The sequence below is a fragment of the Panthera leo genome, chromosome E3, assembly GCF_018350215.1.
Source record: "Panthera leo isolate Ple1 chromosome E3, P.leo_Ple1_pat1.1, whole genome shotgun sequence".
Classification (NCBI taxonomy): domain Eukaryota; kingdom Metazoa; phylum Chordata; class Mammalia; order Carnivora; family Felidae; genus Panthera; species Panthera leo.
Window position 1 is genome coordinate 1914190 of NC_056694.1, and position 60948 is coordinate 1975137.

At 66.2% G+C, this 60948-nt stretch overlaps 2 protein-coding genes across 4 annotated transcripts; one reads left to right on the top strand and one right to left on the bottom strand.

The window, feature by feature from the left end:
• The first annotated feature begins 14229 nt into the window (after positions 1-14229).
• On the top strand, positions 14230-22366 carry LFNG (LFNG O-fucosylpeptide 3-beta-N-acetylglucosaminyltransferase). 2 transcript variants are annotated; one of them, XM_042922082.1, is made up of 8 exons: positions 14230-14748; positions 19341-19389; positions 19877-19976; positions 20074-20227; positions 20346-20431; positions 20899-21061; positions 21502-21587; positions 21801-22366. In XM_042922082.1, the coding sequence occupies exons 1-8, from the start codon at positions 14311-14313 to the stop codon at positions 21865-21867; spliced, it is 1143 nt and encodes a 380-aa protein (XP_042778016.1). In that variant the 5' UTR covers positions 14230-14310; the 3' UTR covers positions 21868-22366. The 2 variants fall into 2 exon arrangements, with proteins under 2 accessions (XP_042778016.1, XP_042778014.1); XM_042922080.1 differs by having other exon boundaries at positions 14233-14748; positions 20896-21061.
• Positions 22367-32379: 10013 nt separating this feature from the next.
• Positions 32380-60382, bottom strand: TTYH3 (tweety family member 3). 2 transcript variants are annotated; one of them, XM_042921912.1, is made up of 14 exons: positions 60127-60382; positions 46045-46214; positions 45787-45898; positions 45427-45647; positions 45062-45157; positions 43843-43915; positions 43482-43557; positions 41323-41378; positions 40581-40673; positions 38421-38513; positions 37281-37417; positions 35382-35555; positions 34789-34864; positions 32380-32610 (listed from the first exon to the last, which is right to left on the bottom strand). In XM_042921912.1, the coding sequence occupies exons 1-14, from the start codon at positions 60247-60249 to the stop codon at positions 32536-32538; spliced, it is 1575 nt and encodes a 524-aa protein (XP_042777846.1). In that variant the 5' UTR covers positions 60250-60382; the 3' UTR covers positions 32380-32535. The 2 variants fall into 2 exon arrangements, with proteins under 2 accessions (XP_042777846.1, XP_042777845.1); XM_042921911.1 differs by lacking the exon at positions 32380-32610 and adding an exon at positions 32775-34118.
• Positions 60383-60948: the final 566 nt, after the last annotated feature.

The window sequence follows — 60948 nt, forward strand, 5'->3', positions numbered from 1 at the left end:
TGCTGAACCGACTGAGCCACCCGGGAACCCCAGAGCGGGCCTTCTAATTATTCCGTTTCACAGTTGAACAAACTGAGGCACAGACAGGTCATGTGACTCACGTGAGGTCAGCCAGCTAATAATCAGCAGAGCCGAGCGTTAAACCCCTTGTGGCTGGCTCCAATAGACAGATAAAGAAGCTAAGTCACCTTGAGCAGAGCACGTAGCCCCTCCCAGCCTCAGTTTCCCCAACTACCTGGCCTGAGGCAAACCGAGGGCAGGTCTGACACAGCTGGCAGTGGGATGCGGCGGGCAGAGCATCCGAGCGTGCGCTGTGGGGCCGCCACTGCGGCCAGCCTCGCTTTTCGTTCCTGCAAAGCGGGGTCTCGATCCCGACCCCCCGCGAAAAACCCGGCAGCTGAGGGGGGCAGGCCCTTCACTGGGGGAGTGTTTCCAGCACTCATCTGGTCAGCTGCAGTCTACCCGCTCGCCTGAGCCAGCGGACTCCAGGCGGGCCCCGCACCCTTTAACCAGAGCAGGATATGAGCTGCGGAGCTGGCCTGGGGGGCGGGCCCGGGGGTCCTGGGAAGGGGCTGAGGGGAGGTCACCGCGGACACACCCAGGCGGCCCAGCCCCCTGAGCGATGCACGCGATGGCGTCAGAGTCGGCCGGGCCCGGCCACAGCCAGACAGCCGACCCCACCTGCCCGCCGTCCTCGCCGGTGGCCCCTGGGGAGCGACCCTCCCTCCGGCTCCACAGCGGCGAGGACGGGAGGAGGCAGAGGAACCGGCTGTGCGGGACACCTGAGCCCGATGACCAGGCCTCCCAGGGGGCAGCCGCCCGGGGGGCTGGGAGGCAGAGACGTGGCCCGTTCCCACCGCCTACCCCCCTGAGGGCCCGGGAGGAAGCAGGTCAGCAGGTGGTTGGCCAGCTGGGGCCTGGGTCTGCCCCCGCCCGCTTTTGCTGGGCAGGGGAGACCAGGCCAGGCACCTTCTGGCCTCAGTTTCTGAATCTGTGACCAGGGATGCTGCCCCTCCCCCCGGGGGCCCCTGGGAGTAGGGCGGATGTGCGGGACCGTCACTTCACTTCACACACAGGCAGCTGAGACCCGGGGCAGGGCTCACCGGAGGCAGCCGTGCTCCCAGCTCCGCTGCTGTGGGGCCGGTGCTCTGGGTCTGCCAGCCCCCCTCCCCGGCTGAGGTCACAGCCACGCTTCCATATAGCATAAAAGATGCGTTGGGGGGCGCCTGGGCGGCTCAGTCGATCGAGCGTCCGACTTCGGCTCAGGTCATGATCTCGCGGTTTGTGGGTTCGAGCCCCGCGTCGGGCTCTGTGCTGACAGCTTGCAGCCTGGAGCCCGCTTGGGATTCTGTGTCTCCCCCTCTATCTGCCCCTTCCCTGCTCACATTCTGTGTCTGTCTCTTAATAATAAATAAACGTTTTAAAAAAAAAAGATGCGTTGGAAGGTGAGTTGAGCCTGTGTCTTGGCACAGGTGATTGCCAGGTGGAAAGCGCCTTCCGGTCCTTGGGGCAATCGCAGGGGGGCAAGTACTGGGCCTTGCTGGCCCAGGGCCTGGTGGCCACCTGCCCGATGCTCATGCCCAGACCTGAGGGCTGAGACAGAAATGCGCTACTCGTGAGAAGGCCCAGCAGAGCCCTGGGTGTTGAGGGGTTCCTCGACCCCCATCCTTGTGCCGGGCACGTGGCCAGGGGCACGGAGACAGGCCGCCTGGCTGTCTGTGCGTCCCGTGTGGAGGTGGGGACCGCAGGCTGCACTCTGGTGGGCAGGCCCCGTGGCGCCCACTCTCAAAGCGGCCCCCCCGCCCCCACCATCAACAGGCTCTCTGCCCCTGCTCACTCACACGTGTCAGGCGTGCCCCCCACGGCCCGAGGCTGCTCCCATCGAGGCAGAGGTGCCGGCCTGGCAGTGAGGGAAGGTGCAGCCTCCCGGACCCCTGGCATCACTGGGGTGAATGGTGCCCCCCCAAAAAGGTTCAAGTCCTACCCCCCAGAAGGTGCTAAGGGGCCTTAATTGGAGAAAGGGTCTTTGCAGGTGTAATTAAGTGAAGGGTCCTGACGTGGGTCGTCCTGGGTTTAGGGTGGGCCCTAAATCCAATGGCGGGTGCCCTTCTCAGGAGAGAGGAGGACACAGAGGCACCGAGGGAAGGCAGCCTCAGGAAGGTGAAGGTGGAGGTCAGCGCGGTGCAGCCGCGAGCCGGGGACGGCCTGTGGCAGCCGGCAACCGCCAGAAGCTGGGAGAGGGGCCTGGGGCAGGCTCGGGGGCTCCGGCGGGGACACCCTGCCCGCACCTGCATTCGGACTTTGGGCCCCCAGAAGTGGAAGACGGTAAGCGTCTGTTTTCAGGCAAGTGTGTGGTAATTTGTGACAGCACCCCAGGACACCAATGTGAGCGCGGGGAGGGGGGTCTGAAAAGGCTCGTCTCCCAAACCTGGGTGGGTGGGAGAGGAGCAGGGGGCCTGGGACAGGGGCCCAGTCGGGGGACCGCGTGTGCAAGTCCCCCCCGCCCCCCCCCAGCAACCTGCACGGATGTGAGTCCCACAGACCCCTGCCGGACTCGGGTCCACAGCCCATTGGTCCAGGCGGAGACCAGCTTCCTGGCCCCACAGGACTGGCCGGGAGCACCTCCTACAGCCCAGTCACAGACGCCTCCCGTGGCCACCTTCCCAGCCCCCGATCCCTCCCACGCCACTTTCCTGCAGACCGGTCCCCTTGATAGGGAACCTTCTTCCTTCTCCTCTCTCTGCAAGTTTCAGCTCCTCCAGGAAGGATAGCCCACAGTGGCCGGCCCAGCCCTCAGCCATCCACCCCAGGCAGGCCCTGCCTAATGTGACTTCCCTCTGAGATCTGATCCAACCCCATGCAGCTCTGGCCCATGGGACGAGCCGCAGACGAATGTCCCATGAGGGACGAGCTAGTGGGCAGGGAGCCTCCGTCGACCCCAGTGCCTTTGCACCTGCTGTTTCCTTTGGCTGTCAGCCCACACGTTGCCTCCTCCATCCCCTCCTTGACTGTCGGGCCCAGGCATGTTCTGTTGTCAGCTCAATTTCCACCCCCTTCCTTTATTTTACCGTGCTGATCCTGACGGGAGCTACGTGTGTTTGCTTTCCCTCTCTGCTGGTCCCCAGAATACCAGGAGCTCAGAGGGTAAGCCTGGGCCTGTCTTGCTCCCGTTCTGTCTCTAACGTAGGGCCGGGAGTGTCCATACGCTGCCAACTACGTGAACGGGAGGGTTTGGTGGCCGCCCAGAGCGACTCTGAAGCCAGGGTGACCTGGGGACTCCCCAGCGTGAGCCCTCCAGCTGTCTACCCAATACCCGCCTCTTACAACCTCAGTGTGGGCTGCTCCCGGGCCGCTAACCTCTCTCTTTGTATCTGAAGGGGTCGCCAGGCCTGGCCCAACCTGGGGGATGCACCGGCCTCAATTCCCCTCCACGCCCAGAGTCGCTGCCCAGACAGAAGGATGTTCCGGAGTCAGTGGTCCGGGAAGGGTTTGTGGCTGCCGCGGTCACAAGGGCCCTGAATGAGGAGGGGGCTTCCCCAGCGTCCCGCCACACGTCTCCAGGGCCAGCTGTGTGCCCCGAAGCACACCCGGCCCTCTCGGGGGCCCCGGCCACTCCGTAGGGCAGTGGGGAGAACGCGGGGAGTACGTCTCTCGGGGAATCGGCGGGTCAGCCCGGGGGTGTCGGATCACACCACCAAGGGAGCCTCGTCTCAGCACCCCTGGGTGCCTCGCTCAGGCCCAGCTAGGGCAGCGGCAGAGGTCAGGGAAGGCCCTGGGGGAACAGCCGGGGGAGGGTCGGGAGGGACGCTGGGGGAAGCTGACTCAGCCTCCACAGACCCCGCTTCTCCGGCAGCGCCTTCCTGGTGGGGCCAACCTTCCGTCCGAAGTTGCCGCCGCCGGCCAGCCGGACAGGAAGCTCGTGGCGGGGCCGCACCCTGGCCCCCCGGCCCCCGCCCGGCGCTCCGGCCTGGCCTCGGCCTCCCACCTTGGCCCGGCTGCCTCCCTGGGGAACGAGGCTGAGGCCAGCCCCGCTGCCCCCCCCCCCTCCCCCCCGAGTCTGCAGCTGTGCCGGACGGAAGGAGCCTGCTCGGGCCGCGGGCGCCTGCTCTGGGCGTGTGTGCACGCGGTCACACGCGTCCTCTGCTCGCACGTGCAGCACCTCACCCCCACACGCGGGCTCACCTGCACGTGTGGAGATGTGCACACGTCCGCACGCGCGAGGACTTGTGTCTGGGGCACCGAGAGAGAGCGCAGAGCCGGGCACGACGGCCCCGCCAAGCAGCTGCTCGGGGCCGCAGCCGGGGAAGGTGAGGGTGATGGAGAGGGGGCGCGCTCAGGCCCCGGGGTGCGGGCCTCCCAGCCTCCCACAGTCCTCCTCACTCCTGCACTGGCGTCTCCAGGGAGGGAACGCGAGAGCTTACAGCCAGCACCTGGACTTGGTGGCCCCCCACTTCCAATCACATCAGCAGGGACCGGCCTGTGGCTTTGTCAGCGGAGGACAGCCTTGCAATCCGAGCCGGGGGGGCGCCGGGGAAGGACTTTGCCAAAGGGAGCAGAAGAGGCTGAAGAGAGCCTCAAGAGGGGTGGGGAGGGGCCCGGGGCAGAGTGGGGAGGGGCCCGGGGCATGTGCACGTGTGCAGATGGTGCACTGACCAAGGATAGACGCCTGAAATTCGGCCCACGCTCTGCTCACCGGACTCCGAAAAAGGAGCACCTTCCCTCAGGCGGCACACGGGGGTCCGGCAGGGTTCAGAGGACCCAGCGTGGACACGTCGCAGGCTGCCCGGCCGGAGTCCAGGCTTCCCCGAGACCCCAGGTGGACAGCTAGCTGCGCGTGCTCCTTCCCGCGGGATGCCCGGTCGGCCCCCAGGCCCGAGGTGCGTCCCTGTCTGGCCCAGAACGCCTCGGTTCCCACGCCGTCACAATGGCCACACAACGGGGCCCCCAGGGACGGAACTTAATCTCGGGCTATTGAAGACCTGCAAGCCATGGCCCCTGTCCCCAGCCCGCAGACGCCGCGCCCGGGACATCTGATCCACCGCCACCCTCTCCTCAAAGGGGGACACTGTCTCCCCAGGGCCCCCCGCCCCCCCCCCCGGCATGGACAGGAGGGAAACTGGGTCACCGGGATAGAGTGACAGCAGTGGCCGGCCGGGATGGGACTGGAGGATGCTCCTGGCCCGCAGACCTGCCCCAGGGCACCCAGCCCTGGGGGGCGGGGGGGGTGGCGCGGGACCGGCCTGAGAACCGCACCCGCGAGGGCCTGGAGTTTGGGCCGAGAGCTGAGGCGACAAACTGCCTGCCTAAGACCTGCTCGTTGTGTAGGGACAGAGCTGAGACTGGGGACCCTCCCTTCCCCCACCCAGAGAGGGGCCCATAGGCCACCCTGCACCCCCCTCCACCCCCGGAGCAGGCCAGCCGGCCACCTGCTCCTCCACCCGAGAACGCCCGGCTGCCGCTTGGTTTCCTGGCCCTCGAAGAGCTTTCTGGAGCAGCCAGGAAGAGTCAGGCCTGGCCAGGAGCTACTTCTGGGAGCAGAGACCCAGGTCTTCTGTGTGTGAGGTGCGCTCACCGTCTGCAGCCGGCCTCTGAGCGGAGCACCGCACCCGCCCTAGACTCCGAGTGGGGGCCATGGGGGCCGTGAGCTCAGCCCCGCAGGACTGCGGGAGCCCCACAGGAGGCTGGAGCCCACAGATTCTTGCTCTCAGGGGAAGCTGGAGACACGGGCTCACCGCTGCGTGGCCTTGGGCAGGACCCTGTCTTCCCATCTGTCCAATGGCCCTAGCTCCTTCTTGCCCCTTTGTACGTCTAGCAAATTCTTAGCTCTTTGTGGTTGCCACCGTCCCAGAGCACTCTCTGGGTGCCAGAATGTGTGCCAGGGGCTGGAAGGGACCCAGGAATGGAAAAGAGGGGAGGGACCCAGGAAAACTTCTCCAAGGAGGTGGCCCCTGACTGGGGAGGCGGGCATGGAGGGACTGAGCCCAGCAGGTAAGCCGGGAGCAGCAGAGGAAGTCGGAGGCCTGCAGGGGCAGGGCCGGCCCTCCAGAGTGGGGAGCAGGGAGACAGGGATCCCGTTTCTAGGATTTGGGGGCCAGCCCTCAGGTCCACGCAAGACCACAGTGCCCGCTTCTCACTCGGAGCCGGCAGCTCTGGGCAAGGAACTGCCCGGGAATAATGCCCACCTCCCACCTCGGGCGGCCAGGGAGTCTGTGGCCAGGAGAGGGGTGTGGGCTTCAAGAGGGTCCAGAGGGCAGGCTGGCATCAGCCTGTGAACCTTGGTGCCACGCAGAGTCAGCTGCCTGGAAAGAGAAAGGGGCCGCCGGGCCCGGACCAGGCCTGCCGTCAGGAAGCGGCCGTCCCGAAGGACCCGGCTTGCCGGGGGTACACCTGCCCTGCCCGCTCCCGCGGCTTCCGCTGGCAGTGGGGGCATCTGTGGCCTCGGCCGCATTTGCCGCCGTGGCGAGCCCGGAGCCAGGTCTTCCCGGAAGGGCACTTGGGGGTCCGCTGGGCCCCGCCTCTTGGCACATCAGCACCCGCCCGCGCGTGTTTCGGAACCGGGGTGCGGGCACCGGGGCAGACAACCACCACCCCACCCCTGTGTGACCCAGGCCAGCTCACTTCCCTCCCTGAGCCTCGGCTTCCTCAATTGCAAAATGAGAGCTGAGACACGCCCTGCTAAGCCTGTCGCCCCGGGGCCCCCCTTCCCTCCACTTTCCTGCCCCCCCCCCCAGCCCTCCCCACAGTGGGCAGAGCAGGCCGAGGTACCCTCTCGCCGGGGCCCGGATGGCACCGAGGGGCACAGCTTCGGGGCTGTGGGAGGGGGCTGGCAGCGTTTGTACCGCAGGGCAGGATCTGTGGAGGGGTGGGGGGGCCAGCCCGGGGCCGGGAGGAGGGGGGCCGGGGAGCCTAACCTGGCAGGCCCTCCGGCAATTCCGTCTGCTGCTTCTGTCAATACGAGCCTTCCTGTTTTGGAGATTAAACCTCGGCTGAGCAAACAGCCTTCAGGGGGGCCCCTCCCCGCCACCTTCCCAAACCCAGCCCGGCCGGAGGCTGCAAGCACCTGGAGGCCGTTGGGGGCCACGGGGTCCGGGGCCCCGCTCTGCCGCCCCTGCCCTCGCCGAGCCTTGGCCCGCGGCCCAGGCGGCCCGGCCCGGCCCCAGCCCCCCACTGACCTCCGTGGAGGCCACCCGCAGGAGCCCCCTGTGTCATCCTTCCGCTGCCGGGCTGGCGCACTGTCCCGGCAGCCCTGCCCGCCGCATCCTCTGCCCTCACATGACCTTGGCAGGAAGTGGGGAGCAAACTGCTTGCCGGGCCCTCCCCGCCAGGCTCACGCATACCTGTCAGGGACCCCAGGGGTGGCCGGGAGCCACGCTGAGTGCCCCACGGAGGCTCCTGCCTGGGGAGAGGCTGGTCATGCGGATGGCGATTCCTCCAGGTGGACCATTCTTTGCCGGGGGCCCGGCTTGCACATCGTAGGGCATTCAGCAGCACCTCCGGCTTTTACCGACTGGATGCACCGGCTGTGCATTACCCCCGGGCGTGGCATCCAAAAATGTCTCCGGGCATTGCCAAACGCCCCAAATGTCCCCTGGGCTGGTCCCTGCGGACCGTGTGTATACAAAGCAGCCAGGGCTGCAGAGAGAGGCCTGGCCTTCCCTCTGATGCGGGCCTCAGCCCTGTCCCATCCTCCTTGCCTCTCCCACCCCCTTCCACCAGGGCCCACCTACCTCTGAGGAGCTGGCCCTGCTCTCCTGAAAAAATCCTCCTGTTGCCAGAGCCTCTCAGGACAGGGAGCAGGGAGGGCAAAGGCCTGGCCGCAAGGGCATGAGGCCTGGAGGGACAGACGGCCTGGGGCTGACTCCTCTTGCCCGGGCTCCCCCTCCTCCTGCAATGCAACTCGAACCACATCCCTTTTGCTGGCAGACCTTCTGTGGTTCCCCATTGCCTCCCAGGCCTGACCCTGACCCTGACCCCTGACCCAGGACCGGCCGGCTCCTGCTCAGCTCTCCAGCTTCACGTCCCTCTGCTCATCGACTCAGACCCCCGCCGAGCTGCGTGACCCCCCCCCCACCTCTGGGCAGCACCCCTTCCCGCCTCCCCCCCACCTCTGGGCAGCACCCCTTCCCGCCTCCCCCCCCCCCCCCACCTCTGGGCAGCACCCCTTCCTGCCTTCCCACCCTCCCCCCCCACCCAAACCTTCGCCAGTCACCAGCTTCTCCTAGAAGCCTTGCCTGATGCTCACTACCCCCGGCCCTGGCACACAGTGGATTATCCCTCGCCTGGGCTCCGGGCACACTTGGGCTTGACCCGTCTCCCGGCCCTGACCGCCATCTCTCTGCTGGGAGGACGTCTGAGAGCCTGGCAGATCCGCCCACGAGAGTGTGAGCTCTCTGAGGCCAGGAGCTTCGTCTGACTCACCTCCTAAACCACCCGGAGCCACGCAGAGCCAGGGGTGGAGAGAGTGCCGGGGATCCCGTCGAATGGTTGGGTGAGTGGACAGATGGACGGTCAGACGGGTGGACGAATGGGTGCCGTGGTGGTGGCTTATCTTTTTGTGGGTGTGGTTGCCACTCCTGGGCACATAACCTCCCCCTCCCGTCACTTCCAGGGCCGCCTAAAATAGAGATCAATGCCATATCCTTCTCCACCCCTGGGAGTGAGGGGCTCACTCAACTCGACTCCTGTCGCAGAGGAGGAACCTGAGGTCAGGGAGTTACAGAGATAAGGTCGGGGTCATGAAGTGGGGGCGGGGGCGCCCTTTGAGGCAAGACTCCGATCCCTACCGCCTCCATCCGGCCAGGAGCCCCTCCTTCCACTGCCCCCAGGGTCTGGTCCCATTGACGTGGGCACCAGGTCATGACTGGGGCGAGGGGTCATGCCTGGGGCCTGGCAGGCACGGGGACAACCATTCCCCACCCCGTGGCCACAGCACAAGCTAGCCATTCTTGGCAAGACAAAGGCTGGCTGGGGCGAAGTGGTTCTGGTGTCTCCCTGGTGGGTGTCTGGCCGCTGTAGGACGTCAGTAATGTGTCCTCACGGCCGGGGCTCTGCTCCTGGGGGCTGCAAATCAGATTAGCCCAGTCTGGCCCCAGCGCAGAGCCACCAGGGAGAGGTGCAGCTGCCAGGCCTGGGCCCGTCTCCCTTCTGGTGTTCGAAGCCCTGCCCCACGGCGGAGAGACTCGTCCCCGACTGGCTGTGGGGTCGGAGGCGTGCCTCTTCTCCTCTCTGCACCGCCCATGTCCAATCTGCAAGACCAACCGCTTGAGTGAGACCCTCCCAGCGTAGGTGGGCACACGGTGTATGGTCACCGAGAACTACGGGCATCAGCCCCTGCCAGCCCCCTGCCACCCTCCACAGCTCTGCCCTCAGGCCCCGGTGCCAGCTCACAGTTCAGTGGGCAGCCACGCCGGGCCTCCCTCCTTCCCCTGAAACCCACATTCCCCGGGGCTGGGTGCTTGGGGGACAGAAGCAGGGGCCCTCCCTTGAGCCTCTGCATGTCCGTATATCTACATGTATCCATCCCTCCACCCAGTCCGTCCACCCATGCGTGCGTCCGTCTATCCGTCTGCCCATCCATCCACGTATCATCCAACGGATGTTTCTAAGGTACCTAAGACGCACCACATACCCTTCTAAGCACTGAGGACGACAGCTACGAATGACACAGTGTTTGTGCCCTCTGGTAGCCCACATCCGGCACCTTTCCAGTCATCCCCACGACCTCTCTCTGCCTTTTTGCCTTTCCGTCCATCTGTCTCTCCTTTCCCTTCCTCATCTGTCCAGCCAGTGTTTGTTTACTGAGCACCTGCTTTGTGGCAGGCACTGCTGAGGAACTCAGCATGGCCCCTGACCTCCCAGGCTAGCTGGGGAGGCAGGCAGGGAAACGGGCAGTTATTATCTCGTGGAGTCAGGACCAGGACGGGGGCAGGTGCCACAGGGGCCGAGGGAGGACTACCTGGGAGAGGTGGCACCCGGCTGGCCTTGAAGGGTGTCCCCTGAAGCCTTACTCAGCCACCTAGGCCAAGTCACCGGGCCACTGTGACCACTCCAGGCCCCAGAGTTCAGGCCAATGGGCCATGTCGCCAGGGCTCATTGTTTCTCTACGCCTGCAGAGTACCAGCCAAGGGTGGGCGGGGAAGGGAAGGCACCGGCCATATCCCTATTACAAAGTCAAGTGAAATCCCGAGATCTGCAGAGGGAGGGAAGTGGCCCAAGACCACACAAAGCGAGGCCTGGGGGTGAGGGGTTCCGGGCAGGGCGGGCGTGCGGGCGGGCCGGGCCAGGCTGGTCTGGGGGCTCTATTCACAGCTGTAGACTGTTCATTCTTCCCGTGGGGGCAGCGCCCACCCCAGCTGCAGTAATGGGAATCAGCTGCTGCTGCCCGCTGTGCCCCCTCCCTCCTGCCGTGGAGCCGGCTGCACCGGGCTCCGGAGCCAACCCTCCCCTCCTGCCAGCGGGACTCCCTGTCCAGAAGCTTCTGGGCTGGGGCTTCTGTGACCGTGCCACTCATTGCCTGCTAGGGGCACCTTGGCATCCAGAAGGTTCCCTTCTTGCCAGTTATCCTCTGATGCCCTCACGGCAGCGCGGGAGCAGCGTCCTCACGTCTGCCCGTCCAGGGGCCCCAACTCCATCTTCCTGCCACCAGCTCACGGTGGGGTTGGGACAGGGCCTTCCCTGTTGCAGTGACACGCAGCCTGCCTGCCTCGGATGACTTCCTGCGAGCTAACGGGGCCACCCGCTATGTCTCCTGGATCTTCCCAGGAAAGAAACAATCCAGGGGAAGCCGGCCCCAAGGACCCCGGGAGCCTGTGGAGAAGGGGTTTCCAGTAGCTGGTGGGACAGACCCCCATCCACGGGAGGCCCCGGGCTGAGCCCCAGCAGAGAAAGGAGGCTGAGTTCAGGTGGGGACACAATACTGCCTCTGAGCCTGATGTGGGGGCAGAGTAGAGCCCCGCGGGGCTCTGTGGTCAGGTGGGCCCGCTTTCCGAGGCCACCGCTCTAAATTTCAGGGGCGGCTCTGAGGTCATTCAGCCACGTGGCTGCCCGGGGCCCCAGGCTGGCGGAGACACCACGCTGAGTGGCGGTCTGCTGCCCAGGAGGCACACAGACCCAACGTCCCCAGGCAAGAGAGCCAGGCTGCTTGCTTGTCTGACCTTCCGCCCGGAAGCACCTTATAAAACGGAGGGTAGCGTTATCCTCATGTTATGGGTGGGGAAACTGAGGTTCAGAGAAGGAACATCCCGGGTCCAGGTCTAAAGGTGAGAAGGGGCCCCTGTGGGTTTGCAAGGCCAGCAGTCTGGCTCCAGAGGGCAACCCCCACCCCCGGGGTGAGTTTGTGCCTGTGCCCAGAGCAGAGCCCTGGTCCAGCCTCCACTCCCAGCCCCCTCCCCCCGGGACCTTAACGCCCCAAGGGGCTTCCCGGCAACCTGGTCAGCACCCCCATCCCTTCTCGAGCTCCCCATTTCCTGTCCTCAGCCCAGCACCCCCACTTCCCCTGCGGCTGTTTGGCTCAGTGGGTCCCTGGTAGGAGCCCGTGGGCCTAGGTCAGGGGCAGGGAGGGGCGCACCTCAGGCTGGGGAAGGGGCGGGGGCAGCTGAGCAGGCCACCCCCCTACAGTTTTTAGACCTCAAGGAGTCACCACGAAATTCCATTCTCCTGACAGCAAAGAAACTGAATCACTCTTGCCAAAGCCCACGGCCCCCACAAGAATGCTATAAGGCTTTGTCCTGCTGTTCCCAGACGGCAGCCGCACCCGGGGGCCCCCCACGCCCCAGCCTGGCTGCGGAGAGGCGCAGGAAACTCCCTCTAGCCCCTGCCAGGCTGGACCAGCTCCTCTCAGTAACCGCGTCTCCTGCCCACCCCCCCGCGTCCTTGCCTTCTGTAAAATGGGTACACTGCTCCTGCTGTCTGGTGTGTCCCAGGGCACCAGTCGGAGAAAGCAGGGGTGCTCTGGGGTGCGGGCAGGCAGTGCTATCTCCTCGGCGGGGGGCCACAGGACCTTGTCTGGTGGGAGTATGGGCTGACGTGGCCGTGTGCTGTTCTCTCTCTTCTCTTGCAGAACACTCAGCATCTAGTGGGTATCGCTAAGTATAGAAGCCACTGACCTGAATCCCGGGCACGGCTCACGCAAAGATGTGAGGGCTCAGTGGTGCTTGGGCTGTTGGGGAATGGGGAGGATTGCAGGGTGCGGCAAGAAACGGGGCTGGGAATGAGTTCCCAGGGGAGTAGACAGCAGACCAGGATTTGAACTCAGAGGCAATGGGGAGCCGTGGAAGATTCTGATCCATTTCGGGGGGTGGGGGGAGGGCTAGATCTGTCTGGTCACTGAGTAGAGAATACATAGAGCAGGTAGGGAAGGGAGACCAGGGTGGAGACTGCCCAAGACTTCCTGAGGAGAGATGAGGGGAGTGGAGGGGGCTCCTTCTGAAAAATAGCCCAGATATGGGGTCCGTGGGAGTTGGTGGTGAGGCAAGGGCACAGGCACTTCAGACCTGAGGCTGGGCTGGGCTGCGGCTCAGCTGACTGTTTTGGGGGCAGCCCATGCAGCCATAGGGCCCTTTCCTCCCCTGCCCACCCTGCCTCTCTGCTGCCTAGAGGCTCCAAGGCTGGGCTCCGGCTGATGGGGGCGGGGTTTATGGCAGGAGGTGACACCACGGGAGACTTGTCACTTGGGCACAGCCAGCACCATCTGCTCAGGCAACTGTCTGCCTGAGGTGGCGCCTGCTAATTACCTGGGGGGGGCGGGGGCAGGAAGAGGCCTGGGAACCACTATCTCACTATCTCCCATCACACGCCATGACACGGGGGCTGGGGCTAGGGCCCCAGAGCTCTGGGAGCAAATGGGCCACAGCCCCCCGGGGGCATTTACCCAGCAAATCCTTAGCGAGCACCCACTGCGCTCCAGGCCTGTTGGCGACACTCAGGCGGAGGAAGAGGCACGGGCACCCACAGCGCCACCGCAGGCAGGGGGCTAAGCTCTGCGGAAGTAACTGGCCAGCGGGCAGAGTGAGCTGTGACCCGAGCGGGCAGGGGCTGTGGCCCCGGTGGTCGCAGAGGGCCTCCTGAGGAGGGGGTGCCAGAGCCGAGGAGGGACGGGACGGGAAGGAGGCGCAGCCAAGCGGAGAGCCGCCCCCAGCTGAGCTTCCGGAAGATGCTGAGGGCAGAGAACTCGGACCCAGCTCCCGCGCCAGGGGGCCCCTCGGCCACTTCCGGGCCCCTCGCCCCTCGCCGTCAGCCCGGGCTGCTGGCGCGCATTCCTGCCGCCCCTGCTCGTGCGGTGGGCCGGCCCGACCCGTGGGAAGGCCTGGGGGCGGGGGCCGCCGTGTGCCGGGGGAGGCGGGGCGGGGGCACAGCTGGGCCACATCTGGCCGGATCGGAGAGGGACCAAATGGGACAAAAAACAGCCTTTCATCCCGCGAGGGGAGGGGCGACCTCAGTTCCTTCTCGCCACAGGGCGCCTGGAGGATTTGGGGAACAACCCCACCACCCCCGCCGTCGGGCTGGGACTTGAGGAAATTACCTCGGGTTGGGGGGGGCGGGGTGGAGCTGAAGGTGGAATTTGATACAGGTGCTTTCTCGCTGCAACCTCGTGGCCCTACCTGCGGCTCGGGCGGCTAAGCGCCTCCTCGGTACTAATAACCGCTGCCCGGGGCAGAGAGGACTTAGACCTTAGTCCGCCCGCACGCCGCCCCACGTTCTCGGCACGCAGCACCCCAAGCGCAGGACGCCGGGCTCGGGGAGGGGCAGCGCCCAGCGAGGAAGTCCGGACGGCTCCGGCGGGACTACCGAGCCCGAAGCCCCCGTGCCAGAACCCCGGTCACCGCGCTGAGGGCGCGCCCTTCCGCGTGCCAGACGCCCCGTGCAGCCCCCGCCGGCGCTGGCCAGCCTGCCTTCCCCTTCGGGGCCACCGGGGCGGGCCCGGCCCCAAGCCCCACGCCCCTCGGCTGCCCGCGGGGGACGACCCGGGCGGGGCGGGGCGTGCACGTGCTCACAAGGGGCGGGGGCGGCGGCGCCCGGCGGGCCTTTCCCAGACCCCCGCCGCGGCCCCACGTGGGCGCTGAGCGTCTCGGGGGGCGACCGGCGCGAGGTCCCGCCCCGGGGCCCGGGAGCCAGTGAGCGCGCGGCGGGGGGCGGGGCCTCGAGGGGCCACGCCCCCCGGAGGGCGGAGTCCGGCGGGGAGGTTTAAGAGCGTGGGGCGCGGGCAGTGGACAGCCCAACGCGCCGCGGGACCCGGGATCCTGCGCGTCGGTCCGCGGGGCGGGGCAGGGCAGGGCGCGCCGGGCAGGGCGCGCCGGGGGCCGCCACCCCACCATGCTCAAGCGCTGCGGCCGACGCCTGCTGCTGGCGCTGGCGGGCGCGCTGCTCGCCTGCCTGCTGGTGCTCACGGCGGACCCGCCCCCGCCCCCGGTGCCCGCCGAGCGCGGCCGGCGAGCGCTGCGCAGCCTGGCGGGCCCCGCGGGGGCGGCCCCGGCTCGCGGGCTGGAGGCGGCGGCGGCGGCGGCGGCTCCCGCTGCGCTCGCCCGCGAGGTGCACAGTCTGTCCGAGTACTTCAGCCTGCTGACCCGCGCGCGCAGAGACGCGGGCCCGCCGCCCGGGGGCGCCCCCCGCCCCGCCGACGGCCACCCGCCGCCCCCAGCGGAGCCGCTGGCGCCCCACGACGTCTTCATCGCGGTCAAGACCACCAGAAAGTTTCACCGCGCGCGCCTCGACCTGCTGCTGGAGACCTGGATCTCGCGCCACAAGCAGATGGTGAGCCCCCCACGCCTGGGAGGGGTAGGGGTGCCGTCTTGCGCAGCTGGTGGCAGTATCCGAAGGGCGCCAGGCTGCACTCTGTCCAGCCACCTGGAGTATCTGGGGTGGTGACACCAACCCGTCCCTTTCCAGACCAGTCTCCTTGATGGGGTCACTCTCCCCATAGAGTTGTGGAAGCGTCAGATGGGGACGCTACTCCATCCAACTTCCAGAGTCTTGGATGGTATGCGTTGACCCTACACCAGCTGCCAGTGCTTGGGGTTTGGTGCCCTGCGATGCTTCTTACGCCCTTCTCCTCCCCAAACTTTGGAGCGCATTAGTAAGGTGCTGCTGTCTCCACACCACCCCAAGGCAGATTCTGAGTGGGGCATCCGCCCTGGGCTCAGACCCTTCCCTGGAGAGGACGACGCTTTCGTTAGTGATGGGGTCAGGGTTAGAACCACCCCTGGCGCCCCGCATAGGGCTGGGAGAGTCTTTGCTGTGGAATGAAGACAAGTCTTTGCTAAAGATGATCTGCGTTTGGGGTGGGTGTGAGTGAGTCCTGGAGAATGTATCTGGAAAGAGAGCACCGGGTTTTGGGGGCCTGTGCGGAGACCCTCTCCCCACAGCGTAGGAATCTTTGGAGCCCGGAACCTTGTGCTTTACTGCACCCTAGTTGAGCACCAGCTTCCTCCACACATAATAAAGACACACCCCACTTTGAAAATCTCCCTCGGGGCTGCAGCAGGACGGTTGGGTTGGGGCGGGACGGGGCAGTGCGGGCCCTGCCGGAGGGCGGGAGGGGCAGCGGGGGAACGCCCCTGGGCTGGGAGATTCAAGGGACTAAGTGGGCATTTGGGGTAAAGTTGAGGGACCCTTGCCTGGGACGAGGGCTCAGAGAAGACCCCACACCTGTTCCTCCCTGTTGGAACCTCAAGGCCTGGGATCTTCTGGGGTGGCTGAGCCCTGTTCGGGGACAGGGTTCTGGTGAGGTCGTGATGGGGGCCGGGGTGGGGGGAAGGGTCCTCTCTGGTCCCAGCGTGGCGAGGGGGGCCCTGGGAGTCCCGTGGCAGCCTCCTGGGAAAGCAGCATCCCCTTTCCCAGGGGCTCAGCGGGCCGGCGGGAGGGGGCGGCGGGGGCCGCGGGTTTTGTTTGGCCGCCGGGCCGTTAGGATTCCCAGCGCCCGGCGGCTCTCACGCCGGCCGCTTGGGCAAGGTAACAAAGCCCCTTTCTCCAGCGGAGAAAGGCACCCGGCCTCTTGTGTGCAGCTATGCGCTCCATGGGAACCGCCACTGGCGCGCTGGCCACTCAGGTTGCCTGGCGATGAGGGGGCCTGCGGGCCCCCCCATCCCTGACTGACAGCCCTTGTGGGGCACCATCCCTGAGCCAGGCACCCTACCCCCAGGACTCGGCCTTCCTGCCGTGTGACCTTTGGCAGCATTCGGCCCCCTCTGGCCCACCCCCGGGTTCTGAGCTCTGCTCGTCTTGGACTTTGGGGGCTTTCTCCAGCAGAGGGAATGTGGTCAGGGGGTCTCAGGTACCAGTCCCAGCGGGGGTGATCTTGGGCAAGGCCCAGGGCCTTTGTGACCCTCAGTCTCCTCATCTCTGAAATGGGGCAACCATCGTCCTTCCAGTATGGTGTTGTGAAAGAGGGCGGCCAAACCTGGAGGCGGAGGGAATGAGCCCAGCAGGTCCTCAGGAATCGGGGCGGGGGGCGGCGTCACTGCCCTGGGCCCTGACGTCCCTGTTTAAGGGCCGCTCAGTTTCCTCTTTGACGGCTGACCCCAACCAGGAGAGGCTGAATCTGCCCCCCCACCCCCGCCCCGGCATCAGTTCTTGTGGCACAGCGAGCGAGAGTTCCTCACCTCCCCCTGTGGGGGAGGGGGGTCCTCGAAACCGTCACAGCTGAGGGTCCTCCTCTCCCAGTCCTGTGCATGGTGATTCAGACCCACTTTGATGTGGAACACCCGAAGAAGTCAGGGCTTTGGTGGCGGAAACCCCGAAAGGCTGTGCAAGCTGAGAGTGGGCATCTGACTCACATGGAGGGTTGGGAGACTTCCTGGAGGAGGTGCCATTTGAGCTAGACTGAGAGCACAAGCATGGGGTATGTGTAAAACACTTCCCGCAATTGGAGTGATAGTGGGGGGTTGGGAGGGGATGGCGGTCAGCAGGGACCACACTACCACAGTCCCTGAAGTCCACGACGAGGGGCTGGACCTTTGGCCCCCACGTTCCTCCCCCACCCCTCCGAGGAGTGGGCCAGGCTGCCGCGGCTGCCACCACAGCGGCCACAATTGCTGGGGGAGAGCTTGGCATCCTGTGTTTCTTTGAATCGCAGCTCCAGGAACAATGCCGCTTCCTGTGGGTGTCCCCCCCGCCCGCGCTGGGCCAGCCCTGCCGCCCCTGCTGCCCCCCTCTTCCTCCTTCAGCCCCATCGTAGGGAAGTGGGGAGGTGGCCCGGAGGGGGGTGGTCTCAGTCCCTGGGAGGCACTTTGGGCTAGATTAGCACCACCTCTGCCCCCTGGGTGTGACCACAGACTGGAGGCTGCCCCTCTCTGGTCCTCAGTTTCCCCACTGTCCACCCAGGTAGTACAGTGTCTACCTCTCAGGGCCGTTATGGAGACCAAAGAAAGGAGTCAGTCTCCGTGCTTTGCTCTGGGTACATACGTGTGAGCTCTCGTTGTGCCCATTTGACAGAGGGGGAAACTGAGGCTCTGAGCCACCAGGCAGCCTGTCCGTGGCTTTCTCTGCTGGTTGCTCTGATGCTGGGAGACCGGAGGCCTGGCACCCTCACACCCCCCACAGCCCCACCCTTCCCCGAACTCCTCTTCAGGCCGCCAGCCTTGCTCTCCCCGAAGCTGAACAAAGGTGACTTTAATCTCCGTAGCCTTGGGCTGGGTTTTTAGGGCACCACCAAAGCGCGGGAGAACAGGCCTCGCTTGATCTCATTAAGAAAGCATTTTCCTTTTAATCCAGCGACGGCAGTGCGCGTCTGCACTGGCCGGCCTGGGCCTCCCACAGCATTCCTGGGCTGAGATGCTGGGGAGTGGGTGGGGGGCTGGGTGCGAGTCTGTGCGTGCGGGCCGCCTTGGGGTGCCTGCAGGGCCCTGGAAGGAGGGGGTGCGTGCGTGGAGAGGACATACCTGGGGCCTGCCCCTTCTCCAGCTCTAAGCCGGTGCTCAGCAGCTCATGGCCTCACCTGAGTGTGTGCCCGGGTCTGGGGTCAGGCTGGGCAAGGGGCTGGAGCCATCCAAAAGAGGGTGGGGACCCCAGGTGGGACCCCCGGTTCCTGGGTGTCTGCTGTGCTCCGAGCCTCTGCATGCCAGAGCCTCCCTAGGACCCATAAAAGGAAACTGAGGTCTGGTGGGCACGGAGGTGGGGGGTCTCCCGCCGCCTGTGCTCAGAGCCCACCCCCCCCCCCCCACTTCGGCCACGGGCCCCAGGCTTTGCACTCAGCCATGCCCGGGTGCGCTGGGCGGCACGCGCTGGGCGGGCCAGGCAGAGGAAGGAACATTCCTCCCCGTGTGCTGACGGGCCCAGGCGGGTGCCGGCAGCTCCTGGCCCCGCCCCGCTGCCCGCCCCCTTCCTCGGAGCGCTCCTGGCAGGGGTGGCCCAGTGCTGGCACAGGTGGAGCCTTGATGTGGCCTTGGGCAAGGCCCGTCTGCCAGCCTGGATTTCCTTGCCGGGGCTGCGGGGGGGGGGGGGGGGGGCACATAGTGGGGAGGAGGGGAGCTGCTGGGGGTACTGCTCTGTGGGCTGGGGCACAGGCGGTTTCCTGCCTCAACCCTGCTGACCGTCGGAGTCTCCAGAGAACAGCGGTGGCTTCTTTGGCTCAGAGAAGGTGACCTGCCCGGCCAGTCACACCGCTCGGGGCGAGAGGGGCCAGGCTTCAAGGCCCGGCCCAGAGGACCGCAGTGCTGTGGCCGCACCCCTGCCCGTCGGACCTCTCGCCCAGCCCGGCCCAGTTAAACAGGCCAGCTGTATGGTAATGGGCAGCACGGCCACTCCCGCTTAACGCGGCCGAGTTAAGGCCAGCCCGGCGCCCCTCGCCGCGCGGCCCAGGACAAAGCTGGCGGACAATGCCTGGTGATTCATCCTCCCTCCGGGCCCTTTGTCCGCCAGGGCTTGGCGGCCGTCCAGCAGAGGCCTTTGTCCCTGACTGATTGAGACTTGGCTTCCCGAAGCCGACCTCCTCCGCCTGTCCCCCCACCACGGCCCTCTACCCCCTCCCACAGGCTAGGCACTGTGTCAATAAGGGTGTGTGCCCCGCCAGGTGTGTGGGGTGGGCGGGGAGCCGGTTACCTGGTGGGTGGGCGGGGCGCCCCACCTGGCTCGTGCCGGCACAGCCGCTGGGTGACCTTGGGCCCAGCTGTCGACGGGGATGGGGGGGGTGTCTGCACGAGTCCCAGCCCTCCTTCTACTTAGGATGGGCACTTGAGACCCACTCCGTGCACCTGGGGAAACTGAGGCCCACAGAAGGGCGGAGAGTGGGTGTGGCTGAGCTCTAGCTGCTGAAGCCCCACGGTGCCCAGCCCTGGACGCCCCCACAGTGGCCCCGGGGGCGGAGGAGACACAGAACTGCCTATTCAAGACCACGTTTCTCCTTCCAGACGTTTATTTTCACCGACGGGGAGGATGAAGCCCTGGCCAGGCGCACCGGTGAGCCCCGGGCTTGGGGGGGAGGCGTGGGGGGCTCCACGCCTGGGAGGAACGCTTCCCTCCCCTCCGGAGAGGTCACCGAGGCCACGGGCCAGGGAGGGCAGTTTACTCAACTGGTTTGCTCAAGGCTCCGCCCTGCCACTCGGGGGGGGGCCCCCCCCCACCCAATTCTCATGCAAATGAGGCCCTTTCAGCTCCCGGGGCCCTTTGAGCTGATGTGGCGGCAACAGGTGGCCGGTGCTGGGAAAAAGCCGCCTGAATGGGCAGGGGCGGGATCGGGTTGTCCCGGAGGGGGTGGGGCTGGGGGGGGGCGGGCATGATCTCCAGGCCTTGAGCCTTGTGCAGGGCGGAGGGAGGGAGCCGCTGCAAGGTACAGCTTGAACCCGGGGCGCCCTGGGAGAGTCACCCACTCTGTCCCTCTCTGCTGTGGCCGTCATCCTCCCCGAGCCAGCTCGGACCCGCTTACAGCCCCCTGCCTTGTTCACAGGCAACGTGGTGAACACCAACTGCTCGGCTGCCCACAGCCGCCAGGCCCTGTCCTGCAAGATGGCCGTGGAGTTTGACCACTTCATGGAATCCGGGAGGAAGTGAGTGTTGGCCCCGGTCCCTCAGGTGCCTGCTCCGGAGGTCCTCCCCCCAGCGATGCTCTCTCTTCCTCTCTCTACCGGCCCTGCTTCTCTCCAGGTGGTTTTGTCACGTGGATGATGACAACTACGTCAACGTCAGGGCTTTGCTGCGGCTGCTGGCCAGCTACCCGCACACCCAGGACGTTTACATTGGCAAGCCCAGTCTGGACAGGCCCATCCAGGCCACCGAGAGGGTCAGCGAGAACACGATGGTGAGCGTTCCCCACCCCCCTGCCCCCCACGCACGCCTGAGCGGAGTGGGGAGGAGGCCAGAGGTGTCCCTGTGGCCTGGGGTGAGGGTCTCACGGTCCCCTGCGTTCCCTCCTGCAGCGTCCCGTCCACTTCTGGTTTGCCACCGGTGGGGCTGGCTTCTGCATCAGCCGGGGGCTGGCCCTGAAGATGAGCCCGTGGGCCAGGTGGGTGCCCTGGGACACAGGTGAGGCCGCCCTCGGTCCCAAAGACCCCCCCTGGCTTGGTTTGGTTCACCTTCCCAGCTGCGGGTGCCCCAACCTGACGGGCGCAGGCAGGCCGCGTCACGTGCCCCACCACCAGTCCCCTCCCGCCTGCCAGGCACAAGGGCCGGTGTGAGCACCGGCCCCAGGCACCGTCGGGCGGGACTCCTTTCCGCACCCAGTCGCCCCCCGGACTCAGAATTGTCAGGCTGGCGCAGAGGAGGGTGCCGGGCTGGCACGCGAGCCTGTGAGCAACGCAGACGGGGTCTGTACCCTGCTCCACAGGGGCGTGTCCCCCTCCCCTTGGAGCTGGCTCCTTCCTTCTGTGCCGGGTGCTGCCCGGCAGGATCCTGCCGGGCTCCCGGTGGGCGGCTGGCTCCCGCCTCGCCTCAGCTCGTCCCCTCTCGTCCTCTCCTCCCTTTCTGCAGCAGGGGCCACTTCATGAACACGGCCGAGCGCATCCGCTTGCCGGACGACTGCACCATCGGCTACATCGTGGAGGCCCTCCTGGGGGTGCCCCTCATCCGCAGCGGGCTCTTCCACTCCCACCTGGAGAACCTGCAGCAGGTGCCGGCCTCAGAGCTCCACGAGCAGGTGCGCCGCCCGCCGCCCGGCCACGAGCAAAGGGGCAAGCGGGCAGGGGACGGAAGCGGGGGGAGGAGGGAGCGCCGGGTGGAGGAGCCGTGGTACATAGGGAAGCCGGGAAGGGCCGCCGCTGGGATACCCAGACCCCCCACCGGCGGGACCCCGCTCACATCCCGTGCGACACCCCCACTCTGTGCCGTCTGGGGCTTTTCCTGCACCAGCAGACGACTCTGCTGGCTCTCGCCGAAGCCCCCGCCCTGGACCTCGCTCCCGGCTTGTGCAGAGCAGGTGGGGTGGTTGCAGCTTGACTCACAGACCTTCCTTCTTGGTCCGGGGGAGGCCGGAAGGCGAGGCTGTCCTGGCGCTCCGAACCGAAACGGCCTCGGCTGTGGACAAAGCCGGGGGCGCGGGGGCCGCTCCCGGCTTCACTCTGCCCCTTCCCCCCACAGGTGACCCTCAGCTACGGCATGTTTGAAAATAAGCGGAACGCCATCCACGTGAAGGGGCCCTTCTCCGTGGAGGCCGACCCGTCCAGGTGAGGAAACTGAGGCCCAGAGAGAGAGCTGGTGACCGACGTAGGGTCCCCTAGGGGGTCTGCCAGCGCGGGTGTGGTTGAGCGGCTTGACTCCCAAGAGGGTGCCCCGACGCCCTGCTCATGCCGCGGGGCCCCTCCTGGTGCCGCGGCTCGGAAGATGGGCGCTCGGCACGCCCTCCCCGCACGGACCGGCCCCCTGCTCTGTCCCCACAGGTTCCGCTCCATCCACTGCCACCTGTACCCAGACACGCCCTGGTGTCCTCGCACCAGCATCTTCTAGCCACCACGGCTGAGACCCCGTCCTCGGGCGCCCCTGGTATCCAAAGGGCCCGGGGACCCGTGTTGTGCCGCCCTGGCCTTGGCGTTCGAGGCTCCCCGGGGCTGTGCCTACGTCTGTGTGTGTGCCGTGCGCCGGTCCGTGGAGCAGACTGCTGGGCGGTCCTGTTCTGCCAGGGAGCGGGCAAAAGGGCCACTTGTCTGCGTTCCCACGCGCCTCGGGTCAGCGGGCTCCAGAGCCCCATCCCGGAAGCACGTGCCTGCATCGGAGGTGGCTCCGAGGGCAGTTTTCTTACCATCTCGGAGTCTTAGGGCAACACGGGGATTGGGGGCTGCTCTGCGTGGACGTGCAGGCTCTGTGCTGGGGCACCTGCGCCCTGAGATCCTGGCCCCTCCTCGGAGCCCCCGGGACAACTGAGTGTTGCTCAGTGCAGGGAAGCCGGGTGCTGTAGGGGGCGTCCCGAGCCCCCTTCTCCCACTGAGCTCTGGCCCAGGCACCGAGAAACGGCACCTGCCTCCAGCCACTCCCATTAAGCCCCTAGTGGCCGTGTGGCTAGGGGAACAGTGGCTCCCCTCCCGGCCGTCCTGGGTGGGGAGTCTCTCCAGCCCTCTCTGGTGTCTTCTCTTTGTCTCTTCCCACGATGGGGAGACAGAGCTGAGCATTTTATCTCCTCTTTGAAGCAGAGAGAAAGTCGCCCATAGTGGGTGTGTCTGTAAATATTGTGACAGTATTTTTTTACTGTGCTTGTTCCTCATAAGGGGGTGGGTAAAAAGTAGGGTGTTTTGTCGTTTTTTTTTTGGGGGGGGGGGGCAGGTGTTATTTTATCTTTTCTGTGGATCAGAAAAACCAGAAGCCAAACGTGAGATATCTTTGTCGTTAAAGCTGATGGAAATGTCTAACACTGCACGTATTTATATGTCCCGGGCTCTGGACTCTCCTCCCCCACCTCGTGCATAGTACCTGTCTCCCGCAGGCCCAGCTTGGTGCACCTGGCCCGTGGGATGGGTTTTGTCTTCTGTTTTTCCTTCTGCAAAGACATAGGTAGGAAAGCGACAGATAATGGGAAAGTTCTCAGGGAATTGAAGGGTGGTTGCTATGGTGACGTCCTTTGCTGTGAATAAAAGTGCTCTTTGGGGCAACCCCAGGGGCTCCTGGTTTTCCTGGAAGTTGGGCCTGAGGTGCAGGTCTGTCTGAGGTGGCTCCAGGGGACTGGGGGCTCAGGTACTCATGTGGGGGAGGTGGAAAGAAGGGAATCTGAACAGCTCCTTGCAGGTGCCTGAGAGGCGTGGCCAGCCCTGGGCCCCGTGGATGTGGTGGTGGGGGCGGTGGGGGGGTGGTGGCTGGGTCCACAGGTCTCATCCAGAGGAGCAGCCCTAAGGCTTTGCAGCTGCAGCCTGTGTTGGCCGGGCTCTAGGGGCTGCAGGGAGCCCAGCCCTCCCTGCACGAGGGCTGGGGGCTTGTTGTGGCCCAGCTCGGACCTCCTTATCTGGCTTCATCCCCATCACAAACCCAGAGGCCACGTCCTTGTCCCATTTTGCAGATGGGCGAACTAAGGCTCAGAGCCAGTGACAGCCAAGGTTAGGTAACTGAACTGGGCCGGCAGGGTGGTAGAGACCTCAAACTCAGAGGCCTGGTGGGCCTTGGATCCCGGCCTCCCCTTGTGCCGGGCACCCCACACTCGATAATCTGGGAGCTGGGCCCCCGTGCCCCCCGGACAGGCCGCAGGAGGCTGGGCCAGGATGTCCCCGGGCCTTGTTTCCTACAACGACCAGCTCCCCGATGACCACTGCCCTTTCTTCCTCAAATCCAGTGGAGGGGGGCAGGAGTGGGCAGGGGCTGGTCCAGCCTCAGCTGCAGCTTCCCTCCCCAGTCCCCAGCAGCCTGGGGACGCCCTTGCGCCCTCTTCCTCTTGCTGAGCCCCAGCTGCCTCCGCCCCTCGACTCCAGTTCCCAGACTTCCACGCTCCCCACTCTGCTCCAAGCTTCGCCTCCTCAACATATCAGAATAAAAAGCGTTTGCAAAGTGCTTCCTTTCCCCACCCCTGACCTCCCGGGGGCGGATGCCGGTCCTGTCCCCACTGGACACATGCCCACATACACAGCACCCCCAAATGGAGGGGGTGGCCAGGGATGTCCCCGTTTCTCACAACCCCCTTGCTGGTGGCTACTCTGGCCTGGAGGCGACTGGCCGGGGCCTGACCCCACCTTGCCCTGGCATTGGGGATCAGCCTCCCCTGAGCTGGTGGGGCCCTCGGGCATGGGTGTGTCCGTGCAGCCGCTGCGGGGGCAGGCGGAGCCTGCCACAGAGCTGGTCCAGGCCCTCCCTGAGCCTTGGCCTTCATCTGAGACCGGGGAGCCCCCGTGCTCTGGGTCTGGGAGGTGGCGCAGAGGGCACGGCCCGGGCCTTCCCTCTTCTCGGGGAGAAGCTGAGGGAGGAGGAAGTTCTTGCTCCCCAGAAGGGGAAGCGGGTCTGGGAGGGGGCCTTACAGGAACCGGCAGCCTGATTTCTTCCACGTGCTGCCCTCCTGGGTGTGGGGAAGGGGCCTTCCCCCAAGGAAGGAGTCAGGGAGCGGAGGATAACCTGAGCAGGGTGGCCTGCCTGGCCGGGCTAGTTACCCCCCCTCCCCCGCACCTCCTGAAGTGCCCGTCATTTGTGGGCTTTCAGAATCCGAGGTAAAACTGCCACCCCCGTGCTCCCCACCCCCACCCCCTCCGGCTTCCGCGCTTCTGCGCTGCCAGGCGGCAAGCCCTGAGCCGGGTCTGGGAGGAGCCGAGAGGGGTGTGGGTGCGGGTGCGGGTGCGGGTGCGGGTGCGGGTGGGGCCCCTCCCTGCTCAGTTTAAACAAACTTCCCTTCACCTGGGGCCATCACGGCCAACTTCCCAAAGAGACGCGTGAGAGCTGTGGTCAGGTGCTGGAGACGGAAGGCCTTGCAGAGGTGTGGTGGGGAGAGCAGGCAGGCAGGCGGTCTGGGTCTCGCACGGCCTGGGCAGAGGTGCGGAGGCAGGACTGATCAGGATGCCTGGAACCTGGGAGGGAGGATGGCAGGGGGCTGGGTCTCCACGGCCCTTCCCCAGGCCCCTGCAGGCCACCGGGGCTCGCCCTGAGGCTCCCTTCCTTGCTGGCAGCTTCAGCCAGTCCCGCCCTCTCTGGGCCTGGGGTGGGTGGGGGGCAGGTGGGGGGCAGAGGGGAATGAGCAGAGCCAGCCCCGTTCTTTGTCAGACCTGCCAGTCTTGCCGCTGCCTCAGGCCCATCCGCCCAGCCCCAGCCCCGGCCTTGCCAAGCCCTTTCTGAGCCCAGGGCAGGACACAGACACTTGGTACATCACTAGGAGGGACCCAGGGACCTGGGGCAGCTCCTGTCTCACCCCTGGAGGTGGTCCAGTTTACGTGAGGGTACTGAGTGGGGAGTGCAGAGCTGTGGCTGCCCCCCACCCCCGGGCACATGCCCCTTAGCAGCCCGGCCCAGGCTTCTGGGACACCCCCCCCCCCCAATCTGTGTGCAACCCACCTCAGTCCCTGGGTGCCAGCTGGTGGTGAGCGCTGGGGGTTTCTCTCCCTGCCCAAATTGACCTTTCCCAGGACCCACCAGCATCCCGGTGCACAGCCCCGTTCTGGCCCTTAGAGGCTCACAGCACGAACCTGACCGTTGTTACTGATATCTGGTTCACGTAATTGTGCAAGGTCAAGAAGCAAGCTTAAGCAGCTGCTGCAGGCCACTCCTGCGGCCGTCCTGTCCCCTGGGTCCGACACGGGGCTGGCCACCGCATGTCCTCGTGGCTCGTCCCGGTGGGACCTGTGGGCCCTCCACTCAGCAGGGCCCCAGGGAACCCCAGACAAGCAGCGGGCCGTGAGGGGAAATTGCTGGGAACGCAGAATGTCCCGGGCTCCCGCCCTACGGCTCGGGTCCCCCGAGGGCCCGGCGCCCCCTGCTGGGCGTCTGCCTCACTCCTGGAGATGCTCTCCCCACTTAGACCCTTCTGCATCACGGGATCAGGACTCCTGCTGTCCCCGCCCTCTGTGGGTGTCCCCTCGTTCCTGGAAATGTGGGCTCCTGGCTCACAGGCTAGCTCTCCTGTCCTGGCTCCTGTGTCCACTCCTGGTTACTTCCGTGTCCGTGATCCTTCCCACGCCCTTGGCCTCCCCTCCCCTCCCCTCCCCCTGCGTCCCCACTGCATGCTCACTCACTCCCCAGACCGTGCCTGCCCCACGACCGCACTCTGCCTCCACCTGCTGCCTGTCCCTCTGCTCAGTCCCTCCGGCCCTCCTGAACCCCCCAGCCCCCTCACACCTCACAGGCTTGTCCTCTCCTGGCTGGACCCTTTGAACTCACCTTCACCTCCCTTGGCTTCTTGTTTTCACACCCTCTCCCAGCCAGGCCTCCAGCGGCCACCCTCCTGCAGCCTGTCCCCCCGCACCTGGGCAGCTCCCCGAACTCTGGGGAGTCTCACCCTGAGTTCCAGATGGAGCCTTGGCTCCCTGGGAAGCCCCCTGCCCCGACTTCGCCCCTGCCTGCTCTCCGGCTCTCCTACTTCTCCCCCTCCCCGGCCCCCAACCACTTCCTTCAGCCTCCCTCCTTCATGAGACCCACCCCACCCGGCCCCCAACACCGCCCACACCGCCACTCTGACCTCGGGGCCAGCAGGGGGCTCCACTGTGACCTAGGCCCCACCCTTCTTGGGGACTCAGGAACACCACTCCACCGATGCACACCGGCCCCTCTTCCCCCGCTGCAGCCAAGCCCCGTGCCAGGCTTCCAACGCGCTCTTACCTTAAAACATCCTAATCTTCAAACACGCACACTCCTCCGGGCCACGCCCCCCACGCGTGCGCCTCTGGGCCACGCCCCCTCCAGCCGGGGCACCGTTTCCTGCTTTGCAGCTAAACTCCAGGAGTCGCTTCTTGCTGTCCCGAGTCCTCTCCCATGCTCTCCCGAGCCAGCTGTCAGGCTTCATCGCACTGGTTCTTGTCCAAGACTCCAGTGGTGTCCAGCTTCCTGAGTCCACCGGACTCAGTCACCTTCCAGTGCCCACGGACCCCGTCATCGGCAGCGTGTGACGTGGTCCCTCATCTCTCCTTGACACTGTCTTCGTGTGGCTCCCACGACACTCTCTGTCCCGGGCTCCTCCTGCCCGGCTGGTTGTTCCTCCCCGCTCCCAGACCCCAAACAGGGGTCCTGCTGTCTCCTCTTCCGCACCCACTCCCTGGGGGATGTCATCCAGACTCCTGGCTTTAAACACAGTACCCAAGCCAAAGACTCCAACTGGTCATCGCCGCCCAGCGCTCTCTCCCGATTCCCAGACTCACTGTTCCACCACCTCCCCCCACCTCCCCGGGTGCCTGCTCCCTCCCCGGCCCCCCCACCTCAGTGTATGATAACACATCCCCGGGGACCCACCGCAGCTCAACCCAAGCCCCACACCCACACACAGGGTGCCAGGAAGTGCTGCTTGTGCTCCTTCCAGAACCGAGTCCTGTCTCACCCCTCCTCAGCTGGACATCCTCCCACCCCCACCCCCACCCCGGCCTGCCCTCGGCTCTGGCCTGCAATGTTGCCACAGCCTCCGAGCTGCTCTCCTGCTTCTGCCCTAGCCCCCATCCTGACTCAGCAGCCAGGGCCATCCTGTTAAGACAAATGTTCCGTGGCGTCAGTCTGCTCAGGTTCTCCGTGGCTTCCCCCCCCCCTCAGAGTCCACCTCCAAGTCCTTATGAGACCCACAGGCCCTCTGCCATCTTCCCAGCTTTGCTTCGTATCAGACCACTCTTCTTTGCCGCTCCACTGCAGTCACCCTCACCTCCTTGCGTGAACACACCAGGCATGTATCTGCCTCAGGACCTTTGCACTGGCTATTCACCCGCCCAGAGCCCTCTTTCCCCAGATATCCTCAACACTGGCTTCCCCTGGTCGGCGGAATGGTAGACCCCAAAGATGTCACATCTCAATCTCCGTAACCTATGAATATGCTACCTTCACGGCAAAGGGGACTTCGTAGATGTGAGTAAATTAAGAACCTCGAGACAGAGAGATGATTATCCTGGATTATCCAGGTGGCTCCAGTGCAATCACAGGTCCTTCTTTTTAAGAGGGAGGCAAGGAGGGTCAGGGTCAGACCGGGATCAGAAGCATCCTACACTGCTGGCTTTGAAGATGGAGGGGCCATGACCCAAGGAAGGTGGCCGCTTCTAGAACTAGGCTACCACTGTGCCCTCCCTGACATGCAGACAGGGAAAGTGAGGTCCAAGTAGGGCAGGAAGTGCCTGGACGCTTTCCCTCATGGGACTCTCTTGCCTTTTGGGTTCCTTGCCCCCACGTCCCCAGTTCTCCCTCCTTACCACACGGCACCCTGGAGGCCTCGGCTGTCTCCTCCACTGCCCTGGGTGCTCTGCGTCCCCTCTTCAGAGCTGACCAGTTCCGGGTGCCCTTCCCTAGGAGCCAGTCAAATTGGAGGCTGCTGGACCAGCCCCTCCCAGCCCCGCCCCCCAGGAGCTCCCAGCAATGCCAGGAGAGCCTGGTGTGTTCCACTGGGCCTTTGCAGGTCCCTCGCCCACCTGTGCCCCAAGCATGGGAGACATGCTTTCCTGGCCAGAAGGTGCGTCCCCCAGTTCCACGGGACACTGAGGCCCCCTGTGAGGTGGGTGGTATTACCTTTAGGGGAGGAAAGTGAGCTCACCAGCAGCCCTCCCACGTTCCCTGCCGGATTATGTGGCACCTTCCAGTGTCCATTTCTCAGCCGAGAACAAGAATGATGGTAACTTTAAATACAAAGCAGCCAGTCCTCTTCCCAGCAAAACGAGCTTGTTTGGGAGGCGGAGGAACCAAGCTCAACACCACACACCTGAACCACAGACCCGGCTGAGAACAAGCTGCGTCGCTGCCTTATATATAGGGAAGGGGGGACCGTGCGCGTTGTGGGGGGAGGCTGTTCGGGACAGGAGCCAATTGGAGGAGAGCGGAATGGCGGCCTCTCATTGGCTGAGAAGTATGGCTTCTCATTGGCTGGGCTGTTGCTGGGCGAGGAGAAACCACCTCTGCGTGTCGTTCGTTTGGTTGGGTTGGTCGGCGGTAGTGGCCAGGGGGGCAGGGGCAGGGGCAGGGGCAGGGGCACACACCAGGGCTCCTTTCCTCCTTTTCCCACCACCATCCCACCCACCCGAGAGGAAGGACTCGGGCGAGGCCCGTGGCTGGAGATGCCCCCAGGGGAAGTGCCCTGAGCCCCATCTCCGTGGGGCTCAGGAAATGCTCCTCCAAGGGGACCCACCGTTGCTCCCACCTGGCCCCCCTCCAACACCCCTGCCCTGGGCCAGGCCTGTCACCTCTCCAGGTGGCCGGAGGGGCCTCCACACAGGCGTCCCGTCCCCCTGGGCTGCTCCAGTGCACGTCCAGACTGCAGGGTGAGGCTTTTAAGGTGTCAAGACCACCGTTTGTGCCCATCTCATGAAGCCCCACCTGGGTGGGCTCCCCGGCCACGACTGGGCCTCCCCCACCCCCTGGGGGTCTTTTGGCTCCCAGCATGTGACCACACTGCCCACAAACTCCGGCAGGAGCCCAATCAACTCAGGAAGAGAGGCTTGTTTTTTAAAATGTGTTTATTTTAAAACATGAAACCCAAGCTGAATAGAAACCACAGAAATTACATTGACGAGATTTTTAGTTATTTGCCAAGAAAAATAAAGCCCCCAAAGAAATAAAAATCAAACCCCAAACCCAGTTAAAAAAACCAAAACCAAAAATAAAAATAAAAAACACAGCGACAGCACATACAGCCTTGGCCCTATGGAGGTCGGAGGAAGATTCTGGAGGAAGATGCCGAATGGTTCAGGCCTCAGTTCCCCCTTCCCGCTCAGGGCACTAATCACACTGGGGAGAGGGTGCAGGGCCAGGAGAGGGGCCGGGAGGGTCGGAGTCTTAACAAAATCGTATCGAATGACAGGTTATATGTAACAAAGTGGCACAGACGCAACCATCACAGCTAAATAGAACGTCCCTGCCCACCCCCTGCCTGCCCCCCCAGCTGCGCCCCAGGGAGGCCCCCCACCCGTCTGGGGCTGGGCAGGGGTCCCGGGTAGGGAGGGGATGGTACCTGGGCTGGAATTGCATAGTGAGATGGGGTGGGTGACGTGGCAGGGGACCCAGGGGCAGTGGATGCTGGCACGGGGAGTCCCATCAGCCAGGTGTCCCGGTCGGACCCTGCCTCCCACTTGCCCAGCCTGTCCGGGGCCTGGGAGCCAGCTGGACCCTGCCGGGGGGGGGGGGGGGGGGGGGAAGGGGCGCTTCAAGGCCCCGGGGGAACCCTCCCTCCCACCTGCTACCCACTTTGTCAAGGGCCTGTGGGAAGCGAGGCCCAGTGGTGCAGGGTTGGGAAGGGATGTGGAGAAGTCACTGGGATGGGGGTGAGGAAGGGGACCCTGAACACTTGGAACGAAAGGAACCCGATGGTAGGACTTGCTCCCCTCCAGAGACTGAGGCTTGGGTGTGAGCCCCTCGGGATCACTCCTTTTCCTTTCTCCAACCTCGGCGAGTAGAAGAACGTGAGGACGTCACAGACGGGGCAGGCACTCACGCACACGACGCACGGAGGGTACTCCCAGGACAGCCGCGGTCCACAGCCTGTCCGGGCAGCGCCCGCCTCTCATGCTATGTACATTCACATTGCGGGCGGCCTCCCGGGGCCGCGGTCAGCCGACTGTGCTTCTGAGCAGCGGTGGAGAGCGGCGGCACCCGGGTGGGGCCGCCGGGGACTCCTCCCGACCCCGGGCCCGGAACGCTCTCGGCACCGGTGGAGCCCGGAGGAAAAGCTGGGCGGGTGTGCGGCGGGCGCCCAGAACAACGGCTGGGCCGGGCCCGGGGCACACCGTGCCCTGCGGTGAGGTTTGCCCATGCCCACGGGCTCAGACGCCAGGACCACCTGGGGCACCCCAGTGTTTGCCTGCTCACTTCCCTCCCTCCCCGGGTCAGGGGTTTGCCCCAGGGGCGGGGCAGATGTGGCCTGGCCTCCAGCCCACCTGCCCTTTTGGTCCCGGACACCAGCACAGAGAGAGGATGGTGGAGGAAGGGCAGGCAGCCCGTCCCCGGGCCTGTCCGGGGCAGGGCATCGTCCCCGCTCTGGAAGGAAGAGCCCACATGTCTGTAAGCTGCTTGGCCAGCTGCCCACCTCCCACCGCAGGCCCCTGGCCCGGGCCCTCACACGTGCCTGTCGGTGGTACTCTGCTGCCCCTGGCTTGACACGCAGGCCAGAGCCTCTCCGTTTCAGGCTGGCTAGGCCAAGACTGGGACTGGCGGGGGACTTCCCATCCTGATTTGGGGGTGGCCTACCCTCCACGGCAGGAAACACAGCAAACATTGTACACTAAAGCCAAAGCACCTTAGGGAAGCCTTGTTCCCACTTCACAGGTAGGGAGACCGAGGCCGCAGGGACCTCGGTCCTACAGCCTAAGGGACAGTCGTTCCCTAGGACACAGTCATCCTGGGGCAGCACCTGCCCAGGGACGGCTCTCGAGGCTCCCGGGCTGCCCGTCAGTCTACAGCCCTTTCCCCAGCAGCACCCCGAGAAGAAACGGCTACTCCAGCTTGGCTCCCAGCCGGCCGGCTTAGGCCTCATCTCTGGCCCGGATGCAGGGTGACACTTGCTGGCTCTGGATCGGCCAGGGGTGCCCGCGGAGGCTGGGTGAGGTTAGTGGTTAGTCCCGAGAGGGGCAGCAGGGGCCGAGGGCACGTTCACAGCCAGCTCGGGTCCAGCCCCACGGCCCGGCACGGGACACCGCGCCTGTCCTAGACAGAGAGGGAACCGAGAGGGGAGGGCTGCCCGGCCCGCGGTCCGCCTGCCCTAGGGTGACAAAGGTGGTTAGTGCAAAAACGAACCAGACAAGCTGCCAAGTCTTGGGGTGGGGGAGGGGGTTTGGCACCAAGAAGGTGGCCGGCACTGAGTGCGCGGCCGGGGCTCAGCGCGGCACCTGCCGTCCTCCCGCCGCTGTGGGGGGCTGGGCCCCGCGGGCAGGGTGGGCGCTGTGGGAGAGAGCAGTGCTGGGCCGGAGGCAGAGGAGGCTTCTGGCAGCGACAAGAGGGGCCTGTGTTCAGGTGGAGAGAAAAGGAAGAGCCCCGGGGGCGCCCCGGGGGCTCTCCGCACAGGAGCCCGGCGGGCAGGTGCGAGCCTAGGCCCCTCCAGGTGCCAGGCACGGTGGGGGCGCCGCGCAGCCTGTGGACAGAAGCCTCGGGAGCACAGAGCTGCGGGAGGGGAGGGGCAGGCTGGGGTGTGAGCCAGAGAACGCGGCGTCCACAGGGTCGGCGAGCTGCAGGGCAGGCGGCAGGGACACAGCACCGGGGCCGGCCCAGGGAAGGGCTCTGCAAACGCAGGTCCTCAGAGGCGGACAGGCGTGGGGGGCGAGGGCCCCGCGTTGGTGGCATCGCTCACAGGCATCCAGGCGCGTGGCCCGAGGAGAGGGCGCGGGCCCGGAGTTCCTCATCTCCATGCCCCTGCGAGGAGGGGAGGGGAGGGGAGGGGAGAGGGGGGGGAGGGGAGGGGAGGGGAGGGAAGGGGGGCCGCAAAGGGGCCGGCAGCGGGCCTGGCGTGCGTGCGGAGGGTCCGGCGAGTGGTCGCGGGTGGAAGCGGCAGTGCTGGCACGGGGAGGGCGGGGCGATTGGCACGCGGGTGGGCGGGCAGGCGGCCGGCCGGGCGGTCTAGAGGCCACTGCCGCTGGAGTCGGGGCGAGGCTGGCTGGTGGCGAGGTATTTGGCTCTCATGCTGGAGGTGTACTGGAGGGAGACAAGGGGAAGAGGGGGTCAGCAGGGCAGCGGACGCAGCCACGCGAGGGCCTTGGCGAGGTGAGCCAGTAGCAACCCGAGGGCGGGACGGGAGGGCGGTGGCCCGGCTGACGGAGCCCCGGTGGAGGGGCTCGGGAGTGGCCGGCGGGCTCCACGAGCGGAGGCCAGCCCCCACGCCCCAGGCTCCCCTCCCGGGGAACGGGAGCGCACTCAGTCGAGGTTGCCTTCCAGGGCTGGGCTGAGGGGACACGTGGAGACTCCTGCCCCAGCGGGAGACCATCATGCAAGGGTGGAGTCAGGCTTTGAGAGCGGGTCAGGCCCTGGGAAGGAGGAGGCCCCACGGCCACTCTGCCCCATCGCCCCAGGAAAGGAGGCCCCGAATGTCACATGGGCTGTGGGGCTGCGGGCTCCTCCCAGCTCCTAGACGCAGGGACAGAGGCGCCTGGAGGGAGGGCACGGATGGCGTGTCTTGGCCGCCGCTCGTCCAACCTGAAGCGTGTGTGTGTGTGTGTGTGTGTATGTGTGTGTGCGTGCGCGTGCGCGGGGGTCGCTCACGATGAGCACACACACAGGAGGCGTGTACTGCGGCCAGGCAAGGTGCAAAGGGCCACAAGCCCAAGGGGACGCGGACGAAGGCCAGGCCAAGTGCCAAGGGTTGCCGGGGTCAGGGAGCCTGCGCAGGCTGACCCCACGGCCCTGCGCTGACCCCTCCCGAGTCCCCAGATGGGGAGGGACGATGCTCCCTGGTCCCTAGAGCCCTCCTGGCACTCCAGGTGGGGAAGAAGGCGAGAGTGCCGGGTGGCTGGCCAGGACACAGCATCAGGGGGAGGAGCAGTGGGCACCAGGGAGCCGTGTCATCCCCCGGGAAGCGGCAGGGGAGGGGGACGGCACCCCAGAGCCCTGAAGGTGCCCAAGCAGGCCCGCGCAGACGTGTGGGCACGGCCGGGGACAGCTTGCGCGCTTGCCTGCATGCGCCTGTGTGCACTTCTGAACATGCACAGTGGCACCCCAAGGGCACCCCGGGGTGCCACCTCATCCGTGTTCTGCCTCCCTGAACCCAGGCGCCAGGCGCAGGCACACCCAGGTGCCTGGTAGATGGTCTCCTTGCTGGGAGGTGACAAGAGGGGCCGGGGCCATCTGCAGCTGGGCCGGGGGCAGGGAGGGGGCTCACTGCCCCTGAGGTGAGGGTCACGGGCCGGAGGCCGGCACGAGGTCTCTGGTTGGGCTGGGGGCTCACGAGCTCACAGGCTTGTAAGGACCCGGAGCTGGCCCGGCAGCTGCTGAGCTGCGACGGCCCTGGGGCACGTCACGTGGGCCCAGGGTCCGCGCTGGTGAGGGGGTAGCAGTGAGCCGACAGCATGAGGCGGAGAGAGGCGCGGTGGGCAGGCGGTGCAGGGCAGGGCACCTGGGGCGGGTCAGTACCTGTCACTCTGAGGGCACGGCCACCACAGCGTTCGGGCACTATCCATGGGCTTAAACTGCCAGCCTGCCAGATAGCGCTAGGAGGGCCCGGGGCGGGAGGGGTGCAGGAGAGAGAGAGAGAGAGGGCGGCCTCAACGCCGGGGTGTAGGCCCCGCCCGCAGCAGGCTGTGGGGGGCCAGAGCACGGTGCCGATGACGAGGGCTACCTGGCCCGCGAGCCCACACGGCCCCGGTCCGGGTCGAGGGCGCCCTGGCGGCTGCAGGGCAGGACGGGGCCACCGCACACGTGCCCATCTCTGAAGGCGGGTGGCCTTCGGCCTCTCTGGCCCTGTCCTCCGCAGCCCACCTTGTCCAGCAAGGCCACCGGGGCCCGTCAGTCTGCAACTTCCTTCTCTTAGGTGCCAAACCACCCTGTCCCCTCTTTTCTGTCTCAGCGAGGCCAGAGGGGACAGCGGCTGGAAGCGCCAGAGGCTGAGTCTCGGGCCGAGCTCAGGGAGTCAACGGAGGAAATGAAAGTAAGCGGGCCCGCGTGAGAAAGGAGAAGCCAGGGCCCCTCAGGGTCGAGCTGGCCCGCCAGGCGGCTGGGGCTCAGGGTACCTTCAAGGCCAGCTTGTGGGCCCACCCGGCCCGCCTCCTCCAGCCCCGGCACTGGAGGCTCCTCGCCACCCCGCCGGGCCCGCACTGCCCGCGAGAGCGACATGACCGCCAAGGCAGCCGCGCAGCACCCCCGCCCCGGCCTGAGACTTACTGAGGGCGGCGGGGACTCGCGTCCGATGAGGGGCGTGTTCTCACAGCGGGGGTTCTGGAAGTTGGCATTCTGGCTCCTGCGGTGGTGAGGGGAGAGGGGCTGTGAGCGGCCGCCGGCCGAGCAGAGACCCTTCTAGAGCCAGGCAGACTCTGTGCCCACCTACCTGTGCCCGGCCCTCTCCAGCCCTGTGCGTTCTCGCCACCCTGCACGCGGCCCCCGGCAAGGGCCTGAGGCGCCCGTGACCCTGGCACAGTAACCCAGGGCTCGACCCAAGGCTGCCTCGGCCCGGCCAGAGCCCACCCGGATGCCCGCCCACCACGCGGCCGGCCCCGGGCTGTCGGCCACGGCATCCCCGGCACCCTTCGCACACAGCCTCCACCTAACCGAGTAGCCTCATCGTGGCCGCGAGCCTGGTGTGCCTGGGCGACCCCGCCCAGAGCCCGGGCAGCGCCCAGGGAGGCCCCTTCTGACTGCCCGGCCGGCCCCTGCTCCGGCCCTCCCAGCTTCTCCCGCAGCGGGGCACACGGAGCTCCGCACGGCCTGCGCCCCCGTCCCCGCCTACCCACCCCCCTCCAGCTCCCGGCGCAACTCACATGTACTCGGTGACCGGGGCGTTGCTGACGGTGTGGGCCGCAGCTGGGATGCTGGTCTCGCTGCCGTAGCTGCTCCCGCAGCTATACAGGCTGGGCATGTGCACGCGGTAGAGGCTGTCGTGTGCCTGCCTGGGCCCCGGGGCCGCCTCCTCCTCCCCATCTTCGTCGGGGCCTCTGCAGGGAAGGACACCCGGCGCGGGTTCAGACCTGGACCCGAGGTGGCCAGCCGCCAGGCCCGTGTGGGGTCGGCTCGGATGCAGACACACCTCGTTCCGACCCCGGCTTGGTCAGGTATGAACTACGGGACTGTGGGCAGGTCACCCTGGCTTCATCCTCTGAGACGGGGGCGCCGAGGGCCCCGTGCCTCAGCCCGTACACCCGGATGCGGTCTGCCTATGAGCACGAGGGGCCACGGTCCCTCCCGCGGGGCAGAGAGTGGGGTGCCCGGAAGTGGGGGTGGCCTCTCTTGGCCCTGCAGGTCTCTGCCCGCATCTCTGGGTGGCCTGAGCCCACGGGGACTGTGCGTCCCCGGGAGGCCTGAGCCCAGCCCTCTTGCTCTGCTGCATGTTTCCTACCCACTGTGCCCAGGGAGCTGTAGGGCGAGGTGGGGCGGGGCGGGGCGAGGTGAGGCAAGGCGGGCGGCCGGGGCCAGGCCTCTGACGCACCCACAGGCCCAGCGCGTCCTGTACGCTCCCAGACTGGACTCGAGGCGGGGCTGCCTGGTGGTGTTGGCCTAGGTCAGCCAGGCCTGCGCTCCTGTCCCGCCTCCTGCCCACCAGCCGGGTGACCGCGAGCGTACGGCGTCCTCTCTGACCCCTTGCAGCCAGAGGAGCAGGACAGTGGTAGCAGCTGGCGAATGTGTCCATTCCCAGCCGTGCCCGGGGCTAAGCCCTTACACGTAGCGGTTCCTCTAGTGCCTACCCGACCCCGAGAGGCGGGCTCTTTACAACCCGCGTTTACAGTCAGGGCGCTGGGGGCCCAGAGTGCTCAAGTGACTTGCCCGGGGTCATCCTATAAGCAAAGGCAGAACCGGGATCTGGATCCACGGAATGTGATTCCAGGTCTGTCTCTCAGCCACTTCCCTACAGCTGCCACCTCTGTCACCACTGCCACCACCACCACCACCACCATCATCACCACCCCCGTTGTCCCCACCACCACCATCGTCACCAACACCACTACCGGCAGGATCACCACAGAAAACAACAGAGTAGAAATCCAGACAGAGGGAAGAGATCTGAGCTAAGCTGCCTGTCCTCTGAGCCAGGCCACCAAGAAGCAGCCACGGCCCAAGTAAGTGGGAAGGGAGGCGGGGAGTCTGGGCGATGACGTGTGGGGCCCAGGCAAGGCGATGGGCCCGGTCCCTCCGGAGACCACTCAAGCTAGTACTGATCAGGGAGACTAAGGCAGGGGCTCCCGGGAACCCCACTTCAAAGACAAGAGCGTCACGGCCCCGTGGGGAGCAGCGGCCATCCCGGTCGCCCGGCTAAACGGGCCACGGAGGCCGTGGCCACCTGGGGCCTTCCCTCGTAGAAGCTCCGAGTCCCCACGGCCAACCAGCTGCTCTTTCCACACGCGAGCCCCGCACATCTACGCCCCGGGGCGGGGAGACGGACAAGACGCCCCGAGGCCAGCCGGTCAGAGGCGGGGAAGGGTGCGGGGCACGGAGCCAGCAGCGGCAGCAAGGACGCCCCGGCTCTCCCCGCCTGCTCTGGACTCGCACGTCACCTGGGCCGGGAGCTCCTCTCTACTCTCAGAGCACCGCGGAGGCTTGCAGAGTGTCCGCAGCAGAGGGGGCGTTTGCTCCTGTCTCCGGGCGCCAGAACACGGGTGTCCAGAGGCGCGTCCCTAAAACACCCTGCACGCGGGATGGCCTGAGGCCAGCTCTGAGCCCCTCACCTTTTCTGCTGCCAGGTGTGTGGCACACTGCAGACAACGGAGCTGAACATGAGGGCTGTGACGAAGGAGAAGAGGGCCAGGTAGATGAGGCCCTCGACGCCGTCATAGCAGAAGCCCGTCAGGGCCTGCACGTAGTCCTGAGGCCAGACGGCCCGGCAACAGCAAGGCCACACGGACCGGGAGGGAGACAGGGAGGGCGGGCTGAGCCGGGACGCGCCAGAGCCTCGGCCCGGCACGCGGCAGCCCGGACCGCCCTGGACTTCACCACCCTCCGGTGAGCTCCCGTTCTCCTGAGGCCCCACACCCCCGGCTGCTCCCGTCTGTTCCCCTGACCCGCAAGCTACTACCCACTGTTCCCGCTGCCCTTCCAGGTGCTCCCTCCTGCCCCCGGATGCTCCCTCCTGCTTCATACCCCCAGCTGCTCCCTCCTGCCCCCCAGCTGCTCCTTCCTGCCCCCAGCTGCTTCTTCCTGCTTCATAACCCCAGCTGCTCCCTCCTGCCCCCAGCTGCTCCCTCCTGCACCAACCTGCTCCCTCCTGCTCCCTAACCCCAGCTGCTCCCTCCTGCCCCCCAGCTGCTCCCTCCTGCCCCCAGCTGCTTCTTCCTGCTTCATAACCCCAGCTGCTCCCTCCTGCCCCCCAGCTGCTCCTTCCTGCCCCCAGCTGCTTCTTCCTGCTTCATAACCCCAGCTGCTCCCTCCTGCCCCCAGCTGCTCCCTCCTGCACCAACCTGCTCCCTCCTGCTCCCTAACCCCAGCTGCTCCCTCCTGCCCCCAGCTGCTCCTTCCTGCTCCATAACCCCAGCTGCTCCCTCCTGCCCCCCAGCTGTTCCCTCCTGCCCCCAGCTGCTTCTTCCTGCTTCATAACCCCAGCTGCTCCCTCCTGCCCCCAGCTGCTCCCTCCTGCCCCCAGCTGCTCCCTAACCCCAGCTGCTCCCTCCTGCCCCCAGCTGCTCCCTCCTGCACCAACCTGCTCCCTCCTGCTCCATAACCCCAGCTGCTCCCTTCTGCCCCCCAGCTGCTCCCTCCTGCCCCCAGCTGCTCCTTCCTGCTCCATATCCCCAGCTGCTCCCTCCTATCCCCCCATCCCCCCCACCCCCGTTGTGGCCCCCGGGGGGCCTCCCCCCCAGGCCGGTCCTCACCAGGTGCAGGCTGCGACAGTCCACCAGGGCGGTGAGGTGCTGCAGATTCACCTCTGTGCCGTTCAGCACCTCCTGGACACGGAGCAGGGGGTCCTGGGGGGACACGTGCCACACAAGGTCAGCACCAGTCAGGGGGACAGGCCCTTGGGAGCCCCCATGTATCTGTCCACCCACACCCGTGGTCTTGGAACAGGCGCTGAGGACCCCGGGCTTCTAGAAACGATGACCCGAGTCTGTGCCCTGGCCTCAGGGGGACTGTTGAGGATTCGAGTGGAGTGGGGAAAGTAGGACCCACCGATGCCTGTCAAAACAGGAGAGGCGGCAAACACCCACGTGTCTTCTGACGGGGGTCTGGTTCTTTTACAAATCTCAGTTTACAGAACGGCGAAAGGGAAAGTGTTCATGGCATTTTAAATGACAAAACGTCATCCGAACCCTCTGTACAGAACGAGCCGGATCCTGTAGCATGTGTGTGCATGTCTGTGCGTGCACGCGTGTGTCTGTGTGTTACGCGGGCACCTCCAGCCACATCTCCGTGGAGAGATGACCTCACAGACACATTTCAGGGTCGACAGCAATTCCTCTAGATCAACCACTGGACCTGGCACTGCCTTTTTCTTTTTTAATGTTTATTTATTTTTGAGCCAGAGACAGAGCGCGAGCAGGGGAGGGGCAGAGAGAGGGACATAGAATCTGAAACAGGCTCCGGGCTCCCAGCTGTCAGCACAGAGCCCGACGCGGGGCTTGAACTCACAATCTGCGAGATCACGACCTGAGCCAAAGTCAGACGCTCAACCGACTGAGCCACCCCGGCGCCCCCCAGCACTGCCTTTTATAACACATGCGAGGAACGCTCTGTGAGTCGGAAACGGATTTCAGGAGGACAAAACTCACTATTTATTAGGGGCTGAATTGTGTCCCCGCTCCCCAAATTCACGTTGCATGTGCGTTACTAACCCTCAATACCTCAAAACGCGTATTTGGAGACGGAGCCTTTAAGGAGGTAGTTAGGGTAAGCAGAGGTCACGAGGGTGGGCCCCAATCCACTAAGACTGACGTCTTTGTAAGAGGTCGGGGCACAGACACGCGCAGAGGGACGCGGGCGTGAGGACGCGAGAACGTGGTGTCGATACGCCATGGAGAGAGGCCTCGGGAGGTCGCAGCCCTGCCCGTGCCCTGGCCCGTGCCCCTGACCTCCAGCCTCCAGAAGTGTCGGGAAATCCGTCTCTGCTGCCTAAGCCCCCGGCGTGCGGTCTGCTCTGGCGGCCCCGGCACAAGGACGTACCTACCTATCGGCTCAATTGCGAAACACCCAGGGGACGCCCCGGCTATACCAGAAATAGGAAGTAACTGTAACGTGCGTGCGCTCTTTTAACTTAAACTTCGCGAGTTTGCTACAGAAGACCCAGCCGGTCACACAAAAAAGGCTGAGGGCCGAGCCGTGTCCACTCTGCAGTGGTGCGCACGGGCCGGGCAGGGTTCCCACGGGCTGACCGGCACCTTCGGGGAGCCCGGGATTTGCCAGGAGCTTGGTAGCAAAGGTGTGGGGTGAAGTGCTCAGGCCCCAGAACATCAGCCCTCCAAGTCCCGGAACACCCCTACGGGCTGGGGGGTGGACCTTCCTTTGTTCCCACATCTGTCCCTATTTTCCTTATTATGCCTTATTTCTTTTCACTCAAACAGCACGCATTACTTTAAAAATAAAAAACAGAGGGGCGCCTGGGGGGCTCAGTCGGTCGAGCGTCCGACTTCGGCTCAGGTCATGATCTCACAGCTCGTGGGTTGGAGCCCCGCGTCGGGCTCTGTGCTGACGGCTCGGAGCCTGGAGCCCGCCTCGGATTCTGTGACTCCCTCTCTCTCTCTCTGCCCCTCCCCTGCGCGCGCGCGCTCTTTCTCTCTCTCTCTCTCTCTCTCAAAAATAAACGTCGAGAAATACGTATACGCGTACATACGTTACAAAGAAGTAAGAAACAGACCTATTTTTAAAAGCCTCCCACAACTGTCCAGGGAGATGAAGGGTGGATGCAGGGGAGAAGGGAGGGCACCGCCGGGAAGGGTGTGGAAGAGGCAGGGACCTCCGCAGGAGCCCGGCAGGGGGCACTGCCCCTCGCAGCATCTAGCCCTCTAGCTGGCCAGCTGGCCCGCCGCCCACCCACTCACCTTGGTGGCCGGGTACTCCCGGGGGACGGTCTTCAGCAGCTCGGCCACGACGCCCTGCATCTCCACCAGCGCCTTGTGGCTGCCAGACAGCTTCTGCTCCACAGACAGGCAGCTGACGGGCAGGGGCAGGGGCAGCCCGTCTCTCCCACCCCAGGGCCGCCCCCCACCGACACGGGTCTGCCAGGCCCCCTGCCCCGGGCCTGCGCCAGCCCGTGGGCACTCTGCTCTGTGGGCCCGCGGGACACCCCTCCCTGGCTCCCCGCGAGCCTGCCCACGTACGCAGAGATGAGACAGATCACCAAAAACATGGTGTCTCTGAAACAGGTGGTTTTCGGGACCCCAGAGGGCCATGCAGTCACGTGGAGTGCCAGGCAGGGGGCCGAAGGGTTTCCCTCCAAACTCCACCCTGACGACACCTGTCCCGTCATTCCAGAGGTGGGCACGGGACCCCTCCCGCAGGGCGACGCTTGCCTTCGCTCTGCAGGGCCACCCAGGGGAACCCAAGAAACGAAAGGAATCCCAGGTATTTCGGGGCGGTAGGCCGTCCACCCCAAAAGGCTTGCGCCGAGGGCATCAGGGCGCTGACCCCAGGGGCAGTTAGTGATGTCAGCGTGGCCTTCATCCGGCTGCTCCTCGGGTCCCAGGGTCCACTCACGTCTGGGAGGGGTTGGGGGCCGTGGGGCTCAGGGCCCGTGTGGCCCCCTCCCGCCCGCACCGGGGCAGGAGCACCCCCGGCACTCACCTGCTGGAAGGGGTTGGAGGCACGGGGCGAGCAGGCCAAGTAGTATTGCAAGATGTCTGCGGAGAGAGGTCGGGTGGCCGAGTGAGGCCGGCCGCCTGCGTGTGCCTTGTGTGCCTACGTGCGCGCGCCCGTGCGTGCGTGTGTCTGCACAGGGTGCCTGGGTGCGTTCGAGCACACGTGAGAGGGGATGTGGCCTCCGAGAGCCCGGGGCCGGCGCCCAGACCCTCCGCCCCGGGCAGTGTCCCTGCAGCACGCACAGCGGTCTCTTGGGTGCAGCCCTTGTCCCTCCCCTCCCTCTGGAGCAGCAGACAGGGCACCGGAGGTAGGCAAGGGGTCAGAAGACGCCCGGGGATGCATCTGCTCGGGGGTCACTTGGGCAGAATAATAGTTCTTAGGCCAGAGCATCGCCCGAAAGAGGAGGTGACACAGCCCATCGTTGCAGCCTGGAGCACCCAGGACTCGGGGGGCCTGCCTGTCTCATCGCCCTTCAAACAGGTGTCGATTCAGCGTCCGATGTCCGAAGGTGGGGATTCACTTACGGTTCGGATTCAAAAAACCCTAGGAGACCTGAGCCTGGCTGCGGCTGAGGGAGGAGCCCTGGACTCTGCCTGCCCCCGCGCCCCCCACAACGCTCTCTGGCCCCTCAGGACCCTTCCCTGAAGCAGTGGACACTGGCTTTGGAGTTCCAGGTGCCTCCCTTCTGGGGTCCCTCCGGGGCCCAGTGCAAGATGGGGAGGGACCAGGAGCACCGGCTTAGGCGCAGGGCTGGCCACAGTCTGGGGCAGCTTCCCACGGGGCTCCTACGCTTGACTCCTCGGGCCTGGGCTCCCACCAACCCTAAGTGAAAACCCACTTCACGTGGGCCACCTGGCTCTGCCTGGCCCGCGAGGGGCGGCCTGTGGCTCGCAGGCAGGAGCCTGTACTCATGTGAGGCCGGGGGCTGCTCGCACTTGCCAATGGCCCCAGAGCCCTGAGCAGCGAGGACCCGAAAGGCTGATGGCACCGGGGCCAGGGACAGCGGTGGTAACAGCTGTCACCAGTCCTGCCAGCTCTCAGCTGGGCACATCCACCCTCCCCCGCTGCGGGGGCTCCTCTGGCTTAGATGGAAACGGTTCCTTCAACCAAATAAGCTAAAAACCTGACCACAGGCTCCTCTCTGTGGCTTTCTCGGGCAAAGAGAAGAAGACGGTCCCGTGAGGGCCAGTGTTTCAAGGCCACGCAGAACTCCTATCCCTGGGGGGACGGTCCCTTGACTCTTCTCCCAAGGAGCACACGGCATTCACAGCAAGGGCAAACAAGGAGCTTAGCACCGTCCAGCTCTGGCCGTGCCCGAGCCCAGTCCCACATGCACCTGCCTCCTGAGATGGTCAACACGCACCCAGCCCCAGACACGCTCTCTGCCCCCAGCTCAGTCCGTGGCTCCTGTGAGGACAGCTGCTCAGGCAGAGAACAGGGCATCAGTTCCTCCCTCCCTACATCCTGCTTCTTCAGAAGCCCCATCACGCTCCCTCACGGCACGTCCCCATTCACCTCTCGCCCCGCTGGCTCAAGGCACCTGCCCCCTGCCTGGAGAACTTCAACAACCTCCCTGCCTTCCCGCTTGACCTCCATGTTGCTCCCACAGCCCAAAGAAACTTTGAAAAAGAAACTGAGTCATGGGCCATGTCTTTCCCAGGCTTCCCACCTCCAACGGACTCCCGAGAATTAAGCCCAAGTTCCTTTCCTCGACCTGTCCCTGCTGGCCTCCCCACCCTCTCCTCTCACAGTGGATCTATTTTCTGCCTTACAAACACATTGGGTTTGTCTCTGCCCCGGTGCCTTTGCACGAGACACACAGCCTTCCCTGGCTCAATTTAAATGCTACCTCTTTGGTAGGCCACACTGTCTGCTCTGAAGTAGCCTGTCGTCACTTGCTGCACCCTTGTCACCCACCTCCACCGTCACCCCTCCCCTGTCATCTGGCCTCACACAGCACCTGTCCTCATTCTCAGAGCCCCCCACCACCCGCCACTCACAGGTGTTCCTGTTCACTCACTAGCTTCCCGATGTGTGTGGGTCCTGCCTCCCCTAGACCAAGGACCCATGAGGGAGAGGATGCCTTGTCCTCGCTCAGTTGGGTCTCCCCAGCCTGGCCGCTGGGGTGCCAGCTTCAGACTCACCCCCACTCAGCACGGCGTGTTCCTCCACCATCCTGGTCACGTAGGTGTCGGGGTCCACACAGAAGTCGCTGGAGCCCTGGGACGGGTGCAGGCAAGGCAGATGGGGTGACCAGGCTAAGCCCCCCCAGCCTTCAGCTCTCAGGGATACAGCCTGACTCCCAGGTTCACTTTTAGCTCCAGAAGGTAAAATAGGGATGTGGGGAGGCACTGACTTGCTGTGTGCCCATGGGAAGGTCCCCACTCCTCGCGGAACCTCGATACCCCAGGGTAGGGCGGGAAGGGAGAAGAGTATGACTTTCCCCAGCCCCCCCTCATGCTGAGGCCCAGCACAGAGGGATCACGCTTCCCCTCCGCCACTCACCACGGACACGGCCAGCTCCAAACCCAGTGCGCCCCAGCTGATGACCAGGGCCAGGACCCCCAGCAGGCAGACCCTTGGGGCAAAGGACGCCAATCAGCGACCCCCAGGCTGCTGGGGTGGCTGCAGGCCAGAGGGCCGGGTCCCCAGGGAACATCTGGGGTGGGGGGGGGGTCTGCCCTCACGGGGGCTGTGGCTCCTCCGTGGTCTGGCCTTAGCCAGAGCCACCTGAAGACTGGGCACAGATGCGTCTCCCTCCCACCTGGGGCGGGCTGGGGTGGGGCTCAGGGGAGGGCCAGGAAGGAAGGTCTCCCTGCTTCCCCTCCCGCCAGCAGGTGACACGTCTCAGCCCTCACCCTGCTCTCCACAGCGTGGCCGGAGGGGCCCGTTAGCCTGGGCCAAACCCACGGGCTCACACCTGCCTCGCCCAAGGCCCAGCCTCACCTGCCTCCCCGGTCCCTGCGGTCCATGCACTCAGGCCTCCCTGCTGCTGCTCACACCCCTCGCTGCAGGCCCACGTGCTGGTGGTCAGACGTCCAGTCCCCTCCCTGCCAGGGCTCCTCGCGGAGCACGCGTGCCACAGACTGGCCTGCCCGCCTGCACGTCCCCCCACCCCCACCTGCTCTCCTCTCCTCCACAGCAGCGCCCCCCCCCCCGCCGCCCCGGACACAAGGCGCTACAGGGGCCCGCCTGTTCACTGGTCTCTCCCCGTGCCCGGCCCGGGGAGGGCGCAGGACACGGCTGTTCAACTGTTCAGTGAGGAAGCGACAGCTGTTACCCGCAGACAGCTAGCACTGTCGCGTCTTTCGGAGGACGAGACAGAGTTATCAGTGCCAAAAAGCCACCGGCCCAAGGTGGCCAGGTGAGTGGGCGGCACAGCAGGGCGACGAGCCCAGACTGCCTCCAGGCCGGGGACGTGGCCAGCTTGACTTTCCGGTGTCCCCATGACTTGGTGACCTGGACCAGTCTTCAGGTGTCTGGGTTACGATACGCAGGCTCAGTGGGGAGGGAGCCCAGCAGGAACCAAGGACGGACAGGGCAGATGTGCCCACCACAGGGGCACGGGTCAAGGGCCCCAGGAGAACTGCCGGAGCAGGCTTCCGTGGTGGGAAACCCGTGGCCAGACCCACAGATGGGGGTGGGGAGGGAAGGGCCGCCTCAGGGAAGAAGGTGCTGCGGGCGCCTCACCCCTGCCCTCCGCCCCTCCACCCCACAGACTCACCCGACGAGAATGCCCTTGGAGCTGCGGATGAGGCCGACCAGCGCCAGCAGGCAGATGGCCACGTCGAGCAGCAGTAAGCCCAAGTAGCCCAGCCACCTGTGGGCACACGGTGGGTGTGGGTGTGCGTGGGGCGCAGGGACGGGGGCGTTGCTCGGGGGGCCTGGCAGAGCTGAGGGAACGGCCTGGGGTCCAGAGGGGCATCCGCAGGCAGCTCCGGGATATGGGGCTGGCATCAGTTCTGGTAAAAAGTCCTGGGGAACACGGCGGCCCCACCCGTAACAACTCAGACACTGGGCCGTGGAGAGTGACTAGCACCCAGGCACTAGGGGCCAGGCGGGGCGGACAGAAAAGAGGGCCAGCCGCACCTGTACCAGTCGTAGAGATCCACCTGCTCGGCCAGCACCTCCAGGGACACAGCCGGGTTCCTCCAGAAGGGGATGGCCGCGGTGTGGCCCAGCAGCGTCTCGAGAAGGCCCTGCAGCCGCTGGACTGCGCGCAGGGGCTCTGGGCGCGCGGCCAGCTGCCGCTCCAGGCTCTGCAGGCTGGGCTCTGCCGTGCGGTTCAACGCGGCCGCGGTGTCCCACACCTGCGCCGGGCCGGGGGGCCGGTGAGCCCGGGCGCAGACCCGCTCCCGGCACGCTCCGCGCACACGCCCACCCCTCGGGCACGCACGCAGACACGGGGCGCAGGCACAGAGCCCCCCTCCCCGTCGGACGGCCACTCACGCGGTCCTGGACCCCTGCCACCGTGCGGTTGGCGTGGCGGAGCGAGTAGGTGGCCCGATGGATGCCGTCGCTGGTCTCCCCGTTGCCGTAGAACCCCACGGCGATGCCGGCGCTGGGACGGGGCGGGGCTCTTGAGGGCGCGGCCGGGCCCCTCGCTGGCCCGCCCCGGCCCCGCCCCTCCCGGTCAGGCCCCGCCTCCATCGGGCCGCCCCTCCCTGCCGCCCCCCCCCCCCCAGCCCGGCCCCGCCCCGCGCTCACCTGCAGACCAGCGTGGCGATGATGACGCACCAGGCGGTGCAGCAGCAGTCGGCGTCCAGGTGCTCCTCGCTCTTGCGCCGCCGGCAGCACAGCCAGAAAGAGTAGAAGAGCAGGAAGAGGAGGTCCAGGGCGAGGCAGGCCAGCGCGGCGGCCCCCAGCAGCAGCAGCGCCTGTGGGAGGCCGGGAGGCGGCGCTGGAGGTGCGGACGCCGGCACCCGGGCTCGCTCCCACCCGCCCGTCCTCCAGCTCGGGGGACGGAGGCTCCCAACACTCGAGTGACCCCCGTCCTTAGCCCTGTCCGGGACCCAAGCCACATTCGGAGAAGCCAGACGGGCACGGCCATGGGGTCCTCCCAGGCCCTGTGCCCCTCCCTGCGGGGGCCCCTCACCTCCTGGGCCCCAGGGCCCAAGGCAGGACATAGGACAGGTCCAAACAGGGGTCCCTGACCAAGTCCAGTAAGGAGGTGCTGGGTGGGCAGGGGCCCCTGGGAAGGGCCAGCACAGCTGCTGATGGCCATGTCGCCGAGGAAGGCCCCTCATCTCCCAGAGCCTCGGTCTTCTCTTTCGTAAAAGGGGGCAGTGCTCTCCCCAGAAGAGGCTGGCGGAGGGTCTCGGTGAAGGCCCGCAAGAGACTGAGTTGGACCTGGCCACCTTTGCAAGCCCCTGGGGCCGGGGCAGCCCGAGGGGCCCAGAATTATCCAGCCATGTCCGGGAGTCACCAGGGGAGGAGGAAGTGCCCCCTCGGGCCCTCTCCCGGCACTGAGGTCAGCATCCCCCACGGGAAGCAGGGACACATGCCGTAGGCCCAGAGCTGCCTCCCCTGGGTGCCACACTCGTCATTCTACCTGGCCCAGCGCCCCCCCCCCCCCATTTTACTGGTAAAGAAACCGGCTTCAGAGAAGATACGGAGGCGTCATGGCACCTCTGGGGCCTCAGCACACGTCCCTTGTTGGGGTGGGAGTCGTGGCCTGTTAGCGCTGTAGGCCGGGCCTGACCACGTGCACCTCATGGGGGGGGGGGGGGGACAAGTAAGTCCCACACAGAAGGTTCACCACTGCACACTGGCTCTCAGTCCACACTGGAAGTGCCATAGAGACGCTGGGCCCCGGGGGGCCTGGAAACACCCTCCCTCCCCAGGCCTGAACACTGGGGTGCTGCTGGGGGAGAATGCCCACCTGCCCCCGTCAGGGCCCCCTTGGGAAGAGAGGCTGAGCCGCAGACACCCTGGCGCCCAGCGGCTGTCTCCCTGCCCTCGCAGGAGCCCGCTGGCCCCGAAGGTCTCCCACCAGGCTCACCATCCCTGGCCACCCCCACACCTGGGGGGGGGCCCCTCCCGCCTGACCAGGGAGGCACCGAGCAGCCACACTTCAGAGCAACACCGGGGCCCAGGGAGCCAGGAGCTGTTTGGAGGCTGGGCCTCGGGCCTCCCCCACGAGGCACAGGAGGGAGGCACCATCCAGGGGCAGACCGGGGTGACGCCATGAAGCTGGAGTCACAGGCCGCGGCCTTGCCCTGCCGGGGCGCCACGGGCGTTGGGGGCTGGCACCCTCCGGTGCTCCTCCAGGCTGAGGGTGCCTACCATCTCTGCCCTGGCAGGACGGCCCGTTGGGTCCCAACCGCTCCTGCTCACAAGCTGCGGGTGGGAGGGAAGCAGGCCCCCGGGGGGCCGGTGCCAGGGCCACCTCGTCAGCCGCGCTCAAGTCACAGAGGGTGTTCCCAAGACCCGGGCCGCGGCCAGGGGCGTCCGGGCAGGAATCAGGGCATGTCGCAGGCCGGGGGCCGCCACGGAGGGGGCTCACCTTAAGGGTCCTGGAACCCGGCACCGCCCTCGACCCGCCCCACCCCGCCCTGCGTGTCAATACACATCCCAGTGCTTGCAACAGCACTCTTCCGGGCTCCCCGGGTCTGCCCTCACAGGCACAGGCCGGACATTGGCCCCGGTGCCACAGGCCCTGCCCATCCCCTCCTCACAGGCAAAGGGCAGAACACAGCACCACCCCTGGGACCTCTGTGCTTCCATAACAAAGGCCACCCTCCAGCCCCTGTCACCGGTCCTGCCTGCAGGTTCCTCCCCTCCCCCAAACCCCCAGAGGCCCACCACACCCCCACCTGGAAGCCTTCACCCAGAATGAGCCCCTGCCCATCCCCATCCTGTGCAGATGGTCCCCCTGGAGGCCACCCTCTGCTCTGACTGACCTCCCTTGGCCTTGGCTGGAGTAGCCCCACCCCTCCCACGGTGCCACCTCCTCTCCTGCCTGATTCCCCCCTCCCCCAATTGGACACAATCCAGGAAAGCCCAGGACACGGATGGCTCGGTGCTGGTGTTTAAATACATGCACCAACACACATTCTCTTGAGGAACCCCTGCCCCGAGGCAGGGCAGTTGGGACCAGGGCAGGCAGAACCCAAACAGGCCCCCAGCTGGGGGCCCTGAGCCCACCCAGCCTGGCCAAGGGGACATCACGACTCATCAAAGTGCTCACAGGCCCAGATCGCTGCCTCAGTGGTGCCGGGACCACCCACTCCCGTTTGCCAGATGAGAAACCCAAGGTAAGATCCGCACTGCCGGCCAATTGGGGGGGGGGGGGGGAGGGGGGCCCTAGCGCCTGGGGGGAGCCTGGGGGCAGGGGGAGGCATGCCAGGGCCCCAGGGTGCCTGGAGCTGCTGGACCCCAGCTGGGCCACGGAGGCCAGAAAGAGCCGGACAGGTGGGAGCACCCGGGCCGCCTCCCTGGCGGGGGCCGTCCTTGTCCAGAAGGTCAGGGAAGAGCAGCATGGGCAGAGGCCACCACAGGCTGAGTCTGGAAGGTGCTGTGCCCCTGTGGGCGGGAGTCACGCTGTACCTTTCTTGGGTGTCCTCCTACGGCTTTGATTTGGTTTGTTTTGTTTGTTGTTGTGTGTCTTTTTCGGGTTTTTTCTTTTTTTTTTTTAAAACCACCAAGTTGTACCAACGTTGTAATTAAAACAGAACCAGAATCCTGTTAGTCGCTCCTTTCAGCTGAGCATGGGAGGCCTCTGGCCTGAGCCCGGCTCTGCCACCACGTAAGAGGCCCCGTGCGGTCTCCGGTCAGGCCCTGCTGCTCTCCGCACCCCATTTCTGCCTTTGTGCAGGGTGTGAGCCTTCCCCAACCCCCCTGTGGGAGCGGGGTCCCCGGCAGCCGTGCCAGACCCCTCTCAGTTGATGACTGGGTCACATGGGCCCCGGGAGGCCGAGAACCTGGACCGAGGTGCGAGGGAGGCGTGTTCTGCCCTTCCCCCACAGCCACCCTGAAACCGCTGCCCAAGCGGGACAGCCCAGGGAGCCAAAGCAGCAAGGTTCAAATGCTGCCCAGCCTGGCTCAGAGATGTGACCTTGAGTCAGGGACCGCACCCCCATGCCTCAGTTTCCCCACCTATAAAGTGGAGATGGGTGCGTCGCTGTCCTGACCGGGTGACTGAGGACTACACAAGCGAATCCCTGTAAACGCTCAGAAGAGCATCCCCGTGGGGGTCCCCCAGGAAAGGTGAGGGTCCCCAGGGGTTGCTACCCCCAGGGCTCTCTCTGTCACCACACAGCCTGGTGGGCTGGGGGCAGAGAGTGGGCACCTTGGCTGCTGGGGGGGGGGGGGGGGGGCGGCAGAGTTCCAGGGCTGCTCACGCACAAGGTGAGCACGTACACGTCTGTGCCCCTACGCGCACACGCACAAGCACGTCCTCGTGCACACACACGCCTACACCCGTATATTCACACACATGCTCGCCTACGTGCACATGAAGGTGTCACCCTGTGATCACAGCAGCCCGTGGCTGGAAGCTCCCAGGGGCCGTGGGCAGGGGAGGGCGTCCCAAGCACCTGGCTGCTGGAGCAGACTGGGAAGCGGGGAGGGCAGCCAGCCAGCCAGGGGCAGCCTCGCACACAGGTAGGGCCGCCTGCCTGGGGGCGGAGGATGCTCCCGTCCCATCCCTGCCTCTCGCAGGGCAGGGGCTAGGGGAGGACCACTCACTGCCCCAGGAACCCCAGGGCCAGGCTTGATGGTGATCGTGTGTCCTGGGTACCAAAGGGGTGAGTTACTTTCCAGAAGCTTCTCTGGAGGCAATGGCAGACAGAAGCACGGGTGCCCACCTCACTCCCACCTCACCCCTGTAACCCTACATGCTGGGAGCCAGGCATCCAAGGTTCCACCTCATCCCCTCCTGGTCTGTCTGCCCGGCTCCAGGAAGCCTCCTTCCTATGAGGAAGGGACCCTATTTCTACCATCTCTGTGCTGGGTCTGTCTGCCCACACCTCCCCCAGGAAGGCAAGGCCTTGCTGAGCTCATCGATTTAGCTGGGGCAGTGCCCCCTCTGGCACTGAGGCCTGGCACACAGTGGGTGTGCAGAAACATGGCCCCCCGGCTCCCCACCCCAAGGTCTGAGAAGCTGGGGAGCTCTCTCTCTGGCAGGACATCAGGCTACGGGGCCTGTACCACAGCAGCTTCCCACAGCCCCCGTGGAAGGTGCCAGCACCCTCCCGGTTCACACAGGAGGGCACCGGAGCTGGGCAGGGCGCAGCCCATCACGGTGAACATGCAGAGCCCGTCGCCATCTGGGTGCACGAGCCAGGCATGGGGGTGCCTGGCGTGCCCTCTGCCCCCGCCTCCCGATGCCAGATTCCAGGGGACAGCCCCGCCCCCCCCCCCCCCCCTCCGCGCCCGCTGCGTGGGCTGCCGTCCCCTTCACCGCCCCGGGGCCCATTCTCCATTCAGAAAGAGAATGGGAAATGCCTGATCAGCATCTGGGCTCCGACCAAATGGAATTTTCCGTCTGTGATGGAAGTGATGTCAGCAGTCGGTCAGGCGAGGCGAGATGCTTGGGCCCGTGTCCTGACCGTTGGCCACAGTGCTGGCTGCCAGCCACCTGAGGCGCTAAGAACGAACCGGGCTCCGTGCGGGCGCCCGCAGTGAGGCCTCGGCGGGGCCCACCCCCCGCTCCTGGCCCCACGGCTCACCTCATCTCTCTGCCCCGGACCACCCCCTCCTTCTCGAGGCCCCTGCAGCCCTGGCCTGTGCCCACACACTCTCTTCCACGCCTCATGGTCCCCCAAAGCCCCTATCCGCTCTGGAAATACCCGATGAGCCAGAGCTTGGAGTCTAAAGCTTTTCCCTGTCCCCGTTCAGGCCCCGGCCCAGGCAGGAGGCCTGCTGAGGGACCCAGGACCCCAGCTGTCCTCCATGTGAGCCCAAGCTCCCTGCACAGGGCGGGGCGGGGGCGGGGTCCCTGGCTCAGCCCCAGGCTTGCCGGCAGTCAGAGTACAGGGGGCCCCAAGCCAGCCCCGTAAGGGGAGGGCCCACAGCGTGCCACAAAGCCTTACGGAAGAGCTTTGCAGCAGGAGGCTTGGCCCCGTCCAGAGACAGAGACCACGGTGTGAGGGCTCGAGGCTCCAGCGTCCCACCACGGCCAGTCAGCGCACGGACACGTGCACCCCACCCCTGTGCGACGCCGGGCTCAGTTTCAGCACAGGCCACGCTGATGCGCCCGAGGCCACCCGGCCAGGGTGGCCACACGGGACTCTGGGACGGCCCATCCGTGCACCCGCTGCACCCAGGAGCACACCGCACGTGCAGCACAGGTCAGAACCCCTGACGGACCGTCTCCTCGGACACGCGGCCCCACAGGGGGGCCTCCGTGCCCTCAGCAACTGCCCCTGAGCGCCGCCCACACGCTCAACCCCTCTGTGGGCCACCACAGCCTTCAGCCAGGCTGGGGAGCCCCTGCCCCGCCGGAGTCCCTCACGGGGGCTCCGAAGCTGCCCACCCCAACCCCAGCCCCAAAGGCCACAGCGGCACACCCCCTGGGCCAGCCTCCTGGCAGAAGTCACGGACACCCAGGCCCCGGCGCTCACGGGCGAGGAGGACGTGGGGGCCAGACGTCCAGGGCCGACGCCGCTATTCTCGGGGCATCGGGGACTTCCGCCCGGTCACACGGCAGGAGGTGCGGGGCCAGGCCCCCAGGCCCAGCTGCCGTAACTGAGGTCCCGCCACTGCCCGTGGCGTGAGGCCCACGGCCTGCGGAGGTGGGCGTCCCTGGAGAAGGCCATCCCATCCCTGGCAGGCCTGTCCCTTCAGCTCGTCCTCACCCCTCCCTGCACCAGCCGTCCCTTCGAGGCAGCTCCACCAGCTTTCAAGGGCGAGGCTCCAAACAGAAGGCGAGTCCAAATTCCTCCAGGGGCCTGGGCCCTCCCTGCCCTGCACCCCACCATCCTTGAGGTGGTCACACCTGCCTCACTGGAGCGCGGAGGCCCGAGTCACTACACAAAGGGCCCCTCGGCCCAGGGCCAGCCCGAGACGGAGGCACATCAGCACCAGGCCTGACACGGGGGCCACGGGGCACGCGTCTCCGGGACCCCAGCAGCGCACACCCGGAGCCTCGGAAGACTGGGGGGCGTGACGACAGGTGTCAGAGGGTGCCAGCAGGGCACCGTGAGAGGAGGGCACGTTCCCAGAGAGGGATGGCCCGGGCGAAGGCCCGGCACGAGGTCCAGGCTGCACACCCGTGTCCCGAGGGGCTCTGGAGGGTGGGGTGGGGGCAGGCAGGACCCTCCACCGCTTCCCAATGGGGAAGTCCCACCCCAGCCCCAGAACTGCCGAGGGTCTTTCTCCACAGGAAGAGACCAGGTCGGGTCTTCCAGGAGGCTGGCGGGATCCCAACCCCCAAAGCACCATCTGGGAACCCACACGCGTCTCGGCCGGAGCCCTGGGCCTGGACTGAGGGCTGGGCCGCTGTCGAAGCTCCTGTGCCCGGGGCCCCTCACTGGGAAGGGCTCACGCCGCACGGCGCTGCCCGCTCCCCTGGGGCTGGCTCTTGGCCTCGGCACCCACCCAGCCTCACACTGGGCTTCGCGGGTCCCCAGACCACCTGGGAAAGGGGTGGCACCCACCTTCCAGGCCGGGGGCCTGAGGCCAGAAGGGACGCTGGAGCCCCACACACTTAAGTACAGAGGAAGCGGGGGTCTGAGCCCACACGGGCCTCCCGAGGAAAGCTCCGGAAAAGGCCCCCTCACCCCCCGGGCCAGGCTGAGCGGGTGCCGAGGGCCCTGGCCGTGGAGCAGAGTTGGGCGCCTGGCTGGCTGTTCGGCCCACAGCCCCCCACCCCTCTAACACACTTGGCTGCGGCTCCCACATGCCGACCAGAAATTAAAAACAGATTTTCCACTGAGCTGGGCTTGGGTTTCACGAATTCCATGACGGTGAGCTCGTGGCCATCCTGGAGAAAGCACAGCCAGCGGCCGGCCGAGCAGGAGCCCAGGAGGGGCCCGGCTGTCAGTCCACGTCCTCCCACCGGAGGTCTGAGACCCAGAGCACCAGGCCGCACGTGGACACACACCGGCTGCAGGCTGATGCCCTCAAGGCGTGTGCACCCTACTCGCCCTTGCCCTCCAGGAACCAGCGGGATGGAGGCCTGGCGAGGCTGGACTTGGGCTCAAGGCCCCGGGACGAGCTCTGGTGGCTCACCCCCCAAGGCAGCCCCCACCCCGCCGCCCTCCGGGTCTGGGGGCCAGCCCGCTGTCCTGCTGCCCACGCCACACCCGCTCGCGGAGGGAACGGACCCCGGAGGACACGGCACAGGAGCTGCCCTCCCCGCGGCGAGGGTGTCTATCCGGCCCCAGTGCCCTAACGCATTTCCCAGCACGGCGCCCAGAACAGCCCTCCGCTCTTCCCCAGGCTTGACCGCACACACCTCTCCACTGGCCACCCCTAGGGACCCAGGCCACAGGCCTCGGATGCAGCCAGGAGCCAGCCGACGGGCCCGGTCACATCATCGGGCCAGCCGGAGCCCTGTCCCAGGACTCAAGGGGGGATGTGGCCCGGGGAGGGCAGCCTAACCAGCCTCCAGGACCGGGCTGGACGAGACACCACAACTTCTGCGGTGACCCTCACGACAGTCGGGAGCCCAGCTGGAGTGCACGCGGCCGGAGCGGGCGGCACCCCAGGCCGGGACCCTCCTCGGAGCGAGAAGGAAGCGGTCGCTCAGGTTTTGGGCAGGCCGGCCTCGCCCCACGCCCTCAGCCAATACAGGAGAGGCCCGACCACAGTGGGTGCCTGTGGTACAAAACAGAGCCCTCTCTGAGACCCCTACGTCTCGTAGCCCACCCGCCCCTCCTGTGGGGACCCAGGCCTCAGCCAGGCTCCTCTGGGGAGCAGAAGCAGCACGCCGACTGAGGCCCGCGGGAGGGCCACACGTGCAGGCCGGTGGGTGTGCGTGAGCCCGACCCAGGCCTCGGGCAGGGGGCAGGGGACAGGGAGGCTCCGGAGGGGCCCCGCACATCCCCCCTCCCACAGCCCACCCGGCCACAGCCTGGGTCCTCCGCCCGGTTCTGCGGGCACACCCCACACCCGGGCCCCTCCTCTGCAGCCCCCATCCTGCGCCTGCTATTGGCCTGGAGGCCTGGCCTTGACCGAGGCCCGCCAGAGCCCTCACAGCCCCCTCCACGGCCCGAAGCATCCTCGCTGCCTCAGCACGTCTGCTGTGTGGCCCCCAGGGGTCCTGCTGGACAGGCAGCAGACCCCATTCTGGGCACGTGCCGTCCCACCTCGGGCAGGGACCCCAGCTCAGGGGTACCCTCTGGAAAGCAGCCCCCTGTTCTGGGCAACGGTGCCCAGTGTGTGCCCATCAGACCCTCCCCAAGAGCACGAGGAGCCCCTCAGAGCCATGGGAGAGCCATGTGTGTGTCCTGGCCCAGCGCCAAGCTGAGGGCAGACCCCAGGAGGCAGGCACGGGCACAGCCAGGTCCTGCCACACCCACCACCAGCCCTGTCACATGCCCCAATTCCTGTGGGGCCACAGGGGGCCACTTCCCATATCTGTGACCCAGTCCCTGGGCTGCAGATTCCGTTCCTCCCGTGCAGCCAAAGCAGAACTGCCCGTGGGGGGGAGAGGACCCGGTCCCCACACCCGCTGAGCTTCCCTGAACCAGGCCCCGCTAGGGGACCAGGGAGCCTCTGCACGGGGACTATGTCCACCGAAGGGGAGTACCGCGCTGGAGCAGGAGCCTGCCCACATTTCCAGCCCACCGATGCTGGCCGGCCAGTGGCCTCAATTCTGCTTCTAGAGCAGTGACAATGCCCACCCCCGAGGGCCACTGTGTGGCTGCCCGGGGAAATGTTTATGAGCCTCTCTGGTACAGCGGCTGTGGCCTGGGGTGAGAGCCACAGCACACCCTGCCCAGAGCCTGACCAAGACCCCCTGGCCAGGGCCGGAAAGGCCGATGTCCCTTCCTGCATATCCTCTGGGCAGAGGAGTAGAGTGTCGGGGACACGGCTCGTCACCACATCCACAGACCCTTGAAAACCAGGGGCCGCCAAAAGGCAGAACAATGGGGCCTGGTGACAGAGACCCCACACCAATGCCAAGTAGGGGATGTGCCAGGTTTCCCATTAACCACCCCCATGACCACCGCAGTGTAGACCTCGTGGCCGAGGCAACCAGAGGCTTCACCTTGCCCCCCGTCGGAAAGGAAAGAGCCGGTCGATCCGTCCCAGCAGGCACTTCCCTGTTCACCCACCACTACGTCCCCCAAATCCAGCTCATCGGCTCTGTCCGTGCAGGGGGTACTCTAGAAGCTCCCGCCCACTCCTCAGTGAGCTTTGTCACGTTCGGTACGTTTCTGTCACTTGCACCCCAGCATCCCGACTGTTACCATGGGACGCTGGCCACACATCAAGAACCCAGGGCCAACAACATTGTCCAGAAGTCGGTGACAATAAGGGCGTGCGGCGTGATTCTGGTTCCGAGTGACGCGCACCCCACGGGTCTGCGTGCGGGGATGAAATCCAGCCAGAGGCGCTTTTTGGTTTTTTCTTCATGCTTTTTCCTATTTTCCAAATGTTCCGCCAACATCTGTTATTTTTGTAGATGAGAAGCCAGGCGATCACCCCAGGTTTTAACCTGCCGATCAGTGATGGAAGGAAGATGACAACGGGGCCCGGGGGCTCGGCCGGGGGCCCACAAGACCCGGGGGCTCGGCCAACACCAGCCTGCAGTCAGGTACTCGGCAGACCTTTCTTGAGTCATAGCTTTTAGCCAAGGCGCTGCGGTCTTAGCTAGGAGACCCCTGGGCCCTGACAGTCATACAACCTAGACCTCAAACGCCCTCTAAGGGGCCACCCAGTCAGGGTTCACACATCTCCGAGCACAGAGGCAGCACATTCAGACCAGAAGGACTCCCTTATTCTGGGCTGAGGCTCGGGCTTCTCTCTGTCTCAGGGCCTTTGCATGTGCCGTTCCAGCGGCCAGGAACCGTCTCCGCCAAGGTCTGTGCATGGCTACCTCTGTCCTATCTTTAGGGTCTCGAATGAACCATCCCAGCACTCAGGGTTCAAACAAGAAACAGGCCTCACAGGCTACGCAAGCCTGAGCCAAATGCTACCATCTGACCGGAAGAGAAGCCAGTGTGCCCGCTTAATGCCAGGTTCCAGGCAAGTCCCAGCCCTCCGGGAGTTCGCAGCCTGGCTGGCGCCCTTCGTGGCAGGCCAGGAAGCACCTCTTCCAGGAAGACTTCCCTGACCACTGCGCTCCTGCAGGCCCTGTCCTGACACCTCACAGCTTCCCGCCGCCCTGAACTAGCAGAGATAATGAACAAAGAGAGTGAATTTGGCCTCGGCCTCCGGGCACGGCGGTGTGAAAAGGCTTGGCAGGGGAGTCATTAGGGTGGGTAGGGATGGATGGGGCACACTCCCCAAGGGGCAGCCCAGAGAGGGAGATGATCCCCCCCAAGGTCACACAGATAGGAAGCAACAGAACTGGGGCCCAGGCCCCTATTCTCCAGCCTGAAAAGGCTGTGGGACCCCTGCCCGAAGCCAGGGCAGGCCCTACCATCACCCCAGAGCACGTCAGGCCCCCAGACATTGGGCCCAGCCCGCCAGCTCAGCAGTGCGACCCCCAGAGTCTCCTCCTTTCTCTGGGCCTGCGATCCTCCGGGCAGCTCCCCTAAAATGACAGTCCCCACCCATCCAGCTGCCCCTTGTGTGGGGAACTCTGGGCCCAGCCCCAGGGGAGTCAGACCAGCAGCCCCTCCTGGCAGGCAGGTGTGGGGTGGAGTAGCACAGAGCAAACTCCAGAAGCTTCTCTGCCTCCTTCCAGTCCCCGTCCACCCACGGACCCCATCCGTCCCCACAGACCCCACTGGCACCCTCCCTATGATCTGTCCATCCGGCAAACAGCCCGGGCCCCCAAGAGATGCATCAATGGCCAGGGAGCCCCTCCCCTCAGAATGGAGGCCTCGGGAACACGGAAACCCGAGACCTTCCGCCCCAAGAGAAATGCCAGCCCTGCTCCTGCAGGGGCTCCAAAGCCCCAAGTAGGGCCGGCCAGGGCTCTGGGAGCCCTCGGAAGTGCCCCGCATCTGCTCCTGACCCCTGCAGGGGGCCAGCAGAGGGGGGCCCAGGAGGCTGACTCTGGCTCCCACCACCTCGTCATCATGTGACTCTGAGCCACTTCCCTCTCTGAGCCTCGGTTTGCTAATCTGTACAAGGGAGGCAATCATTCTCATTTCCCGGTCTGTGAGAGAAAGGGCCAGTGACGGACAGCCCTGCACAGTGCCCCAAAACAGGGCCGGGCCATGGGGGTTTCCAGCGGGTTTCACCAGGACACCCGGCAGTGGAAGGCGGGGGCCGGAAACGGCAAAGGACAAAGCCTGGTCTCCTCACGCCATACACGTCCCCTACTCCCCCGACCCAGGCCCCACTCGTCCCCTGGACAGTCCAGGAGGCAGAAGCCCTCCTCCCACGCTGGGCCCAGGCCACATGGGGGTGGGGGCATCGCCAGACCCTGCAGCTCAGGCAGAAGCCGGCCAAGAGGGGGCGCCTGGGGCAAGAGGACGAGGGGACCCCCGCCCGCTAGCTGCCCCCTCCACAGCCAGGAGTACTAAACCAGGGGAGGCAGGAAGGGGCCCTAGGCCACGGGGTCCACGCTGACCCACTGCCCAGCCACCCAGGAAGGGAGCTCTGTCTGCTGCCACCGAGCACGAAGCAAAAGCACGGGGCCTCTGCATCCCCCACTGTGGCCCCGCAGAAGTGCGCCAGCCCGGATTTCAGGATGTGGCACTGAAGGATCAGAGAGGTCCAGTGTTCACCCAAAAGCACCAACCCCGGGAGGGCAGGGGCAGGACGCATGTCCGGGTCTGGCTCATTCTACTAGCCCCCAGCCAGGAGCGGAGGTGGCAGGGGATGGAGACAGGCTGGTTTCCACGCCGTGAATTATTCAGTGGCTAATTCTGCTCCGCAGAGAGGAGGCAGGAGAGTGAGTCAGAGCCCTCCCACAGCGGAGGAGGGGGCAGTGCTCACAGAAGCTGGGGGCACACACCCGCAGGGGCACAGGGCCCCGCAGGAGGTCGGGCTGAGCCAGGGGGGCCGGCCCCCGCTCTGGAGACCTCCACAGGCTGCAGACGTCGGGCCCTCACTCACACCCCACGATGTGTCCCGAGAGCCCCACGGGGCGAGGGGCCACAGCCAGTCCAACCGAGGGTGGTGGGATGGCAGGTGCAGCCCGCAGGCAAGCTCTGCGCGGGTCCAGCTGCCCCAGGCGCCCCAGGGGCAGTCCAGGAGCTTCCGAACCGATAACTGGCAGAGAACTTCCTAAAGTAAAGCACGGTTCCTGGCCGGGGACAGCCAGGGGCCTGATGTGACGGAGCCGTGACACGTGGAAGCCCCTGGGGAGCAGAGAAGGGTGCTGCTCCCACACCGGTCGGCACCCCACGGCTGGGCTTCTGAAACGTGGGCGTTGAGTTTTATAAAAACCTTGCTGTCTCTGGGCATGCCTGGACCAATCCCCGGCCCCCTTTCTAATCTGCTTAGAAGCAGATCAGCAGGCCCAAGGTGACCACTGAGGCCGGGAGTGGTGGGCTGCCCCGCAGAGCTGAGAGGCCCGCGGTGCCCTCGCTCTCTGCTTCCGGTCTCATCCTCTAGCTGAGGGTGCCCACAGGAGACAGTTCTACACAGGCCAGGTGCGATAATGTCCACGGAATACCGGACTCCCAGGCCATCTTGACAAGGAACGCTGTTCCACTCCACCCGGGGCTCTGCAATGACCACTGGAGAGAACCCCAGAGGAGTTCCGGGTGACCAGGCATCCGGGTCATGGGGCTTCTGGAATCCGGATCCCCAAGCAGGAAGGAAATGCCCACGGCCCAGTCCCCTGCCCTGCACTCAAATGACAGTGGATCAGTGCTGGGGGTGGTGCTTGGGCTCGGCATGACCCGAGGACTAGGGTTCTACCGGGAGAGGCTGATCCCTTGGGGAGAAGGCTGCAGACCTCCACTGCCCCCCATTCTGCCCAGGCTCAGCCCCTTTCCAGCCTCCCAGACTGAGGCCCACCTTGAGTGTCTGTGGCCAGGCCTCCCTCCCTCAGGGGCAGCCGGGTCTCCGGGCAGTCCAGGCGTCACCACAGCACACACCGCACTGTGTGCATCCCACAGCCTGGCCACCCGACAGGGAGTCACTGCCGGCCAGAGAGGGCTGGCATCCGCCCAGCTCACTCACCTACCAAAATCTTGGCAGTGAGTGGGATTCCCCAGCTGGGGGTGAGGGGGGCGAGGAATCCCCCCCTCCTGGCTGGACCCAGTGCTCTCAGGTATGGGCTTGGGATCCTCTGGGTAGGGGGCTCTGCAGGGCCACAGTTCAGGGCTGCCCCAGGAGATGGACAAGGGCCTGGGTTGGAGCTGACAGCTGGCAGAGGGGGCTCCAGGGAGAAACGCGTGAAGGCTCCACATGACCCTAAAAAGGTGGGCCTAAGCGACACCAGGGAAAAAAGCTAGAATCTGCAGGAGGGCCGCGGACCCTCCATGCAGGATGGGGGTCTTTAGACGCTCAAGGAGGGGAGCCCCCAGGACGCAGAGGGGAGACCCTAGAGAAGAAAGGGGCTGTGACTCACGAAAAGGTGGAGGCCGTGACCCTCGAGGAGGACGGGGGCAGCGACCCTCGGGGAGGGAGACATCCCCCCCCCCCCCCCAGCCAGACCCTCGATGGGCGGTTCGGGAATCTTCAGATCTTCGAAAGGACGGGACCCTGACCCTCGGCATTGAGGGGCCGTGACCCAGGGCCCTGACCCTCGACCCAGGGGGGCCGCCTCACCTGCTGGTAGTCGGTATCCTCGGGCCGGAACTGGCTGCTGGTGGTCTCCCAGCTCAGGTCGAAGTGGGGCAGCCGGTGCAGGAGGTTCACCCACCAGGGCGCCGCGTAGCTGACCCCGGCCATGGCGGGCCGGCTGCCTCGGGCGCGCCGCCGCGGGGCTCCCTCGTTGGCCCGTGGGGCGCGGGGTTCAGGGGCCGGCTATCCCCCGCCCGGCCGCCCGCATCGCCCGCTCGCTCCTGGGCCCGGCCCGGCCCGGCTCGGCCCGGCTCGGCTGCGCTCGGCTCTGCTCGGCCGCCCGCGCCCGCCGCCTCTTTGTTCGCCGCCGCCGCCGCCGCCGCCTCCGCGCGCCCCCCGCCCGCGGCCCGACGCCCCGCCCCCGCGCCGCCATTGGCCCACAGCCCGCCGCCCCCGCCCTGGTAGCCGGCCCCGCCCCCTGCCGCCATTGGTCCGTAGCTCGCCGGCCCCGCCCCCACCCGCCCGTCCTCCGTCCTTGGCCCTCTGGCCCCGCCCATCCGCGCGCTCCCGCCCGCCGGCCCCGCCCCCGCGCCGCCATTGGCACGCGGGACGAGGCTCCGCCCAGCAGGGCCCCCTTCCCGCGCCGAAGGGCGCCGGGCGGTGGTGTCTCCACCAGCGGGTCGTGGCGGGGGCCAAAACCCTGTCCTCACGTCCACACGTCTGGCCGCCCTTCCCCCGGGCGCTCGCTCGTGGGCTCGACCGTTGCACGTTCCTTGAGCTTCTGTGGCGGTCGGCCTGGAGGAGCTGGGCTGGCCTCCCCTGCACGCAGCCCGAGTCTGTCTGTCAAATGAAGATGATGTGGACTCA

Excerpts from the sequence above, each read along its gene's own strand:
- LFNG (XM_042922080.1), top strand. The coding sequence starts at position 14,311 with ATGCTCAAGCGCTGCGGCCGACGCCTGCTGCTGGCGCTGGCGGGCGCG. Across the intron at positions 20,228-20,345 it reads GGGTCAGCGAGAACACGATG|CGTCCCGTCCACTTCTGGTT; the intron begins GTGAGCGTTCCC and ends TCCCTCCTGCAG. Across the intron at positions 21,062-21,501 it reads CCTCAGAGCTCCACGAGCAG|GTGACCCTCAGCTACGGCAT; the intron begins GTGCGCCGCCCG and ends TTCCCCCCACAG.
- TTYH3 (XM_042921911.1), bottom strand. The coding sequence starts at position 60,249 with ATGGCCGGGGTCAGCTACGCGGCGCCCTGGTGGGTGAACCTCCTGCAC. Across the intron at positions 45,648-45,786 it reads TGGCAGGGGTCCAGGACCGC|GTGTGGGACACCGCGGCCGC; the intron begins GTGAGTGGCCGT and ends GGCCCGGCGCAG. Across the intron at positions 43,558-43,842 it reads TGGAGCTGGCCGTGTCCGTG|GGCTCCAGCGACTTCTGTGT; the intron begins GTGAGTGGCGGA and ends CACCCGTCCCAG.